Source organism: Sinocyclocheilus anshuiensis, unplaced genomic scaffold, assembly GCF_001515605.1.
Source record: "Sinocyclocheilus anshuiensis isolate Anshui unplaced genomic scaffold, SAMN03320099.WGS_v1.1 scaffold160, whole genome shotgun sequence".
Lineage (NCBI taxonomy): Eukaryota > Metazoa > Chordata > Actinopteri > Cypriniformes > Cyprinidae > Sinocyclocheilus > Sinocyclocheilus anshuiensis.
In genome coordinates, this window is record NW_015554119.1 from 398,665 (window position 1) to 466,087 (window position 67,423).

General features: G+C 36.3%; 10 protein-coding genes across 15 annotated transcripts in view; 6 read left to right on the plus strand and 4 right to left on the minus strand.

Annotated features, from left to right (window-relative positions):
• The first annotated feature begins 6 nt into the window (after window positions 1-6).
• lix1l (limb and CNS expressed 1 like) lies at window positions 7-7,171 on the plus strand. Its single transcript, XM_016462488.1, has 6 exons — window positions 7-824; window positions 3,967-4,130; window positions 4,337-4,477; window positions 5,334-5,429; window positions 5,510-5,587; window positions 6,557-7,171. The coding sequence occupies exons 1-6, from the start codon at window positions 491-493 to the stop codon at window positions 6,809-6,811; spliced, it is 1,068 nt and encodes a 355-aa protein (XP_016317974.1). The 5' UTR covers window positions 7-490; the 3' UTR covers window positions 6,812-7,171.
• Window positions 7,172-10,093: 2,922 nt separating this feature from the next.
• On the plus strand, window positions 10,094-13,535 carry mrpl9 (mitochondrial ribosomal protein L9). Its single transcript, XM_016462407.1, has 7 exons — window positions 10,094-10,380; window positions 10,694-10,853; window positions 11,183-11,307; window positions 12,651-12,704; window positions 12,849-12,950; window positions 13,132-13,215; window positions 13,333-13,535. Exons 1-7 carry the CDS (start codon window positions 10,273-10,275, stop codon window positions 13,444-13,446), a joined length of 747 nt encoding a protein of 248 aa, XP_016317893.1. The 5' UTR covers window positions 10,094-10,272; the 3' UTR covers window positions 13,447-13,535.
• Window positions 13,536-15,470: 1,935 nt separating this feature from the next.
• On the minus strand, window positions 15,471-22,469 carry prcc (proline rich mitotic checkpoint control factor). The gene is made up of 6 exons (XM_016462484.1): window positions 21,831-22,469; window positions 21,708-21,755; window positions 18,797-19,297; window positions 18,617-18,709; window positions 16,148-16,294; window positions 15,471-16,055 (listed from the first exon to the last, which is right to left on the minus strand). Exons 1-6 carry the CDS (start codon window positions 22,077-22,079, stop codon window positions 15,903-15,905), a joined length of 1,191 nt encoding a protein of 396 aa, XP_016317970.1. The 5' UTR covers window positions 22,080-22,469; the 3' UTR covers window positions 15,471-15,902.
• A 716-nt stretch (window positions 22,470-23,185) lies between these two features.
• LOC107669969 (probable 39S ribosomal protein L24, mitochondrial) lies at window positions 23,186-25,141 on the minus strand. 3 transcript variants are annotated; one of them, XM_016462403.1, is made up of 6 exons: window positions 25,013-25,141; window positions 24,553-24,736; window positions 23,985-24,080; window positions 23,786-23,889; window positions 23,564-23,694; window positions 23,186-23,450 (listed from the first exon to the last, which is right to left on the minus strand). In XM_016462403.1, the coding sequence occupies exons 2-6, from the start codon at window positions 24,733-24,735 to the stop codon at window positions 23,314-23,316; spliced, it is 651 nt and encodes a 216-aa protein (XP_016317889.1). In that variant the 5' UTR covers window position 24,736; window positions 25,013-25,141; the 3' UTR covers window positions 23,186-23,313. The 3 variants fall into 3 exon arrangements, with proteins under 3 accessions (XP_016317889.1, XP_016317888.1, XP_016317890.1); XM_016462402.1 differs by having other exon boundaries at window positions 24,553-24,739; XM_016462404.1 differs by lacking the exon at window positions 25,013-25,141 and adding an exon at window positions 24,919-24,977 and having other exon boundaries at window positions 24,553-24,739.
• Window positions 25,142-26,046: 905 nt separating this feature from the next.
• On the plus strand, window positions 26,047-36,126 carry LOC107669933 (DNA-binding protein RFX5-like). Of its 3 annotated transcripts, none has more exons than XM_016462369.1 (10): window positions 26,047-26,095; window positions 27,399-27,546; window positions 28,213-28,246; window positions 28,609-28,691; window positions 28,901-29,020; window positions 29,199-29,315; window positions 29,699-29,777; window positions 30,962-31,160; window positions 32,756-32,850; window positions 34,044-36,126. In XM_016462369.1, exons 2-10 carry the CDS (start codon window positions 27,455-27,457, stop codon window positions 35,034-35,036), a joined length of 1,812 nt encoding a protein of 603 aa, XP_016317855.1. In that variant the 5' UTR covers window positions 26,047-26,095; window positions 27,399-27,454; the 3' UTR covers window positions 35,037-36,126. The 3 variants fall into 3 exon arrangements, with proteins under 3 accessions (XP_016317855.1, XP_016317857.1, XP_016317856.1); XM_016462371.1 differs by lacking the exon at window positions 26,047-26,095 and adding an exon at window positions 26,131-26,163; XM_016462370.1 differs by lacking the exon at window positions 26,047-26,095 and having other exon boundaries at window positions 27,387-27,546.
• Window positions 36,127-40,978: 4,852 nt separating this feature from the next.
• On the minus strand, window positions 40,979-50,793 carry LOC107669987 (protein FAM63A-like). The gene is made up of 11 exons (XM_016462436.1): window positions 50,659-50,793; window positions 50,304-50,372; window positions 49,083-50,119; window positions 47,905-47,962; window positions 46,233-46,297; window positions 44,222-44,380; window positions 44,036-44,138; window positions 43,773-43,915; window positions 42,586-42,777; window positions 42,192-42,332; window positions 40,979-41,590 (listed from the first exon to the last, which is right to left on the minus strand). Exons 3-11 carry the CDS (start codon window positions 49,710-49,712, stop codon window positions 41,510-41,512), a joined length of 1,572 nt encoding a protein of 523 aa, XP_016317922.1. The 5' UTR covers window positions 49,713-50,119; window positions 50,304-50,372; window positions 50,659-50,793; the 3' UTR covers window positions 40,979-41,509.
• Window positions 50,794-52,178: 1,385 nt separating this feature from the next.
• Window positions 52,179-54,584, plus strand: LOC107669990 (protein AF1q-like). Of its 2 annotated transcripts, none has more exons than XM_016462439.1 (2): window positions 52,179-52,344; window positions 53,800-54,584. In XM_016462439.1, the coding sequence occupies exon 2, from the start codon at window positions 53,806-53,808 to the stop codon at window positions 54,061-54,063; it is 258 nt and encodes an 85-aa protein (XP_016317925.1). In that variant the 5' UTR covers window positions 52,179-52,344; window positions 53,800-53,805; the 3' UTR covers window positions 54,064-54,584. The 2 variants fall into 2 exon arrangements, with proteins under 2 accessions (XP_016317925.1, XP_016317926.1); XM_016462440.1 differs by having other exon boundaries at window positions 52,179-52,275.
• Window positions 54,585-54,903: 319 nt separating this feature from the next.
• LOC107669989 (GA-binding protein subunit beta-2-like) lies at window positions 54,904-61,478 on the plus strand. The gene is made up of 7 exons (XM_016462438.1): window positions 54,904-54,941; window positions 58,706-58,873; window positions 58,981-59,175; window positions 59,262-59,403; window positions 59,521-59,688; window positions 60,494-60,609; window positions 60,706-61,478. The coding sequence occupies exons 1-7, from the start codon at window positions 54,909-54,911 to the stop codon at window positions 61,033-61,035; spliced, it is 1,152 nt and encodes a 383-aa protein (XP_016317924.1). The 5' UTR covers window positions 54,904-54,908; the 3' UTR covers window positions 61,036-61,478.
• Window positions 61,479-63,152: 1,674 nt separating this feature from the next.
• LOC107669988 (splicing factor 3B subunit 4-like) lies at window positions 63,153-65,935 on the minus strand. The gene is made up of 5 exons (XM_016462437.1): window positions 65,847-65,935; window positions 65,411-65,539; window positions 64,783-65,325; window positions 63,562-63,897; window positions 63,153-63,467 (listed from the first exon to the last, which is right to left on the minus strand). The coding sequence occupies exons 1-5, from the start codon at window positions 65,878-65,880 to the stop codon at window positions 63,298-63,300; spliced, it is 1,212 nt and encodes a 403-aa protein (XP_016317923.1). The 5' UTR covers window positions 65,881-65,935; the 3' UTR covers window positions 63,153-63,297.
• A 748-nt stretch (window positions 65,936-66,683) lies between these two features.
• Window positions 66,684-67,423, plus strand: part of LOC107669986 (ras-related protein Rab-25-like) — a 7,493-nt gene continuing 6,753 nt past the window's right edge. The window contains exons 1-2 of the mRNA XM_016462434.1: window positions 66,684-66,899; window positions 67,111-67,306. Coding sequence (XP_016317920.1) covers window positions 66,863-66,899; window positions 67,111-67,306 — 233 coding nt within the window. The 5' untranslated portion in view covers window positions 66,684-66,862. The remainder of the gene's footprint in view (window positions 66,900-67,110; window positions 67,307-67,423) is intronic.

Sequence of the window (67,423 nt, forward strand, 5' to 3'; positions counted from 1 at the left end):
CGCATCATATGACCCCTTTAAGGAAAATACCAGCATAAGCAGTAGCCTATCTTAAACTAATTGTCAACCATGTTTAGTAGTAGTTGTTCTCAGTGGCTCTATATCTATTTTAGTATCTTTGCTCGCGTGAGCTTTGTAAAGAGGACTTTATTTACACAAATATACATGTTTAGCAAATATTTGAAAACGGCGACGTTTATATTAACTTGGTTACAGAGACTTGTGTATTTAAGAAGAGTTGTGCGGACGTGCCACGTCATACAGCGTGAATCCATCCATTGGTCAAACACAAACATATGCTGCTCCTTTTTGCTCCCTATGGCAGTTTTACGCCCCAAACAGTAAATAATATTTTGCCCAATCAGCTTAACAAAGCTAATACCTTCGAGAAACACTTTTATGTTTGTCATATGCATCTTTAAAGGCTTTGCAATCGCTTCTAGCAGTCGTTCCCTTTGTGTTGGTTTCTTTTGCATCACTTTTCGAGACAATGGAGTCTCTTCGCCATCAGCGCTTACAGCCCGGTATCGGATACGGAGCGAGCGCGACCGGGACTCTCCGGTCCCTGCGGCCCGGTGTAACCGGCACTCTTTCCTCGGCACAGGGTTCCCACGTCTCGGTGTCTGCCTCCCCGGGGCCGCCGCCACCACCGCCGCCCCTTCAGCTCCACAGCCTCGGGTCCGGTATCATGGGCAGCGGGTTCGGTTCGTTGGACATGTCGGCGGGTCTGGGTCTGTCCAATCCCACCAACCCCGCGGTTCTGAGAGAGGCAGTGGACGCGGTGGTCCGGAGCTTTGCCAAACACACGCAAGGATACGGCAGGGGTATGTGGGGTGAACGTGGATATGTTTTGCACATGAGAGCATAAGGGTCAATGATAAACAATGAGAAATATTTTGAAAACATAGTTAAAAATATAAATGTTAAATGCTTATAAATGTAAACATTTGTATTCAAATTGGTTCTTATACTAATGTTTATATATTATTATTTTATATATTAAAGTTTACACATTATTTATATATGACTCTCAGAATGTGTGTATTTAAAAAGTAGTCTACCCATCATATTAAATGTAATATAATATTTCACATGCACATTAAACACACGTGAGAGTACAAATCTTTATTTTCACAAATTATTTTTTGAATGATGAATATCATTAAGTTTTCTTGGGGTTACTCAATTTGACCTGAATTAAACTTAACCTTTCATAAAAAGTATAAATATAATATTTATTATTGTACTATTTTAGAATCTATCTATGTATCTATTTTTTTTTTACACCACCCAGACACTTTAAGCCCTCCAAAATATGACTTTTAACATAACTTTTTCTCTGTATGAATTATATTTTAATGTATTTTTTAATTATTTAATAGGCTAGCTCTGGACAAAAAATGTGCCACTTAACTGACCCACATGCAAGATATTTGAAGCAAATGCATTCAGAAATGTGTATTGAAATTCACAAGAATTTCTGCTTAAAATTAGAGAATTTCATTTATTATATCTCTCCCAAAACATAACTTAGCGGTGTGTCAGCAGTAGGGGTTTTGAATCTCATTTCACTCTAAGAGATATATATATATATATATATATATATATATATTGCATAGAATCAAGTCTATATTTAGAACCATTATGGTGTTTGCATTTATTATAAATAATATAATTTATTTAAATTAAATTGAGAGTCATGAAGAACAATATAGACACAGGAAAGGCAGTGTGCAGAATTATGAAAATAACAATCACAAAGCAAAAAAAGGCTTAATTTTCTTGCAAAATATTTTCTTGTCTATAGATTACCCAGATATATTAAAGAATTATATGAAATATTACCCAGACATGTTCTTCATGAGATGCACTCATTCAGCTCCCTAACTAGACAGTATTTTGCAGCACCCTGTGTTTAAACATTCGATTTGAGCGTTCAGATTGAGCCCCCTGACATGCTGACCTAATTACATTAAAGGGATTATCGTTGGATAGACTGTTGCCAATGTTCTTTAGAGGGAGGTTAAGTGTTTTAATCTACCTCCGAGACACCTCAGACAATCTGAGTACAACCTCCAAGAAGCTTAGCTTTCATTTGCAGAAGAACGACCTTTATATATTTGAGCTTGAGTGTCATGTGCGGCTGTGATGATTTTCACATTACTCCCATCCAAATACACCACCCTTATTTCCTGTTAGAAACTAGTATCTAAGCAATTCCACAACAACAAGCTTCCTTTATATCGGCCATTTAATGAGCATGTGCTTTTCATTGTGTATTAAGATGAATTTATGAACTTTTGTAAAAGTATTGCTTAATATATTTGGGTTTATTCAGTAATAATAAAGTTCTCTCTACTGTCACAAATTTGATCCTTTAAAACTCATTTTTGATATCAAAGAGAATGAGATATTTTCCATGAAAATAATAGCTTGAATATAACTCAACACTCTTAAAGGGGTCATATGATGCTGCTAAAAAGAACATTATTTTGTGTATTTGGTGTAATGAAATGTGTTTATGCGGTTTAAGATTCAAAAAACATTATTTTCCACATACTGTACATTATTGTTTCTCCTCTATGCCCATGAAACAGCATCACACACCGCAGCCTTGAGTGAGCAGAGGCCGGAGGCCTAGAGTATACGGAGGCCGGCTTGAGTGAGCAGCGGCGGGCGGGCTTGAGAACGGCGCAGCCGGCGGATTCGACGAAGGAGCGGCCACGAGACGCTTTATTGTCAGACTGAGTCTGGACGGCGTTATGCAAATCTTCCCACATAGTGATGTAGATATGTGGGGGCGTGCCGTTTTAGGTAGGCGTGGTTGACTCTAAACTTTTAGAAAGAATATCTCTTTGGATTTGAGACTTTAGTCTTTGCAACTTTACAGATCTTCTTTATGCACCAAGAGCTTGTAACACTCCAAAGAGAAAGGAAAAATTGAAATCGCATCATATGACCCCTTTAACTAATTTAGTATACGTGGATTCATGAATATGCAAATTAGCCCCACCTCTACTTAATCACACAAGCTCAGACTACCTGCTCTACTTTCACTCAGTTAACTGAAGTATTAAATGCTACACAATGACAAGTTGCAATTTTGGATTAATTCAGCCATGTATGATTGAACCAGAAACTGATTACGAATTATTCAGGGCCGTCTACAAGTCGATGTATCAGAATTGTAATGCATTTTATGTACCGCGCTCTACATGGTAATCGATATCATTAGCCTTGACTTGAAAATGCTATCAAACAGCTAATCATGTATTTCTAATCTCACACAACCATGGTCCCATTGACCATACCTTCTAAAAATCAACATCTATCTAGCTAATGATATGTAAAGCCCCACCCCCAACTTGACAGGATTGGTTACATGTTTTTGACGGTAGGAAACGGCTGTTATAAACAGTGTTTTTGAGACTGTTTGGTACACTGCAGTTTTTAGAAAAAAATGCTCAGCAGTGGTGTTGACTGATGAATTTGCAGATGGTTTGTCTTTAAAGAGATAGTTCACCGAAAAAAAAATTCTGCCATCATTTACTCCGATAGTTTCAAACCTGTATGAGCTGCTTTCATCTGTTGAACACAAAAGAAGATATTTTGAACCAAGCAGTTGCCGCTAGCCATTGCTTTCCATAGTATGGGGCTAAAAATACTATGGAAGTCAATGGCTAGCAGCAGCTGTTTGGTTACCAACATATCTTCTTTTGTGTTCAAAGAGAAGAAAGAAACTCATACAGGGGTGAGTAAATGATGGCAGATTTTCATTTTTGGGTGAACTGTACCTTTAGGCATATATATAAAAAAAAACATATTTAAACAAAGTTAAAAACTTGATTTTCACCACAGGGGGTCTTTAAGTTACTTCAACTTGAATATAACACATTTGAGCTCATGAGTCTTAAAATATACTAGAATAGTGTTGTAAACGCTGATATGATGGTCTTATTCCCACAGTGAATGTCGTGGAGGCCTTGCAGGAGTTCTGGCAGATGAAGCAGTCACGAGGTGCTGACCTGAGGAACGGGGCTCTTGTAGTCTATGAGATGGTCCCATCCAATAACCCCCCTTATGTCTGCTACGTCAGTCTCCCCGGTGGAAGTTGCTTCGGGAGTTTTCAGGCAAGCAATATTCTCTTTACATTTTCCAATGCATTTGTCTTGGAACTTCAGCTCTTCAGAAAATAAATAATTGCGTTTTGGTTGCCATCTGTGTCTGCATATTTTCTGCCTAATGTTTTCTCTTGAGGATCTCTTGGAAATGAATTCTGTGAGCATCTTCAGGATTCGATTACACTGTGGTTAAATAGCATCTTTGATCTTCTCAGTTCTGCCCAACCAAAGCTGAAGCAAGACGGAGCACGGCCAAAATTGCCCTAATGAATTCTGTTTTCAATGAGCATCCATCTCGACACATCACAGATGAGTTCATAGAGAAGAGTGTGTGTGAGGCTCTAGCCTCTTTTAATGTGAGTTCTCACAGTTATCTCAGTTTTTGAGGGGAATTTTTTCAGTTAAAGGGATAAGTTCACCCAAAAATGAAAGTTCTAGCTTCATTTACTCTTTTATTCTTCTGTGGAACACAAAATGCTGATTTCTCTTTTGCATGCAGTTACAATCAAAGGGCTCTGGAGTTTTCAAGCTTTAAGAAATATATTGACATTTCAATTCTTATTAATTGAAAATCTTAACATCTACCCTGCTCTGGCTATTTAGTGAAAAATTCAATCAAGACTGATAAACATACTTGTTTACAAACATGTGCATGAGTAAATGATAACAGAATTTTTATTTTTATGTGAACTGTTGAATTAACTTGGAACATTTTATTTTAATAATTTGACCTACACGTTCAAAAGTTTGGGGTCGGGAAGTTTAAAAAACAAAAGTTTTTGAAAGTCTTTTATGCTCAACAAGGTTGCATTTATTTGATCAAAATGCAAAAAACAGTAATATTGTGAAATGTTATTACAATAATAATATATTTTAAATATATTAATATATTTAAAAATGTAATTTTTATGATGGCAAAGCTGAATTTTCAGCTTCATTACTCCAGTCTTCAGTGTCACATGATCCTTCAGACATCATTTTAATATGCTGATTCGCTCAAGAAAAATGTCTTATTATTATCATACATTTTTTCAGGATTCTTTAAAAGAACAGCATTTTGAAACATTATAAATGTCTTTGTTGTCTTTTTTGAACAGTTTAATGCATCCCTGCTGAATGAAAGTACTAATTTCTTTCAAATAAAACCCAGAACCTTTGGACAAAAGTGTATTGTTGACATTGTTGACCTTTACTCGTTTTTATTTACTGCAGGGAAACAGAGAAGAAGCTGATAATCCTAGTACAGGCATCGGTGCTTTTCGGTTCATGTTAGAGTCTAACAAGGGGAAATCTATGCTAGAGTTCCAGGTAAGTGAGATCATTATTGGACTATATGAAAAGTTGTGGGTAACTTTACATGTGGATTTTAATTGTTACTTTTTTCTCAGGAACTGATGACGGTTTTCCAGCTTCTCCATTGGAATGGTAGTCTCAAAGCCATGAGAGAAAGGCAATGCTCTCGTCAGGTGAAGACAAATATTCAATTTTCAGTAGTACTTAAAAGAGTCATATCGTGAGTAGTCATATGTACCATCATCTTTTAAAATAAAATGGTTTACTGCACTGTGTAAAACATGCTGTAACTTGTTTACAGCAAATCTCAAAACTTCCTCCTCACTCCAAAAATACCATTTATTAACACTATTCTGACATGATCGCCCACATTTACATGTCACCAACTGTTTTGAGTACAGAAACTTGGCCGACTCAGTCACAGTGAAATAAAAAGAAAGAAGTAGCATAGAAACTAGGGCTGGACAATAATTCAATATCAATATGTATCGCGATATATTTTTTTTCAATAACGGTGATTAGAAACTATTATTTCTAATACTAGAAAAGTAAAACAACGTAAAATGAAGGAAAGTCCACCAAACTTTATACTGTTCCTGACAGATTTAGGATCAGAGAGATGCTGCAAAATGCAAAAAAAAAAAAAAAGTTTCTTGAAATAAAATAAATGTTTACTAAAATATACAAAATAAATAAATCAATAAAATATACAATAAAAAAGCTAGTTTCCAAGGTGACATTTGTAATTTTATTCAGTATAACTTGATATACTATAATAGCTAAAACTAAAATAAAAATTAATAAAAAACAATATAGACATATTTAAAACAAAAACGAATGACAAAAATACTAAAACTTTAAAATGAAAATGGAAAATATAAAACTAAAATTAATTCAAAATATTACTAAAATAACTATAATAGTATCTCAGTGATAGAAAAATATCACTGGCAAAAATGTTAATAAAAACTAAAATATGATTGCATTTTGACAAAAAAAATAAATAATTTAATATATATATTTATTTATTTTTCTTTTTTGTTATTCCCTCGTTGGTTTCTTGTAAATATTTATTTGGCCCATTAATATGTTTCGCTGACCTGTCTATGGTGTGTATAACAATCAGCCTTTTTTGTAAACAGGAAGTGCTTGCTCATTACTCCCACCGAGCGCTAGACGATGACATGCGTACACAAATGGCCGCCGACTGGGTCAGTCGAGAACACACTTTATCCGGTACAATCAATCGAGAGATGGCCGCCACCGAGCGCGAGCTGGAAGAGGCCCGTCTGGCAGGACGGGAGCTGCGCTTTTATAAGGAAAAGAAGGACATTCTGCTCATGGCAGTGGGGCAGCTAGGTGGGTCAAACACTACAACTCTGCCCTGCACATGCTGAAGAGTATGAAGACGTGTCACACGTGGCGTATGATTGTACCAGATAGCACTCCAAAACTCCAAACAGTCTTTTTTAACTTGTGTTTGTGTGGGAGGAGTATAATTTCACAGACAAAAACGGTGATGAATTATACATTTCTTTCTTTTTGATCTGAACATGTAAGGCATTTTAAACTTGAACAGAATTAAGCGCAATATTGCTATTATTACTATATCAGTATTATCCTCCAGTGTTATCGGTTGACTGTACTGGCACATGGACCTACTATGTCGGGAAAATCTGATTTTGAGGCCTTGTTTGCATTGTACTACTCATGAATCCTATTACACGTGGGCGTTACATTTTAGCGAATTCGCCAAATCACTGCCTGTTTGCTTTTCTTAGGAGATACAGTTGTGTGGTCAAGTCACCTTTATTTATATAGTGCTTTATACAGTACAGGTTGATCACAGCAATATTGTATCAATATTCTGCATTTGCATTCACATAATAGCCTTGCTCATTTATTTGCTACACATGTGCTTTTGGGGAATATACAAACCTTAAGTATGTTTATGTAAACACACATTTATACAATACTTTTAAGTTAACTCAACTTTTCCACAAGAGCCAATGGCCTTAGCATAGATGTTTGATAAGGAAGCAACCACAAAATGTTTTCATAAAACAAAGGTCAGATTTTCTCACACACTGTCATTGGTGAGAAATCCTGGCACAGGAAACATAGCAAGGCCATTTCCTCCAGCCTTCTGACATAGAAAAACTGAATCTGTGCCCTCATTATATTGCCTTCTGTTACTTTTGTGATTGTAGAGCAATCATGCACATTCAAGGCAACATTTTATTTCTACCTCCTCTCTGAAAGCTTTTGTGAACATTTATTAGCAGCATATATGCACACAAGTGCGGATGGGATGTGTGTTAAAGTAATAGTTCACTAAAAAATTAACATTTGCTGAAAATGTACTCACTCTCAGGCCACCCAAGATGTAGATGAGTTTGTTTCTTCATCAGAACAGATTTGGAGAAATTGAACATTACATCACTTGCTCACCAATGGATCCTCTGCAGTGAATGGGTGCCGTCAGAATGAGAGTCCAAACAGCTGATAGAAACATCACGGTAATCCACAAATAATCCACAATGTCCATAATATTGGTTTCTCCAGTGAAAAAGTTGTCTCGTCTGAATCAGGAGAGAAATATGCACAAATCAAGCACAGTTTACAAGCAATAACGGTCCAAAACAAATATGTCAGTGGATTTTGATATGAGAGGACAACAGGAGATGGAATTTTTTGTACTGGAGGAAGTGTGATTATGGATTATGGACCTGTATTTTGGTCAGAAGCAACATTTTTAAAGTTAAATCACCTTAATGATGGATTTGTTTCTTACAAACATGCAGTTTTTCACTTCACACGAGGTTAACTAATGGACTGGATTAATTGTGGATTATTGTGATGTTTTTATCAGCTATTTGGACTCTCATTCTGACGGCACCCATTCACTGCATTAGCGAGCAAGTGATATAAAGCTACATTTCTCTAAATCTGTTCTGATGAAGAAATAAGTTCATCTATATCTTGGATGACCTGAGGGTGAATAAATTCTCAGCAAATTAGCATTTTTGAGAGAGCTAGTACTTCAAGATAAGCAATGCTTTGCAATAGGATGCTTGATTCAGTGCAACAAGAAAAAAAACATATATTGCGTCTTATAGACACACTTGTTGGTTTCCCAACTCAAAATGGTCCTTATAGCCTGTACTATACTTATAAAATTAGTTGAAATCATAAATATACAATATTTTAAAATGTAATCGCATTCTTATTCCATCATCATAAATTACTGCATTATAACGGATCTATAAATCTATCCATTATAATGCGTTACTGTGTGAAGTGATGTTGTAAACTTGATTGTTAATGTTTTATCCCGGTCACTTGTTTCAGTATCATGTCATGTCAGTTACCTTTCAGATCATTTTAGATAAGGAGACATGCCGAGGTATCTCTGCTTTCTCTTTGAACTGAATTTTAAAGGACTAGCTGCTAAATCTTGATATTAGCTCATCACGATGCTTAAAGTAGGATGTGCATGGTGAGAAACATCAATGATTGTCATTGGCCAGATAGCTCTGAAAATGTACTTTTAAGGGTTAATTGTAATCTCTTGTTTTCCATTGTTGTGGTGCAATTGTGGTCTTAAACATCACAGTTTAACTGCAGAACTGTCTTAATAATTCAATTAAAGCCCTGGTAGTTTATAGGCTGGTATTATAAAAATAGTTATATAGACAGACGGTATTACAGTTCTTTACATGACAAAAGAAATAAGAAAGTTTATTTCAATAAACTATGCACCCACAGAGATGGTCAAAATAGAGATGTCACTGATAATCTAAAGCCTCCTTTCTTTAAACTTTCATAATATGCAAGATCACTACAAATGATTATTTATTCATTTGAGACCATGTATTTTGTGAAATGACAATGAACATTTTGTAAAAGGCGGCCATTACTAACAGTACAATTTGTAGTTTGATTTTCAGTGTATTTATCACGTTTCTGAAAAGAATTTCTGAGTGTTCTCTCAATGTAATTTTTACAAGACCTTTATTGTTTGTATTTGTTTGTATTTCGTCATATGATTCCATCATTTGCCACTGAAGTGTATTGAAATGTAAACTGCATTGCATATACATTGCATATAATTTTATACTAATTTGTTGGGCCTTTTCCCTGCTGTTTTTTTTACACTCTTGTTTACCAAAATTATTTTTCAAATAATACTTAAGGTAGTGAAATTGAAACAGTGCATGTGAATACAGTTTATACATTCTCTATTTGTTTTGTATGAGTAATCTGCCATTTTACATGTTTTATATAAGATTTTGATGCATAGCCAATTTTTTTGTTGATTTATATTCTTTACAAATCAATAAAGCAATTTTAAACTTACCCATTCCACAGGTCCACGAAGATTAAATATCAGAAAAACATAACTACGTCAAATATGTTTCACAGTAAATACATGTATCCGGCATAGAAGAGACTTTTAATTGAGCAAGGTCTTTTATTTTGAAACCGAGTTACTTCGGTATCTAGTTATATGATTACCGTTATAAATATTTGCTTATAATATCATACAACAATTTGGAAAACAAGCGTGTTGTACTATATTGGTGTATTAAAGTGTGTACAAATTCGACTCGTCGTTAAACAAATTGACGTTCTGATCTTTTTGTCAGGCAAAATAAACAGCTACCCTTCTAGGGGTCCTTTAAAATCCCATCCATTGCATTTAATGTGGTTATGGAGTGCAATGATAGTTTGTGACAGTGCGGAAATACATGTGAATTTTGATAGATTATTTACGCTATGCTACGGTTGGTGGCGATGATTAATATTTCCAAATAATTAAATTCATTCATTTTCAACCGTAAAGTCTATATCAATCATGTGGGCGGTCGCATCATCAAGGTTTGTCCTTCAAAGCTGCTGGAATCTTACAAATCTGAAATCATCCTTGAGTCGAATACAGAATCTGTCACAAACAGCATGCAAGGTAAGCGGCAGGAAAACAACTGATCTAGATCAACAACGCAATGGCAGATATCATAGTGCTGTTTACAGTTCAGAATACATGATTTCTGACTAGCGTTATTGTTATTGTGACGACGTCTTGCCCAGTTCCAAATAAGATTATTTTTATAAACTCTTTATGTTTGATGAGTTAACACAGATGATCTGTAGTTCATGCATGCACATATTTAATACAGAATGCGTATTTGGCTCCACTGAAATGGCTTTGGGGCTGGATTTGAGATGAAAATGCATCTACATCTTTAGATTGATTTCTTGATTTAATCTCATTCCAGAATACAGCTATTGTTGAACGCTGTTGGAAGGTTCCTTTATCAAAAGAGGGAAAGCCACCCAGACTACATCCTCGACGACACAGAGTGTACCGCTTGTTTGAGGACACAAAACACAAACCACAGGACAAAATGGAGCTCATCCTCACCCAGACGGTGCCCAGTGGGTGCTCTTGCCTTAAGAAAACGTGTTAAAGGAGCAGTAAGCGATTTCTGAGAAATGCTGTTGATATTTGAAATCATCAAAACAAACATGCCCCTACCAAAAAGAATCACACCCCTATCTTGCCTCCGCCCCCAAATTTCTGAACATGCTATTCAACACAGGCACCTCCCCCATCACTACTGGACACGCCCCTTACTGGTGATTGGCTACAAGTGTGTTTTGGTGCTCGGTCCGATCCACTTTCAACAGCGTTTCTCAGAAATCACTTACTGCACCTTTAAGTATGATTTAAAAACTGGGATTTTTATGTAATATTTATTTTACAGAGCTCGGTGGACGAGGCAACACAGTTTTTGTGAAAAAATCACTGGGCCGCAACAAACTGCTACCCCAAGGTCTGGCTGTCTATCCTTCACAGGAGAATAAAGGCATGTTTGCAGAGGAAATAAGGGTTAGTTAAATCTACAAATCAATTGCCATTAAATGAAAATGTGCTGAAAATGTACTCGTGCCAGGGGCCAGGAATGTTTAAGTGGGTGTGCCTACATAAAATTGGGTGGGCAAAATATAGAGTATGAAAACTGCATGTCAAATTGCCAACAGAAAATACAGCACAAAGGTTCAATACACAATACTTCTAAAACATTTATTAACATTAATGTTAATTTCAGCGTTTACTAATAAATTAACTGTTAATAATCATACCTGAGCTAATACAAACAACAATGAACAGTCGGATTTTTATTAAGTAACATCAACAAAGATGAATAAATATTATAACAAATGCATTGCTCGTTGTTAATGTTAGCTAATGCATTAACTTGCATCAACTAAAGCATTACGGGGTCAAGTACAATGTTTATGTGTTTCCACAAAGGACGCATCTATTTAGTGGATCAAACACTGTACCTATGCTAATATGAGCTTCAAATAAGCTTGGCTCAGAAGTTTCCAATCTATAAATTCAATCGGGATATCCAGTATATACTTTTTAAAGAACTGACTGATTGATATTTGTTTTTCTATTTCCACAAACGTGCGCATTTTACTATTATGTCCTTACGTCGTAAAAACATTACGAACACTGTGGGTGGGACTAACAGAAACTGACGAATAATCATTTTGACAAGTGTATGGTATGCGCTTGAAAGGAAGAGTAAAGTTATAGTGAAATGAGATATTTATTATTATTGTTGTTTAATTAATTACATCCATTTGAAAAATGACCAACTTTTAATTGGGTGGGCTCATGCCCACCTGGGCCTACCTGTAGCTTCGCCACTGCTTCAGGCCATCCAAGCTGTGGATGAGTTTGTTTCTTAACAGATTTGTAGAAATTTAGCATTACATCACTTGCTCACCAGTGGATCCTCTGCAGTGAATGGGTGCCGTCAGAATGAGAGTCCAAACAGCTGATAAAAACATCACGATAATCAACAAGTAATCCACACAACTCCAATCCATCAATTAATGACTTGTGAAGGGAAAAGCTGCATGTTTTAAGAAGCAAAACCACCATTAAGACTTTTTAACTTCAAACAGTTGCTAAAATACAAGTCCTTTGTCCATAGTACTGCTCGTCTGAATCAGGGGAGAAATCTGCACACATCAAGCACTGTTTACAATGCTAAATCTACATTTCTCCAAATCTGTTCTGACGAAGAAACGAAACTCATCTACATCTTGGATGGCCTGAGGCTGAGTACATTTTAAGCAAATGTAAATTTTTGGGTGAACTTCAGCATCATTAACATAATTTCAAGTGTTCACGGTTTGCTTTGTTTTTTCCTGTAGCTTCTTCGGGAGGGACGGCCAGAGGACAGAGTCCAGACCCGAACAGGACAGCTAGTGAGTTCTTGTGTGTTTTGGACTATAAAACAGTAATATATCCATCCAACCTATTGTGTGTTTGACTACAAAATTACACGTTATATATTTTGGTATTGGTTTCCACATGAGCTGCTTCATGTTGTCTTTGTGTTCTTGGTGCAGACTGTTGAATTCCTGAAGAAAACTCAGCTTGAAGTTGCCATGCACACTTCAATTCAGTACTCGCTCACTAAAGAGATTGTTTGCAGACAATTTCTTAGACGGGTAAGGGAAGTATAAATTCTGTCAACTCAGAATCTTAAAAGGGTGAAATTTATTATTAGTATTCTTGTTTACATTAGTATATTTGTGTGTATAAAAGTATTGCACACCTACATTGTTCACACAATCCAATGCAGTGTTTTTTTTTTGTTTTTTTTACAATTTGTTGTATTTCTGTCCACAGCTCGGTGTGGTTGTGCCAACACATGCCTTGACTCTTCCAGAAGAACCAATCACAGGGCCCGGACAGTACTGGTGTAATGTCACAGTAAGTGAAACACAGTAAAACATTGACTTTATAATAGTGTTATGATAATTTAGCTCTCATATAATTAATTAATTGCTTGCAGAACTTGCTGTTTGAATGTTTTTTTCCCTCTCTCAGGTGAACGGAGTGGACTCAGTCAGGGTGCTCATGTCTGTGGTGCTGTTTGTGGAGCCCAGTCAACGGTTGCTGATGAAGAAAGAGGCAAAGCAAGAACAGTCGGATTCAGAATAGTGTTTTCTTTGCTAAAAATGTCGTGCAGGAAACAACTTGGAGAATATACGCAAGTAATTTGTACAAATAAAATGATTTTTGTTTGTTTATTTTTGTGTGGTCAGTTGTTCAGGCTCATTTCTGTGTCCTGAAGAATTGTTTTTGTGTTTATTTGCGTTTATTTATTGTATTTTTATTAACATAAAATCTAAATGGCTGATGAAAGTGGTGATGCATCAAGTGACAAGTACATATATTTATTTTGTATATTTAAAAAATAAAAAGAATAAAATAAATATTCTGTATAAAACTTATACATTTTTATAAACTATTTTCCCTGTAACATCAAAATGCATCATTTTGGAGAGAAAAAGCTTAATGTTTATTGTGATTGATTGTTTGATTTATTATATATTTCATTTATTAAACACATATACGTTATTTATTTTAAATAACACCGTATTATTCCTATTTTAAGTAACCTAAATCACGTTTATTCTGACTGCTGCATTACTTTTGTGGGGGTTTTTTTTCTCTCCAGTCTTTGGGCATATTGTGATATATGATCTTATTATTTGTCTCTTCACATTAATTACATTTTTACACTACTGCACATGATGCATTAGTGATTATGTTACGATCTATTATATATGTCTATGTAAAAATCAGTATTAAGTTCATATTCGAGTAATTGATGTGAAAAGTTGAGTAAAACCCCCAAATTCAAATAACATTAAGTCATTGTTCAATTTAAAGGGGTGGTTGACTGGGTTTTTTCTAGGCTTGATTGTGTTTATGGGGTGCAGTCTAACATGTGTTCATGCTTCGTTTTTTAAAAAACGCATTATTTTTCACATAATTTACCTTTATTCCACACCGATCTGTCCCTTCTCTAACAAATGCCTCGATTATTTTTCCTCTTCTCTAAAGCAGCGCAGCATGGCCTCGCCCCCTTCGTTGCGTGTTCCCGGGGGTGGGGTTTATCTGGGTTTGTGACGTCACGAACCCAGGAAGTAACTTGTTGTAGTCCCTACCAGCCGTTTTTGTAGGCATTGAACTGCCAGAATTTTAAAAGATGATATCTCCGTTTGCATTGAACTTTCAGCGCTGCAACTTTGCAGATATTGTTTATGCTCCAACAGCAACATACACACTAACTAACGTTAAAAAAGTGAAATCGCAATCAACCACCCCTTTAATGTTCTTGAGCTCATTCCTACATTTTGAGACATTTTATGCATTTAGCATTAAAGTACTTTTAATCTTCTGCAACTCTATGTAAAAATCTTGTAATTGTCAAATTATATTGTGAAGAAACTTTATTTTGCACAGGTTTGTGTATTTTTATTTCTGGCAGTGATATAGGAACTTCACACATAAACGTGTTTTTACACACAAAATGAAAATTAGTATATATTCTACAGGTGCAATAAGGGTGTTAAACTTTATTTATGGTTCTACGACTAAGAATCAACATTCATATGAAAACAAGCAGTTAAAAGGATGGAAAGATTTACTCAAAACACTTTTTACAAGGTTTTTTTGGTAACACTTTACCATAAGATAGCATACATTACCATTTCAACATTTTTAATATTAATTTGAAGCTATACATTAACATTAGTTAATACTGTACATAATTAACAAAATATTTAACACTGAAATTAATAAACGCTGTAAAAAAAATCAATACGTGACGCATTAACTAATGTTAAAGCAGCACTATGTAACTTTTGGCGCTCTAGCGGTTAATAAACAGAACTGCACACATCCCGCGGAAGAATGTTCCAACCGGAGCTACTTCTCTAAGTTTATGTCTATGGCGATTCACGCAGGTATGTGTTACTCCGCAGCGGTGACGACCCGACCAGGCTACAATAGTCCAAATATAAGTACTTATTATAAGTGTACCGTAGTGATTCGGAATAAGACAAAAACGCGGGTTGGAAGATGAATTCATGATGTACTCGCTCATTATATACATTTCGCAAATTTTGAACACAGAAAAAGTTACATAGTGCTGCTTTAACATAGAGATCCTTATTGTAAAGTGTTACCAGTTTCTTTCACATTTTCAATCATTAATTTTATATATGCCACTGCTCACGATGGCAGTGTGGAAGACAAAACCCTTCCAGACAAACAAGTCATGACATCCCAATCATTTAATAAACAAATAAATCATGTGAACCTACGCAGCTACTATTATGTTACAGGTGACCCAAAACCTCGTGACAAAACCCAATGTAGTTCAAATGGAAAGATAATATCAGGTAGACAATTGGGAGCCATCTTAAACATTTTATTAGCAGCCAATAGTGCTTTAAAAGTCCTTAGCTCCTTTCTGAAACAATACGAACTGGTATACATCTCTAAAAGCTGGCAAAAATATCACATTTCTGTTATCGGCTGCAGTCTCTGACAAAATCTGCTCAGCGTTAGGTAGTGGTGTGCGCAACATCTTGATATCCAGTCCATTAGAATCCGTACTTGGCTTGCGTTTGTCGTCGAGTCAACTTGTTTTCGGCCCAGTTGTTCTTGAGTTCCAGCTCGCGTTCCTTGGCCTGATGAATCAGATATGTGATTTGGTGCTTGCGTCTCTGTTGTCCTGTTGGCTGATCTCCTTTTTTCTGAAAATGAGATGGAAAAGTCAAGACTTTTTCTTTCATTTAGCTCCTTCAAACAAATAGCCATCAAAAAAATGGACACTTGAGGTGCTCACCTTGCTGAAGGACTTGCGGGGCTCTGCCTCTGTTGTCATGTTCTTTGTCAGCCATTGCTTATTGCCGCTCAGCTGATCGTCTCCTTTGATCTCCAGGAACTTGATTTCCTCTCTTCCACGATTCTGTTTGCCCTGTAGTCGCCGAAACTGGAAAAATACAACAAAATATCATTTTGAACTAAATCTTGATCAACCAGGACAAGTCATGCTAAAACTTGCTGTCATGATGCTGGGATGCACTAGGTAGTTGTTAGAACATTCTTAATGGTTGCTAAGTCATGACTTACCGGCCCAAGTCAAAAGACCCCACCGCTATACAAAATTTTACACCTGTTTTGCAATCACCAGGCAAAATTATACATAAAATCTCAACAGTATGTATGATATGAAGCATTATTTCAAAGAAGTGAAATAAATACACACCAAAGAATAATACTTAAGAGTTATGGAGTTAAAAAATGTGATCAGCTAAGAATAACATTTCCCCATTCAATATGACTATACAATAATAATAATAATTATTATTATTTATGAAAATAATATTAGTATTATTGTTACGTGCTCTGACTGTTGTTCCCTCCCCTTTTGTTACTGGTGGCTGTATTTCTCCCCTTGTTATTGGTTTCTTCCTGTTTTCCCGCTCTCCGCTGTTTCTCCGTTTCTAGGTGCTGTGATTGGTCGGATAATGTGTCCATCATGATTATCTCGTGAAACATCCAATCATCAACTGGTTCAGGATAAAAGACGCTGTGGTGAACTGAGGAGAGGGAAGCTTGGAATGTTTGTTGGCTGTGCCAGTTTGTTTGATGCTGTTTCTTTTAGTGGTTCGCTTGCTTGCTTGTTGTGTTTGACACAGAGAACGTCTTGTCTGACATAAACTTCACCAGCCCGGAGATAAAGGAAAGGGAAGTATGTCACGTGACTTACATTGTGCAAACATGTAGGATAACTTCTGTTACACACAATAGGGAAAGGAGCGGGTGCAACCTCATGTAAGTTTTGTTTTGTTAGTTAGTGAAGCTTTAGGTATGGCGTGTTGAACGCCGACGATTTCTTTATTTTCTGGTTTTGTTTCCAGTTAGTTTAGAGGGTGGAGAATTAGTTAGTGAATGTTTTGCTTTTGTTGTTTTCTTTTGTTTTGCACTGCTCATTTTCTTATTCTCCGAGTCTTTCCAAATTAGCCGTATTTTTCCTTTCTTTGTATATAGTTGTAAATAAGGGTTTTGGTTGGTGTTTTCATTTGTGTAAATTATATTCCCTTTTGTAAATAAAGCGGCTTTCCAAATTAGCCGTATTTTTCCTTTCTTTGTATATAGTTGTAAATAAGGGTTTTGGTTGGTGCTTTCATTTGTGTAAATTATATTCCCTTTTGTAAATAAAGCGAACCACTTATTGTTATGTTGGTTGTCCTTGTGTCATTCTCCCCCAGTACTCCCCAGAGACCAAAATTATAGGGTTGTGTTTACATTTTATTATGTACGTCTTCCTCATACCTCTATGCCACCAGGGGACGTAACAATTATTTAAATTACAAGAATTAAATCAATAAAGAGATACTCTATTGCAAGATACAAAAATTAGAATTTAATAATAATCATAATATTTTATTACTTAAATTACAAAAAAAATTATTAATATTACTAAGAAATGTATAATATATACAAATAAATTACTATTGCAATAATACTATTATAATGTACAATAAAAAGCAAGAATTTAATAAATCATCATACTTTAATCTTTTAATGATTAAAATTACAAAAAAATAAACAAATTAATATATTACAAAGAAATATAAGAAATATATTACCACAGCAATAATATTATACTGTACAATAAAAATGAGAATTTAATAATAATACATATAAATGTTGGTATTGTTCTAAATAATACTTTTATTTTATCACTACAAAAAATATATTTATTGTGAATAAATAAAGAAATTACTATTAGTACTGTACAATAAAAAATAATCTAATAATAATAATTAATATTATATTTTATTTCATTATTATTTAAATTACAATATGTTACTATAACGTTAATACTATATATTTTTTTAAATATAAAAAAATGTTTAAAAAATACCAACAACAATGATCATTATTTTATTTTAAAGAATAATAATAAAATTACAATACTAATATTTAAGTCTATGAGTGGTACTTGGGTAGTTGACAAATATACCGTAAATGTGTCCTATGGTGTGACAGCAAAAATGTAGAAAAAAAAAACTAACAATGAAGAAAAATCTCTCTTATGCTATTTGTATATTATTAACAAGAAATTAATTATTAATAATGATTATTATTTTCGAAATTTTGCTGTTACACCATAGGACACATGTACGGTATAGATGTCAACAACCCACTTATACTTCAGTCATACTTCAGCTTGGAAAATATGGAAATCCATATAAATAGAGAACAAACACATCCCTGAGTACCAGAGATGCTACAAACAACTCACTGCTTCATCATTGAACAATGAAGAGGACCCTGAATCTTCTTGCTCATCAGCCGCAGGGTTTGGGTCTTGGTAATATCCCTCACCATAGTAATCCTGCCAAACATATGCATAAAACATCAGTTGCTGAAATGACAAGGAACACACTGGTGTATGAAGCTTATCAATAATGACATGTTTTACCTGTGGAGAAGTCTCTGGCAGTGGATTTGCGGGATACTCCTGGTACTGCTGTTGATATTCTTCCGTCTGATAGTCTTGCATGGCTCCGACTGACCTACTGTAACTGTCTGCTTTAGAAACAAAGTCCAGCGGAGCGTCCTCCACACCGGGTGGAGGGTGTAGAGAGGGAACATACTGTTGAGAATGCGGGTTTTGAGACATCACAGGCTGTGCTGAGCTTTCCGGAAGGGAAAAGTAGTTCTCTGGAGTGAGTTCATCGTCACTTCCCTCTTCATCCGCGGCCATTTGTTTGGCTAGCTGCATCGCCGCTGACTTTGCAGCTGCTTTGATGGCGGACGGGGACGGGCTGGTTCCAGAAAGACCCTGGGACTTTGCCTGGGTTGCCTTTGGCTTATCTGATCCAGGGCGTTTGGTTAGAGTGTGCGGCAGCAGGGGCCGCTTGGTCTCCTTCACCACCAGATTCTTAGGCTGGGGCAGCAGAGAGGACAGACCACCACCTCCCTGGAAGAATATGGAGGAAAATATTCTTATTTACAATTGACTTGTTCGGTGTTGCGTCATAGCTGTGTGGGCGGAGTCGGCGTGGGGGAAAACAGTCCTTTCCCCCTCATTGGAAAAGCATGGTGTTAACTCAGAATGGCCTACATAAACTTATTTCTGCCGCTCGACAGAGCAACATACGCATAAAAACTGAGCCGTATTGGGTCGGACTGTCCATACGGTATCTGTGACAGGACAAACGACCCAACGGAATGGCCAGAGGTGTCGTTTCCCAACATTTTTTGTTACCTAATTGAGCAAGAGACAGCTTAGGCTACTACAAGCCTATACGAGACGGCTTGTGAAAGAAAACATTTGTCGTTTTGTTTTGCTTAATTTTAATAAAGTGATAAAGACTTGAGTAAAAGCCTGTCATACTTTCTTATTGATATATTAAAACGTTTTTTAACATTGACAAAACAGGTAACATGAAGGTCCACTGAAGTGCCTTGAGATGTGCAGCGTTATTGTGTGTGGTGTGTGCTGCGGCTCACAAATACATGCCTTAAAATAAAGATAAGATGAAAATATGTATATAAAATACCAAAAAACATGGTTATTGGTTACTATAGTTAAACCATGGTAAAAACAACATGTTTTACCGCAGCGTTATTCTGTGTGGTGTGTGCTGCGGCTCACAAATACATTCCTTAAAATAAAGATAACATGAAAATATGTATATAAAATACCAAAAAACATGGTTATTGGTTACTATTGTTAAACCATGGTAAAAACAACATGTTTTACTACACTAACCATAGTTTAACCATGGTATTTGTAGTAAAAAGTTGATCTAGACAAGTACATGATGGAAACTGTTCTAAAGCAGACAAAACTGCATCTCTATATTCATCCTATATGTGTCCTCTTAAGGTGAAATAAAAAACATGTTTACTATAGTTAAACCATGGTAACCACAAATTAACCATGGTTTTGCTACACTAACCATGGTATTTGTAGTAAAACTGTGGTTATAGGCTACAATTGGTAATAAAAACGCCCAAAAAAACATGGTTAGCCTACTATACTTTTACTATAGTAGGCCTAATACCATTGTTAATTTTCGTAAGGGATTGTGTATAATAATATGAAATAAATGTTTTAATAGATTATGACATCACAAAATATCAGGGAGTGAGATTTATTTGATTGTGATGCGAAGGAGGGTTACTGTAAGCCCCATCAGAACTGGGTTGCGGTGCAGGGGGACGGGACTAACGACAGATCATTGCAGTGTATCAGTCATATACATCGTCAGATCAGGTTTTTTAACTTATTAGAGGTGCAGAACGCCACACAGCAACTTTTCGGCATTGCATCAAGCAAAAATCAATCGAAATAAATCACAAAGAGTAAAGATCAAGCACTAACAAGGTCTCTGCGCGTTAATTCGAATGGTTTGTTTTCCCCCACGGCATAAACGGTTATGACGTTTTTGTGGGCGTTCCCAGCAATGCCGAACAAGTCAATGATGGTAAATCCACCCAGACCATTTACATTCAATTTTTTGAAAATTATATTGTAAAATGGGCCATCGTTAGAATGCTGTGGTAATGATGCCACAACCAACAGCTCATTAACATATGCCTGCCCACCTTAATCCTTATTCATGAGAGAAAGAACTACAATCCTATGAAGCATTGTGAATGGCATAATTAAAATAAAAATGATTCATATAAACTATTGATTTATTGATAAAACATTGATTATGTGTATAGAAACAATATATTTTATGTTTACTGCAAAATATGCAGAGTGGAAGTATTTGTTGTGATTCCCTGATTGGTGGAGATTTCTGCAGAATCATGGGTAATGTAGTTTTTCAACTGCAATTCTGCTGTAGTACATGATTATTTAAAAAAAAAAAGTTGAAATAATGTGGGCTGATGATTCTAGCAAAAGCATATACTATCAATTACCAACACCGTAGCTCACAGTAGGTTTGTTTTTATTGGTTTATAAGTTAGTGTTAAGAAAAAAAATGAATGAGATTTTTACTTCCGAAACCTGACTGTTGCCCTCTATAAAGGAACAGTAGTAAAAATACTTAATAGATAATTATAAATAATTTATATCTAATTACAGATATTTAATAATAGTTAGTTTAGATATTTAAATGTCAAATATCTTGTTTAAACCTAAGGATCAGATAGCTAATTATAAATAATTTACGTCTAATAAATATCTTTATATCTAATTATAGATATGTAATATTTAAGATCTTTTTTATATTTTAGTTAAATATAAAAAATAGCTTGTTTAATCCTAAGGGTCAGAAGAGCGGGTAAAAAAAATATTCATTTCAAATTAAATTACTGCTGTTTTGATGAAGGGAAAAAAAGCCTTCTCCAATATTTTTTTTTATCCATACCTGAGGAGCTGATTTCTTTCGGACGGGCTCGCCCTCATCAGAGTCAGACTAGAACAGAAAAACACCATCAATCAGAAAGAGCTTCAGTGAAACGATTGGCATTAACGGATCAGTAAAACTCACATCTGCTGGTTTTATTTCAGGAACGGTGATTTTAACGGGTTCTGTGCGTTTTTTGGGTTTGGGCAGATCCAAAGTCATCCTCTTAGGTTGAGGAGCTGATGTCTGATCTGCGCTCGATCGGATCTCCGCGTTTCTCGGCGAGGGCAGAGCTGCGAAAAGTCCGCCGATCTTGGCCGCAGGTCGAGCAGGCGAACCCGGCGATTCATCGCGATCACTGTCGTCGCTGCTGTCGTACGCTACCAGAGACATCTCCACCGATCAGATCAGTTCAGAAGAGTGTTATCAGACACAAGAATCGCTGACTTGCTGCTTTTGCATTACTTTCACCAAAGCAGCTCCACTGATCTCATATCCTCCCGTACTCCCAGGTTTGTATGGACAAATGCTGTCTGTAAATATCTTACAAATCGAAGATCACAACATCGATGCCAAATTCAACGCTTGCAGTAGGAGCCGTGCTTGCTTTTTAAATGAATATTTTCCCTGCAAAACACGAACAACACATGGCTATATTAGTCTAAACAAACAAGTGATAATTGTTTATAATCATAAATCGTTCCCCTCAAACCATTTAGACCCATAAACATTTTTTTCTTCCACCATCGTGAAGTACATCCGCTGCACCGCTTCAGAGGACTCAGCAACACTGACACCAACTGGACTGGAGTGGAATGTCATCAATAAACAAGACCAAACCCTGACAATAAATCAATCAATCAATGAATAAACTGGAAAAGCAACAACAACAAATAAACTCAATGTTATTATATGTGATAGTCTTGCAAAACCATAATTGACCCATAGCTCTACTCGAGAAGCTCTATATCTAACCCCTATCCTACATAATGTATTTTTATGATATTTCACCATAAAGACATTGGGAATTGTTAAGACAGATGGACAGATAAACAGACGTATGCTCTTATGCTCACCAAGGCTACATTCATTTGATCAGAAATACAGTGATATTGTAAAATATTTTTTTAAATAGATGTTTTCAGCATCATTACTCACATGATCTGATATGCTGATTTGCTGCTCAAGAAATATTTCATATGATTGTTGAAAACAGTTGTGCTGCTTCATATTGGTGTGGAAACCGTCATTCATTTCTTCAGGATTCTTTGATGAATAGAGAGTTCAAATAAACAGCATTTATTTGAAATGGAAATAATTTGTGACATTACAAATGTCTTTTTTTTAAATAAATTTAACACATCCTTGCTGAATGAAAGTATTAATTTCCTTAAAGAAAAATCTTACTGAGCCTAACCTTTTGAATGGTGATGTACATTTGTACAGAAAATAAGCCATGCGTTTCAGCTGGTAGCATGTGTTTTGTGGCATAAAAGCAAGGAAACTGAGTATAACATTTGGTTGGGTTTATTAATAAAGTCTGCAGAACACATACAATTTTTCTCAATGATAAATAATCTTGCTAATGTTGTCATGCTGAAACATAATACACCGTCTCTGTGGTAACTCAGTACCAGTAGCTTTTACGAGGCCTTCTATCTTCCTGAATGTTCATTTTCTCCATAACTTCTTCCTCTAGGGTTTTCAAAGATGGCGTGAATGTTTTCTGAAGCGTGTCTTCTGGTGATGTGTCTTTGGGTCCATCTGCAAGGTACATAAACACTCTCAGGTTTCTGATAACTGAGCCATATTTAAATATCTGAATGTCTAATACTCTAGGTAAAAATGCATTGTTTTTAAACTTTTGGAAACCTCACCTTTCCACTGCTGGGGTATGATGCCATCTCTTCTCTGATAGACTGGTTTGGGAATAATCCGTCCTGTCCTGACAGAAACACGTACGCGCTCGCCCTCTTCAGTGTATCTCCACTCGATATCTGTGGGCTTCCTGAGAAACATTAGACACAGATACATACATTAAGAGCTGGGTACATTGCGTTCTACTATATTTATTACTCTATTTCATGTTTGATGCTCACCTGTCAGTAGGGTCAATTAATGTAACATCCTTCAGCATCAGAGGAGCTTCACTGGCGATGTAAGTACCCCGGTAATCTCCAGATCTGCCAATATACCTGTAATGCTGGAAGAAAGTGTTTGAAACAATTAAAAGTGCTGTTTTGCAATGAAATTATAACTGTAAGAATCGTACTAGTTTTAGGTAAGTTTTACTCCTACCGTGTTGAGGCCCTCGAGTATGACCCAGGATCGACGCCGAAACACCTGAGCAACTTTGCCCTGCTTTCCTTTGTCCTTTCCAGACAAAATCTCCACCTGGTTTGAATTATGGTATGTTATATAGATATGCATTGTGAAATAATACAAATATAAAAAAGACAAACATATATTTTTTCCTATTAAGGCAAGTTATAATGTGAAAAATGACTACTGAACTGTTAAATGTATTATTTATTTGCATTTTTTACCCCTTTTAATCAATTTTGTATGTATTTATTTTTAAAAAGTTTTTATTTTCTTTAATCCCATCTTAATTATTTATTTTATACATTTTTTTCAACACTGATTTTCTGTAAACTTTTCCACGGTCCCACTAGCACTCCCTCACAACCACTTATGGGTCCCCGGACCCCAGATTGAAAACCCCTGGTTTAAACAATATCAGTACTATTTACATTTCAGTGGACTAAAAGGTGCCTCTGATCTGCAAGCAGTCAGGTGGGGGAAAAAATACCTTCACTAAGCATTAAAAGCTTTCAAGATATAAAAGACATAAAGGATCACTTACTGTGTCACCTCTCAGCACATGCCAGTCCTCATTTGCAATAGGTTCAACAAACACCTTTCTTCTTTTCTTGCCGGGTGGATTGAGCCGCTGGGCTGCGATCGTCCACGGTCTGTTTGTCCCATAACGATAATCATGTGGAAATGCAGCTTTTGCTGCCATAGAAAGCAACGCTGTCAGTCTCATGCTGCTGTGGATGATCAAAACAAAGAACCAGTTAAAAAACGCAGACAATTCACAGTTATGTCTGAAATCTACATTTGAATGACCTATATTTTGTGAATTTCTACGTAGAAAAAAATACAACATATTTTAGGTGGCATATTCTCCAATGACAGTTTGTAACGCTACAGCGGAATCTTCACTTACAGCAGTCTCTTTCTTGTGCTTTGTGACCAGTGTTTCGGGATTATGTGTAGGGTTTTTGTAGCGGCCCCACATAATACAGTGATATACTACTTACCTGAATTATTGCTGCGGCTTTAAGATGCACATTTAACTAAAATAACCGAATTTATTTTGCGGTAATCATAAATTCTACATCCACAAGGGTAACATGCGCTACTTCCTTTTCCTTTAGAGCCAAGCGACGTAGATGTCAAAATAAAAGTCTCGATTGGCAGGGCACACGTTCTAAATAAATAACAAAGACAAATGAAAAGAAAATAATAAATTAAAATAAATGACAGTCAGGGTATGCTACTAAATTGCATTTTTTAATTGAATAGAGTTATTTTAATATGTTTTAGAGATTTATATTAAGGATTTATAATAATTCAATAAGTCTTTCTGAAATACAGATAATAATGGTTTTATTGGCACTTTTATAGATATAAAGGTTTTCCTATCCAGAAGTTATTAGGAGGGATATATTAAGGATTTTTAGAATTGCTTTTGGGGGAATATGAAAGCATAAATACATCGCTCTCAATTTCTCAGTGATATTTACCAAAAAATATATGCCACCATATTACTGAAATGTATCATTTGTTTTGGTAAACGACAAACAATAATTGGAGTGAAATAAATCAAAGGAGTGTAAAAAGCTCTTTGAGTTGAGCTTGACATTAAAGTGTGGCCTGTATTAATGAATCACAGCTATGTTCATAAAGTAGGTGTTCTTGCTAACTGTTTCAGTACATAAAAGTAAATGCCAGGTAAACACTTGGGCAATGAATATTAAATATTACTACAGTAGTATTTATTATTGCCAATTGATGTATTAATTCCACCATACAAAACCATAGTATGACATTTCTACATTTTAAGAAAATACTCATCATTGTTAGGCCAATAACAGTTGTTTATGTTTCATGAAAATGTACACAAAAATTATAGTTGCCTGACAGAATATTAAAATTATTCTCTTTTTTTTCCTTGCGTAAAACCATTAACCAATCAAATCGTCTTTTCATTCTGTATCCAAGTAGGATGACTCAGACCAGCCAATTAGCGTCGAGCTTTGCTTTGTAGTCAGGCAGACATAACACAGTCGTCCAATCACAAAATAAGCCGAAAGGGGATTTTTGCTCTATATTTGTCTCAGGTAGTTTCTTTTTCGTTTATAAAATAAACGGTACCATTATTTTGTATTTGAATGAGATATTGCACTAGGTAAACTTTGTACAATGATAATAGGTATATTTTATTAGAAAGGCCAGGTATTTTAACGTAATAATCGAAGGTTTTCGAAGCGTACAAGTGTGGCTAGCTAGTTCTATAGCAAGAGTCATTGGTGGTATGATATTAACGATAGCTAGCTTGTGCATACATATACTAAAACCCAAAGTTTTTTTTTAAACAAATAATATCATTTAATTATGAATTACTGTAAGGAAGTGATCATTTATGTCGGTTTCGTTTAGTCGACGTCTCTTCGGCTAGTTCGAACTCATGTTAGCCTATTAGCTGCTATGTCATGCTCATTTAAACCAGGCTGCTGTGAGGTTTATTTCTAGTGATCAGTAAGCATTTGCGTTTGAGAATATGGTTAACTTGCGCTAAAATGAGCTTTTGGTCATAAATAACCAATGGCTTCGTCTAGTTGCTGGTTGGATGGCCTTTCAATACGCCCACAAAGAGATACACGTGTGTAATCAACCAAACCTGTGCATGTATCAAATATGCTATTCGTATATTAAATTAAATAATGCATTAAAGTGATTATAAGTGATCTGATTTGATCCTGGTATCATGCATACACCGGCTGAAAGCATCAGTTTCTTATGTTGAGATCTTCATTGGGCGCGTGTGTGCTGAAAATGAGGAAATGTCTGGACTGGGGCAGGAAAAACAGCCCTGCAGTATTTGGGCATGGTCGCTATCCGATTGACCTGACAACAGTTTCATGAGTGGCTGTATTTTCGAAATGGGGAAAATATCTTGAGCGTTTAGGCGTGGGAGAATTAGGTGCTTGCGTGGTTTCATTTCGTGTTTACAGTCTGGCTGTATGTATGTGTAAACATGACCTAAATATGTCTGATGATTATTTGCAGACATGTGATGCATTGAATGTTTACCAGTAAGCAGTTTGTTCTTAGAACATTTTAATATATTGCCTGCAGACTTTAAGTTGTTGTGCATATTAGAGGAATACTATAAAACAATTGTGCATTTTAAACACTTGATACTACAAATATGGTCTAAAACTGCAACACCCTACAACTTTTACTATTGACGTTTAGTTGCATTGATCTAGTGTGTAAAGTTCTGGTTGCGTGCAGAATAATCTCTCGATCAACCTATAATTAATTTACTTTTTAAAACACACGGTTGCATATTAGACACTCAGAATTAAAGTTGGCCAAAACCTTATGCAGACACATACTAACATCTGCCTCATGTTCTAGAGCTTCAGGTCCAAGAGGGTTCTGAATGCAGTTTGTCGGTCCAGTGTGGTTGAGACATGGCAGAAGATCAGTTAAAGGCAGATGCCTCGGCTGGGGAGGGGGAGACGGAGCCCAGTATGCTGCTGCAGAAGCTTAAAAGCAACATTTCGTAAGAGCTGTTCATTTTTACTCTTTCTTCATTGTGGTTCAGATAGAATCTTAAAGCTTTATTTCCTGAAGAAATGGTATATCATGGTTTAAATATTAAGCAGAACGTTTGTTTGTAGAGCTGTAGCATTAAGGGAATAGTTCACTCAAAAATGAAAGTTTGTGGAAAATGTACACCCCCTCAGACCATTCAAGATGTAGATGAGTTTGTTTCTTCATCAGAACAGATTTGGAGTAATTTAGCGTTGCATCACTCGCTCACCAATGGATCCTTTGCAGTGAATGGGTGCCGTCAGAATGAGAGTCCAAACAGCTGATAAAAACATCACAATAATCCACAAGTAATCCACACTGGACTCCAGTCCATCAATTACTGTCTTATGAAGCGAAAAGCTGCATGTTTGTTGTTTGTAAGAAACAAATCCATCATTAAGGCATTGGTGAGCAAATGATGTAATGATACATTTCTTCAAATCTGTTTTGATGAAGAAACAGACACATCAACATCTTGGATGACCTGAGGGTTAGTTAATTATCAGCATGTTTTTTGGGTGAACTATTCTTTTAAGTTGAAGCCCGAACCCTTAGTGTAATTTTTGTATGCATCATACATGTGTGTATGCGAATGTATATGCAAATATATGCATTTTTTTCTATCTTTTCACAGTAAAAATGTGCAGGGCAAAGTGGACAGAATTTTGGTAAGTTTCTTAGAGGATAAAATAAAATGAAATTTTAGTCCTCTGAAATGTAATTTATATCAAGTGTATTTTCAATCTTATTTGAAACAAGAATATAACAGGACACTTGTTTTATTAGCTATAGCATGAACACAATAGTAAAAGTTTATATAATCTCATTTACATACATTTGAACCCACAACTATTACATTAGCAGTTCAGTTCTATTATCACTATACAACCACTCATGTTTATATTGTGTTACAACTGTTGTATTGTATAATATTTCACACTCATTCAGCTTATTTGTACATTTACAGTGTTTTTGAGCACATTGACTTGCCCTTATTCTGTCTTTCTTCCTGTGACATGTCTCCTCTCAGGAAGATGTACAGCGTTTCTCTGACAACGACAAACTCTACCTTTACCTACAGCTACCCTCAGGTCCAGGTGCAGGAGAGAAGAGGTACATAAAAGCACACAAATATACTTCAGTCAGCCTTGATCCATTTTTTTTTAAATCTGTATGTTTTTAATTTATCAATTCTGAATACTTAATTCTATAAGTCTATTTTTTTTAAATCCCAGCAATCAGGGTAGCTAAAGATAACACAGATGTGACAAGACATGTTATATGTGACACATGTTTGCAAACTGCTTCTCTGTGTGCACCAGTGGTGATTCAAACTCGGTTAACACGGCAGACCAGCTTCACACCTGCAACTGGATCCGTAGCCACTTGGAAGAACATCCTGACACATGCCTGCCTAAACAAGATGTTTACGAGACATACCGGTAAGGACTGGGGTGTAGAATATGCACACAAGCCTCTTAGGCTGAGTTATATTTCGAAGTAAACACTTTCTGGCTGTTTCCCTAGACTTTTAAGGGTCCATTATCTGTTTTGTTCTGTCCATGTTTGCAGTTTGTCACAAAATACAGTGATTACTTACTGGTTTTTATATCTAAACAGGAAGCACTGTGACAACTTACAGCATCGACCTCTAAGTGCAGCAAATTTTGGCAAAATCATCCGAGACATCTTCCCAAACATTAAAGCACGAAGACTGGGTGGTAGAGGACAGTCCAAATATCCTTTTGTCCCTAATTTCATTTAATTTGTATAAAACGTAGACAAACATTTATGACTTCTAAAACCCTATCTAGAGCAGACACCATGACATCAGAGTGAATTTGGATTCACCATACTCATGAAAACACACACATTCAACTGTTGAAGATTTCTAAATGTTTGAGATATTTAGATGGCTTTCTGCACATCATCAACACCCTTGATACAGGTTTTATCTGTAATGGTTTGGTTTTTAAGATGTCTTTTGACAAATAAATGTTATCTCATGCTTTAAATTCATTCAAATTATTGAACTAAATTCAAACTAAAAGTCTGTTTTATTGTTTTATTTAATGAAACCTAATGTATATTTCAGTGTCCCTTAACATAATTGCCAGCACATACTGCTATAGTGGGATTCGTCGAAAGACCGTGTTAAACATGCCATTACTCCCTAACCTGGACCTCAAAAATGACCCGGTATGATTGTCTTCTTACTAGGGCTGCCCTCGACTAAAGATTGGTTGACTAGTAGTCGTTCATTTTAAGCATTAGTCGACTAATCACACGTTTATTATTAAACCATTTAAATCATGCTAATGAGCCTTTAATTGCCTACATAGCCTAATAAGCGCTCAAGTGCACACATAAAGCTTGCCATAGCACACTGGCAGAAGTAATGATTATGAATGTGTCAGGGAAAAACAGTTAGATTAAACTGCATTAACATTTTAATCTATTGATAAACTAGTGTTTTTGGTTTAAGAGATGAATTTGGCTACACTGACTCATCATCTCCACAGTAGTAGATGCACCTGCATGCAAGTTTCATACGGATTAAATAATCTGAGAATTATAATTTTTTTTTTTCAGATTTGAATTGTTTCATTTGAAAATAGACATTTCACTCTCTATAGATATATTTTTCATGTCTGTAAGGCAAGTATACACAGAGTTTTGCGCTCAAGTTCACAGAGGCCGAGACGGCAGAAAGCGCATCCTGTTTGCTTTCATTATTTTACAAAAGCGCAATGTTTTGTTGTTATAGTGAGTGCACACAAATAAACGTAGAGGCTTTACAGATTCGAAAGGTGTATGACCAAAATGGAGTATTTTAAAAGCAAGTGACCGCACCGGCGCCTCCATCTGCCATGCTGTGAGCGCACTACTGTTCAGACACTTGAATAGCGCACATTTTTCTAGGTTAACATTAGATTTAGCGGCCATGTAAAGTTGCTACTACTTACATATTTCAGATGATAAGCCATATTTGAAGTCGATGAATGAGTGTTTGGATGTACTGTATTAACACAAAATCCAGCTGTTAACGATCTGTCCGACGCGGACTGCGTGACCTCACCACTTCCTGTAGATTTTTTTTTTCTGTGACTAAGCGACTAATAAACTTTTGGTCGACCAAGCCTCTTCTCGTCGACTAAAGGTTAGTCGACTATTAGGGGGCAGCCCTACTTCTTACTACTGACTTTTCTCCTAATTTGCTTTCACAGCATTAAAATCATGTGAGTGACACATTTTGCATGGTGGTCCAGCAACAGGGTTGAAAGCCACTGATATAGGTTGTCAGTTATATTTTGTCTAGAAGAAAAACATACATTTATGCTTAAATGTTGTGTTAATGTACCTATGTGATGTGCCACTTCCAGTCTGAACTGACAGAACTGGTGCAAACCTACAAGCAAGAGGTCACCGAAGCAGCCTGTGAACTCATCTGTGACTGGGCCCAGAAGATCCTGAAGCGCTCTTTTGACACGGTGGTAGAAATCGCACGCTTCCTTGTACAGGAGCACATCGTTAACCCACGCTGCAGTCAAGCTGAGCTCGTCACTTCAGCTGCTCTGGCAGGTATGTGCAAGTAAATAGCAAGATGACATGTTAAGTTTTGCTGAGCATTATTGTGGTGTCATTGATGTACTGTTATTGTTAATATTTTGAAAATATTTTATTTTTTGTTTTCATTTTAATTTTAATTAAAGTTTCAGTAATTTTTGTGTGTTTTTTAATATTAGTCTATATAGTTTTTATTAAGTTTTAGTTTAATTTTAGAGGTTGACCGATTGATCGGTTTTGCCGATTAATCGGCACCGATAGTTAATTGCTGGAACTATTTGCAAAATTCCATGCCGATAGTTTTTCCGGGTTGTGTCCGCTGCTGGAGCGGCTGAGAAGGGTCCGCTGTTATTATACAGTACAAGAGTGGGAAATCACTGACACCATGTGCTGATTGTTTTGACACGTGAGGCTGCATGCTGCACAGAGCGAAACATTTCAGATGCGGATTTAAAACAGACAGCGAAACGGTGTGTATACAGTATAAAATAGTGCATATTTTCATATCATTATAAAGTAAATAATTTTTTGTCTAAATGCTGCATTAGTTAGAAAGAACAGCAGTATTTTTGCTATCAAGGCTACGAGGACACGAACATTAGTATTACCTTAAGCTGTTAAAACAATGTGACCAAAACACACGCAAGTCCGACCCAAATGTTTAATGTCACGATTGTTACCATCTATTTGCATTAGTTTATATCCAGCTGGTCACTTTAATGCATTTGTTAGCCAGAAAAGTTGCAGATTTAAAGCTAGTGACATGAGAAAGTACAGTGATATGTTCATGCACCTGACAGAAATCCTGCTGTGCCACAGAGCACCATTCACACAGTTTTACATTAAATTTGTCCCAAATCGTTGTTAATGTACATAATGAATTCACTTCAGTGCTGCTCTTTTGCCTGGTGTGAGACTAACATATTTTATTATTTTATACACAATTAATCTAATCAAGTGTTCTAAAATATAAGCAAATAAAGTGAGAGAGTGTACATACAATATCCATATGTATGTAATTTCAATGCTATGGCCTTTGTGTAGATATTTAAAGATGGCCATCTTTAAGCATGACTGTTAAAATTAAATGGTGACGCTTTACAACAAGAGTTCATTTGTAACATTAAGATTAAAGGAAGCTGTAGAAGTAGCGTATTGTTCCTTGATAGAGTGTGTTCATTTTAACATTTACTAATACATTTTTAAGTTGCTTCGTTAGTTAATGAACTATGAACTAACTTTAATGATCAATATATAACTAATATTTTTATTTTTATTTATTTACAAAGTATGGTTCAGTACTTTTTTTTTTTAAATAGTAAAGCTTTCATTCAGTATCCATTTTAAAAATCGACCAGTGTGGTCCAACCTAGCTATCGGTAAAATCCACTCAAACCAGTCGACCTCTAAATTTTAATTAAAACACTCAGACTAAGGAAAATGAGAAATGTTGCCTTGGCAACTAGATGAATTAACACAAGTTTTTTTTTTTTTTTTACATTTTAATTAATGATTTTCTATGGTTTTATTTAACAATAATAATAACCCTGATTTTGCTACATTGCTTTAGGAGTGAAGCTACATTTATGATTTGTTTTTGATTTTCATAGGCGGACCTTCCAAACCTCATAAAGTAATCAAAAAGATTGCAGCAGCTTCCCGAGCAGGTGGAGCAGAAGAAGATAATGTCAGTGCAGAAAATAAGGTATTACTGGTCTGAAATTTGAACATTTCACATTTTATATCTGTTTCTTTCCCCAAATTTCTCCCCCAAATAATTTTGGGTGAGTTCACACGTAGTTCGGTTCTCTTGGTTCGTTTGGTCCGGACCAAAAAAGAAAACAATACATTTGGTCCTGGTCCGCTGAGCGTTCACACTGCCATTTTTTACAGTGAACCTAAAGATACCGAACCTAAAGGCACAGTGATACGTTCACAACCTGATTGGTCGGGTTGAATGATGTATATTTAGTGACTGAACTCACCGAATACCCCAAACAAAAGGTGTGTGCGACTTAAAGTGGCGCTGTGCAGACCGATGACATCAAAGTACCCATTCACTGATTTGTCTGATCAGTGCCGCTTTAAGTCGAACACATCTAATGCCGTCTGCTGGACTAAGCGCGCTCATTGCTGCGTGTACTTATGATTTTATTTTCACCACCTGCGAACTCACAAAGAGCTCATAAAAGGCACTTTACCTCCTCATTGCTCCACGTTTGCCCTCTGCTCATTTTGTTTTGGATACACCGCTCGTTCTGCGTCGTCAAATCATGTCGCATCTTGTCATTACTTCCTGTTTTTGGTTCGTTTAGAAGTGTTTGGTCCGTGTTGCGTTCATATTTCATTCGAAACGCACCAGAGTTCGTTTGGAAGCGGACCGAGACCCATCTTTTTAGTGGTCTCGGTCCGCTTGTTTGGTGCTCACCAGGGTTCGGATGGCAGCGTTCACACTTACTCAAAGGAACCGCACTAACAGAGCAATCGCACCAGGGTTCGTTTTAATCAAACCAAACATGACAAGTGTGAACACACCCTTTGATTCATAAGTCAATCATTTTTGCACTAATCTCTGGAATAGTGTCATCAAATATTTTTGTATAATGACTGTATAAATGCAAAACTGTATAATTGATAATTGTCTCAGTCAACTGATTTCCTACATATCTGTGCTACTTTTATATTTCTCAACTGAAATGAATATTTAATGGCCATTTTTTTGGTAAGTAGCCATATCATAAGTGGGATAATTTACAGTCAGCCAATCAATTTCACAAAATAAACCCAATAAGGGCGTCCTGATCACCTTGTCAGGGTTTGTTTTTTAGTAATGTCACACATTAGCAGTAGTACATACTATAAATGGTAAATATAGTACCATTGTGATGTTTTTGGCAGCAAAAAGAGAGAGATGGTGTGGAACAGCCGCCATCCAATAAGCAGCAGATCAGTGATAAACCAACAAATAAGCTTGAGTCTGCTCGAGTGGAGGCCTATATGAAGAAGCTGCCTCAGCTCCTTCCCAGAGGCACTGTTCCAGAGAAAACCTCCCCACCGTGTCTCGCACCAGCCGATTCGGGCAGCGTTCAAGTCACTTTGCCTATTACAGTCACAACGATACCCTCTCAACCAGGCGGCACCGTCCCCGTTATGATTTTACCATCGGGTGTGAGTCTCTCTTACCCAGAGCATGAGAAAACATCAGTCACGGTCGCCACTTCTGCTGCTCCGACTCCAGTCGTACAGAGAGCACGACCGGCAGCTCCTAAGAGGGGCCCTGACCCCTCCACCTCAGTGTCAGCTGCTGGTGTTACTCAGAAACGCAAAAGAGGACGACCCAGAAAGCAAAGACCAGAAGACATGGCACCACAGGTACTGTCAGTCCCAACCTCAAATCCAAATCCAGCTTTGCTCACGAGAGGAGTAATCCAAAAAGCCTTGCCTTCCTGTGCGCCAGTCACTCCTTCACAGTTGGTGGAAATCGTGATCCAGGACCAGCAAGGATTGATGCTTAGCCAACTTCCGACCATCCAGGAAGTGACAGATGCTGAGCATAGAGGTGTAGTGGTGCAATGCCAACCAACACCAGAACCTGAGAAGCAGCAGTCCATCCTGCTAATGCAAGGGCCCAACCAACCGGGTTACGAGCTGAGCCGCAGGATGGTCATCCAGCGTGCGCCGTTATCCAGAGAAGGAAGGCCGGCTCCTCAAGAAGTGCCACTGTCCACCGTTTTGTACCTCCCACCGGCAATGTTATTAGAGGACAGAGGAGAAGTGGAAATTACTCTGACTCCTGTGGAGCCACAGGTCGATTCCATGCCAAACTCAGCAGGTATTCCCAGCGCCTTCGGCTCCTCATTTGGAGAAACTCCAAAACCAGATGCCCCGTAACAGCAGCACAATAACTGTCTCCTTTCTCTGAGACTCCCTGGTCTCAATGTGCAATGCTTTTCCAGTGCAAATGTGAATTGCATACTGGCTTGTAGTCAAACTGAGGTGTACCATCTTGGCTGAGCTTGATTGGGTATGTCTGCTTTCTGTGTAAAATGATGTATAGAAGTACAACATGTCATTGTTGCCTTCAAACAGCAACTACACTCATATTTTCATATTATTAATACGAAAAATTCCTGAAGATTTCAGGAGTGCTTTTGAAGAGATTATGAATTTAAGTGGCCTAAAACAAAAGTTTTGACTGTTTTGACAAGAAAGAGTGAACTTTAGAGCACTGAAAATTGAAACAAACAGATATACTCACAAATAACAGTCCAATCTGGTCCAGCTCAGTTATAAAACAAAAGGACATCTAAAAAAAAAAGATAAATCATCATCGTTACCAAGGAACTGCTTACCATCTGTCGGTGTTTATTACCATACTCAGTGCCATAAGAGGGCAGTTGGTCTTTTTTGCTCTAACCATCTTTGCATGTTTGTGTTTGTAAATATGAATTGAGGCATTTGAGTGCGTTTTCTAGCTGTTCAGATGACAAAGAGTGGTATTACGGGTTTGCAACTTCAGGGTTCTAAAAAAAAGTCCCTCCCTCACCCATTGATTGGGTTAATAGTTCAGTTTTTTTTAGACGTCACAATTAACAGATATACAAAACTTCAAAATGACTACATCGAGTTGCTGTTGTGAAGGTCGAGAAGACACTACTGGTTCAGATGGTGCATAGTGTAGGTGGATGGAAAAACAAAGACCAATTAAGTCCCTTTAAATATGCAAATTAGGCTGTGATTTCGGGATTCTTATCAAAGCCCCGCCCCCTGCGTTCAGGTCTGTCCAGTCGTTCTCTTACAGCAACGTAATTTAGCACTTAACAGATGTAAATAGTTTATCTGTGAGCCCGGAAGGATATCTTCATAGGTCAAGTGTACCAGAACTAATTTAAAACATTTTATTTTCCAAATGTATAGCCATCGTCACTATATTGCTACTATGGAATATTATTATTATTAGTTACTAGTAAAGTGTGCACTGTCACCCTAAAGGCATGTACAAAAAAATTAGAAGTTAAGATGTTACATTTCTGAAATTTGATTATATTATTTAAATTTCAACTGAAATATGTACTAATTATTTATGTATACAAATTTTACAAAGCTTGAGCCACAACAGCATCTTTTTGTCTAGATTATCATATCTTAAAGGAGAATTTTACTCTCTTTTTATAGCCTTGAAATACTGTATTTTTTACTAGTTAGTTGTTTTCAGATATTACACTTGATCTTAGCCAAAAGTCGAAAAAATGTAGTAGTACAGTTTATTTAATTTGTAATTTAATAATACTTTTTTTAATTTGAAATTAAATGATCAATGGAATGGGAAAATAGATTTGTTTGTAGCAGTTTTATGAATATTATTTGATGCGCTCTATTACATTTGAAGGTATTGAAAGGCTATGAATTGGGGGGAAAAAATATCTCCTTTAAGGTTCAAGCTCAACAAAGGCTGTTGGTGGTTAATAGAGGTTTAACAGGCACTTAATTTAAAACAAAGCCACTCCAATTATGAATAAAAAGATTTGGAGTCAGATGTTGCTATTTATTCAAATATTGTAGTAATATATGTGAGATGGGAAATGACTAGAGGTGATAATTTTACTATGGATAATGGTGCTTTAAAAAAGCTAAACGGGTTTAACTAACAACACAAATGATTGTGATTCACATCGTACACTCTAAAAAATGCTGGGTTAAATACAACCCAGTGCTGGGTCAAATAGGGACAAACCCAGCAATTGGGCTGTTTTGACCCAGCGGTTGGGTTAAATGTTTAACCCAACTTTCTTGGTAGTAACCCAACCGCTGGGTCAAAACAACCCAATTGCTGGGTTTGTCCCTATTTTACCCAGCACTGGGTTGTATTTAACCCAGCATTTTTTAGAGTGTAGTGATTTCACCAATCAGCAGTCTGACTGCACTTAGCATCCGCTGCTCACTGGTGCCGATTCTGGTACAATGGTTGCAAGATGGCAACCGGCTGTCAGACAACCTGCTAGCATTGCGTCAGCATAAATTGCATTTAGGCTCGTGAAATAAATGTGCTATATATATGTCATGTTTAATTCTGAATTAACACGGCTGCTTAATTTACTCAAGGTTTAAAGTTTGATTATTTATAACCAAAATTAATGGACATTTTTCTTATAATTACAGTAGCTTTTAATTTGTACAGTGTGATATTGGTAGGGCCTGTTGCTTTTTGATCATTTTTGTTTATTATAATGCTTTCCCTCTTAAAGGAAGAGTTCATCCAAATATGAAAATGTATTCATCATCAGGCCACCCAAGAGTTTGATGAGTTTGTTTTTCATCTGAACATTTTTGGAGAAATTTAGTATTGGAGTCATGTGGATTATTGTGATGTTTTTATCAGCTGTTTGGACTCTCATTCTGAGGGCACCCATTCACTGCAGAGCAAGTGATGTTAGGGTTCATTTCTCTAAATCTGTTCCCATGAAGAAACACACTTGGAAACATCTCGAATGGCCTGAGAGCGAGTACATTTTCAGCAATTTTCATTTCTGAGTGAGCTTTTCCTTTAAAGGCAGTGCACAGTTCTAATATTCTGCCTCATTTGCAGACTAGAGATTTGAATACTAATGTTATATCTTAATATCCTGACAACAGCAATTCAGTATCCTGCGAAATAAAATATCAGACTTGCAATTTAAAAAAACACATTACCAAGAAAACTTGTAATTTACATTAATAAGCAGTTAATGAAGTCTAGTTCTAGATTGCAACATTCAAAAGAATGACTGAACAGTGGGACGTTAGATTAATATGAATCTAACAAATTGCATAATGATTAAGGAGTGAATGGAGTGAATAATCAGATTTGACTGATCTGGGGCAGCAAAGTACTTGTAAAGTGATCGAAAGCATCTTATTTCATGGGAAATAAACATGAAAACATTTGGACATATGATCATTTATATCAGTTTATGGATATATTATTCATATCCTCAGTCCATTGATAAACAAAGTCGTTTTTTTTGTTGTTGCAAGTACAATGCCACACCACAGAAATGTAACATGTTCAGTACAACATAGTGCCTCATACAAACCACTGTGCTCTGTAAATATCCATATACTTTGCATTATTTATGAGGTTGTTATTTCGTTCTGAAGCATCGAGTGGATTATTTGGCTCTCAAAACCTCGAAAAGAAGGAAACCAAAATGACACGCTGATCTCATGAGTGCGTCGGGGTGACGAGCGTGTGTTGTAATTACCCATCAGTATTGGTAATTCTCATGTTTCATTGTGACAAACTCAAAAGAAGCCAATCGCAAAGGTGTCTAGCACATTAACTTCTCACTGAGTCATGTAGAATTGTTCATTAGTCGCCAGAAATCGGTTTTCTATCAACCCCGTGGAATTTGTTGTGTGTGTCAGTACCATAGACATCTAACATGTCTAATGTTATAATCTGATTATCACCTTTTTTTAGTCGGTCCATGCATGGTTTGTGTATTGAATATGTTTTTAAAGAGTTGTTACAAAGGATCTGATATTCGTTTGGAGTTGCGCCGTTTCTTTCGAAAACATTTGAGCCCTGGTGTTTGTCTTGCACTTTAATTTTCTTAACGGAAAGCACACGGGGAGAAAAAGATGAAATGCAGCACCTTGTATGTTATTTGTTTTTGTACTTATAAAGTCTTCTTTTTGAAAAGTTTAGCTTTTTTGTATTTCACGTTAAAACTGTACAATTGGACAGCTTCCATATAAAAAAATTTAATTAAATTATCTCTGACTGTGAGCACATTTTCATAAATCAGCACTAATAAACAATATGTATGACATGTTTCTTTACATCAAGTGTTTGTGAACCATAAATGATATACACATTTATTAAATTATATATATATATACTTGTATTTAAAGGGATAGTTCACCCAAAAATGAAAATTCTGTCATTAATTACTCACCCTCATGTCATTCCAAACCCGTAAGACCTCCGCTCATCTGCGGAACACAAATTAAGATATTTTTGATGCATTCTGAGAGCTCTCTGACCCTCCCATAGACTGCAATGTAAGTAACACGATCAACGTCCAGAAACGTAACAAGGACATGGGTAAAATAATCCATGTGACATCAGGGGTTCAACCGTAATTTTACGAATCTACGAGAATACTTTTTGTACGCAAAAACAAAAATAACTTTATTCTACAATTCGTCTCCTCCGCATCACCGTAGCGCCATTTTGGTGAGTAACCACTGAACGCAAACAGCGTATGTTGTTCTGTGTCAGCTGCGTCACGCGGATACATTGTTTCCGTTCAGATCAAAGCATAAATGACGTAAACAGCATATCCGTGTGGCGCAGCTAACACAGAACAGCATACGCTGTTTGCGTTCAGTGGATACTCTCCAAAATGGCGCTACGGTGACGCGGAGGAGACGAATTGTTGAATAAAGTCGTTATTTTTGTTTCCGTTGCGTACAAAAAGTATTCTCGTAGCTTCGTAAAATTACGGTTGAACCACTGATGTCACATGGATTATTTTACAGATCTCCTTGCTACGTTTCTGGACTTGGGAACGTTTCAGTTGCGCTGCTGTCTATGCAGGGTCAGACAGCTCTCAGATTCCATCAAAAATATCTTATCTATCTTTGTGTTCCGAAGATGAACTAAGGTCTTACGGGTTTAGAATGACATGAGGGTGAGTAATTAATGACAGAACTTTCATTTTTGGGTGAACTAACCCTTTAAGTGATTGAAAGGGACTTAAATCTAACTTGCATTTTTTCAATAGTTCTATCTGTATCTCTTAGCATGTCTCTTTAAGTCAGGTTTTACTTTGAACAAGTTATAGTCAGAATGCTGATCGGGTTTGAAAAGTAAAATCAGTTTTTGCCTCCTGCTTTATCACAGAAAAGAAAATCTGTTTTAGGCTAAATATATTAAAATTATTTATTTAATATAATTATTATGAAATATAATACAAAAAAACATTGTTCAAATTTTTCGGGTCGGGGAGATTTTTTAAATGTTTTCTAAAGAAGTATCCTATGCTCACCAAGGCTGCATATATTTAATCAAAAATACAGTAAAATTTACAATTTAAAATAACTATTTTTTAACTAGTATAACTAGTTTTCTATTTTATAAATTGTAATTTATTCCTGTGATGCAAAGCTGAATTTACAGCATCATTACTCCAGTCTTCAGTGTCACGTGATCCTTCAGAAATCAATCTAATACCTGGTGCTAAAGAAATGTTTCTTCTTGCTTAATATTTTTTTTGTGGAAAACATTTTTGTAGGATTATTTGAATTTAATTATATAGAAATCCTTTGTAACAAATGTCTCTATTGTCACTTATTAATTGAATGCATCCTTGTTGAATGGAAGCATTCATTTATTTTTTTTTAAATGGCCCCAAACTTTTGCACTGTAGTGAATGTTCCTTCAGAAAAGACACCATATAAAAAATATAAGATTTTCCCCATTTAAATCTGTAAATTTTCAAAGTTTGAATTTTCAAAGTTAAATTAGTTATGATAAAAATGCAAATAAATAAAAAGTATATGATAAAAGGCAAAGTCTCTATTCAGATGGCCAGACGTTCTGTCTTCCATTAAAGCACAGATGCTCTTTGAATTATTCTCAAATGGTGCTGGAGAACATCATCATCAGGTTTGTATTAGACAAAAATGCAAAATAGAAGCATTTTCACAAGTGCTTTCAGACTTTTGGAGCCCACTGTAGGCTATGTGTACTTATGGTAATACTAAACTCTATGTGTGTGCAAAATGATTTCGATGACTGCTCCAAAAATGCTGCACTTAAGTTTCTTTGTATAATACCAATATTCCAGACGTTTCATAAATCAACACATTTCCTGTTAACACAGAGGTGGCTTTTATTAGCTCAGCTTACAGGATCCAGGGAGCTCCACGGTGCACTGAGGCAATCAAATGTACGTAGTGTACTGTATATCACTTTGGATGAAAAGCCAATGACCAGTAACTATGTACAGATCAACTTGAGACAGTAGTATTTCAGTGTAATATTAAATTCTTATTACAATACCTGATTATTTACCATTACAGTCTTCAATCTTTAATGGCATAGTTAGGAGCTCCACAGTAGCACTCAAACAAATGCTCATTAAGGCTTAGAAACAATTGCTACCTTTATTTGGTCCAGTAGACAACGATGAGCAACAGTTCCAACCACAAGGATAAAGGAAAGGCAAAAACAAGGGGATCAACTGTACTGTAAAGGCAGGCTTGGCATTGGGACGACAGGTCTGCTAAGAGTGAAGTCCTTTGTTTCAGTAGAGGTATAGAAGAAACTGAAGCTGAAGTGGCTTTGAGAGTCTGGATATGGTGGTGAGTGGTTTGATTTAAAGAATACAACAATCCGAGTCGTCTTTCTTTTCCCGGCGCCTCTGTCCTCCGTGCTGAGATTCGGCCTGACCTCTCATCTGCAGGGATATGAAGAAAGTACACATTTAGAGATCAATTTCAGTAACTTGAGCGAGGAAAAGTTTACAAAGGGCATTTTCCCATCATAAGGAACTACTAGAGGTTTGGAACAACATGAGGGTGAGTAAATGATGACAGAATTTTCATTTTTGGGTGAACAAGTTTTAGGGTTCATAAGTTTGGGTCTGTAAGATTTTTTTATATTAGATATTAGAATAAGTTCTAACGAATCATGTGACAAGCCATTACAGGAATAAATTATTTCATATAAAATATGTTAAATCAGAAAACATTTCACATTTATTTTTACTTGTCTTTTGATCAAATAAATGCAGCCTTGGTAAGCATAAGACTTATTTAAAAAAATCTTTGAACAGGAGTGTACTTTGAGACAAGTATGTCTAAATCATTCATGAATCTACTCTTATGTAAACCGCTGCACTATACTGAATGCAACAGTTTACACAATGGTTTGTAAATGACTTACTCAAGACATTCATTCTGCCAGGGTTTCATGAATAAAGCCAGTTTAATCTCAAAGGATGATTCTCTAAAGTTTCATGCACAAGAGTTCCCTTCTGAAGGGAAGACAGGAAGTACCTGTCCTGCTGAGGGCTGGTGCTGTTGTGTTTGTGGCTGCTGATACTCCTCCTGCTGTAGCTGTCTGGCCAGCTCAAGATCACTCATGGGTCCGGGAGCTTCACCCTGCTGCTGCTGCAGGGACATCGCCACCAGGTAGTCCTGGATAACACATTCAAACGTTCACTGAATGAATCTTAAGCCAATGTTGGTGTATATGTCAACATGAAACAGCTTTCTCACAGCAATTACATGCTTCTGAGTGAAACAGAATAATCAGTGGGAAATAATTTAGCTTTCTTTTTTGCATTGGGATTTGATCGGATTTCAGGGAGGTGCTACATGTTAGGCTTTGATATTATTGGTTACCCTTATACCTACATGATAGCAAAAAGAAAGGCAAAATCTTAATCACCTGGTCGATCTGCATTTGCTGCTGTTGTTGTGCAGAGGGCTGGCTGGCTCCTGTGGGTTTCTGGGAAGGGTGGCACAATCTGAAGTCTGAGTCACAGAAATTCCCATCCCCCTCCACATTATGGAGACTCTCCCACACTACGCTCTCCTCCTGCAGGAAACCCTGATCTGTGACCAGCAGGTAAAGGTGACCCTGCAGTTTCACACATTGATGACTGGTCAGTGGATAAGACGTTGAAAGAATGTTGGTAACAGTCGACAGTAGCCATTGACTTCCAAAGTATTTTTCTTTTTCATACTATGAAAGTCAATGGCTGTAGTCATTGTTCAAAATATCTTCTTTTGTGTTCAGCAGCTGAAAGAAATTCATATAGGAACGGTTTTCTTAAATGTTATGTTTAAATACGCAAATAAGGCATTATCTAATTAAATACGCACTTTAACATTTTTCCAGTACAAAAATCAAACATTTTTGTTTCATTTTGTTAACATATTAGACTCAACCGTTATAATAGAGGAGATTTTGGATATATTTTATGACTCTATAAATCAGAAACAGACAGAAAAAACGAATTTTCAATATGTTTGAGGAATAAAATGTTAAAATCAGGTCAGTGATATATCGACAAACATCTCTGTAAAAACCTTAAGAATATAGAAAGGACTCAAACTGTAATTTAAGCGCTACAGAAGTGGACATTTCTGGCTCACTGCAGGAAAAAAAATCATTTTAAGAAAATAGCTTTTACAGATATGTATTGTACAGGTGCAAATAGATTAAATGCAATAAAGTAAACACCTAAAAGTGTATTTTGAATGTTTTCTTTCCACTAGTCTGAGACATCACTTCAGACAAAAATCTCAAAATTGACCAGTGCATAAAAAACATGTTTTTGCCTGTAGTGTCTTGCCTTAAGTCATAATGTTATACATTAATCAAAGCAAAATTTCAGCATTATGGTGCATCTTTCTGCTCAAAATGTGAGCAAAATGCAGTTATTCAAGCTGAATGTTTAACTCGGGGTTATAAACATGAACAAATAAATACTTCTGTGCTATTTTTGCTACAAAAATCTGCCCAAAAATCTTTTTTTTTTTGGTGGGTTTAAAGCCGTTTGACGTCGCTGGGGTTGTTATAATCAGCTTAGCTGCTATGGAGAGTGTTGGTGTGGGAAGGCTGATAAACACCTTGTGCTTTATCATAGTGCTGAAGTGGTTGTTCCTGAAAAACACAGACAGTTCGCCCTCCTTGGCTGTCGTGTTGAGCTCACACAGGCCGTGATATGACAGCTGGGTTGCTGTGGACTCCAAAAATTGCTCTGCTATCAAACCTGTAAACAAATAGGCATTAAGACTTACCCATCAGCCATTAATCCAATGAGGAGAAGCCCACACACTTCTGATACACAATATCTGAGCCATTTGTGTTTAAGAAATAACATCAAATGTACCTTCGCTGACTTGACTGCTATCTTTCGAGTGCTTAAACTCGATGATCTTCTCCACCAGTTGGTTGTAGCTGAGTTTGCCCACTGCAGACACCACCTCAGGACTCTAAAGAAGAATGGAGCACGTATATTGTTGTTTGGATATACAGAATTAATACATTAAAGCATTTTTCTGGGTGACGTGGGTACCTGTGGGTCGACAAGCCAGCCGTGGTAGAGCGGAATGTCAAGCAGATCAAAGACGATGCATTCAGGCGTGTACTCAAAATCCGACACACCTGTAAAACGCACATTAACGTCGAGGCCCGTGGACAACTTTGGCAGCACAGCCATCACATCGCTCATGTTCTGTGAAGGGAATGAGAAATATTGCATACAAATACATGGTGCTATTTCATGGTAATTTATCATGGTTATGTTACTGACCTCAGCGCGTGAGATCTTGAGATTTCTGGGTCAGGTGGAAGATATTATGAGCAATATTTACCACAAATCATGCTAACTGCTCTGAGCTAACCTATTAAGTTGAAATCATGTAGATTGTATTTTAAAAATGACAAATTAATAAATGCATTACAGTTCGTAATTTTTGGTGTCAGTATTCTTCAGAAATCATTCTAATATGCTGATTTGGTGCTCAAGAAACATTTCTTATTATTAATGTAAAAAACAGTTGTGCTGCTTACAACTTTTGTGGAAACTATCATACTTTTTCCAGGATTCTTTGATGAATAGAAATTTCAAAAGAACAGCCTTTATTTGTAGCAATATAAATGCATTTACTGTCACCGTTGACAAATTAATGGCATCCTTGCTGAATAAAAGTTACTAATTTCTATAAAAAATAAACCTTGATTATATCCATTTCCAATTTTCAACAAGCCAACAGCAGACTATATTCAGAAAAAAAATAACAATCTCAAATATTCCAAAATAAATAATGTATACATATTTCATTTGTATTATCTGTGTACACTCAAGCTATTTAAATAATAAAAATATGATGAAAATAAAAAGATTTAAAATATTAGCAATATCTTGCATGAGCTTGAATTCTTCTATTGAATCCATCTAATTTTCAATCATGAGCAAAAAAAACAGCAACAGCATACTGTATATATATAAATAATTTGAGATTTTCTACAGTTGTCACTTGATTTTAATTTTGTTATGTAATGCAATGCAATGACATTCATGTATGTGACTTCCATGTGCAACCGTTTCCAAATACTTTCTAGGGACACTGTAAAAGAAAACCTACACCCATAACTGATCAACAGAGTGGTGGTTAAAGAAATAGTTCACCCAAAAATGAAAATATGCAGAAAATTTGCTCAGGCCATTCAAGATGAAGATGAGTATGTTTCTTCATCAGAACAGATCTGGAGAAATGTAGCATTACATCACTTGTTCACCAATGGATCCTCTGCAGTGAATGGGTGCCGTCAGAATGATTCTTCAGAAATCATTCTAATATGCTGATTTGGTGCTCAAGAAACATTTCTTATTATTAATGTAAAAAACAGTTGTGCTGCTTACAACTTTTGTGGAAACTATCATACTTTTTCCAGGATTCTTTGATGAATAGAAATTTCAAAAGAACAGCCTTTATTTGTAGCAATATAAATGCATTTACTGTCACCGTTGACAAATTAATGGCATCCTTGCTGAATAAAAGTTACTAATTTCTATAAAAAATAAACCTTGATTATATCCATTTCCAATTTTCAACAAGCCAACAGCAGACTATATTCAGAAAAAAAATAACAATCTCAAATATTCCAAAATAAATAATGTATACATATTTCATTTGTATTATCTGTGTACACTCAAGCTATTTAAATAATAAAAATATGATGAAAATAAAAAGATTTAAAATATTAGCAATATCTTGCATGAGCTTGAATTCTTCTATTGAATCCATCTAATTTTCAATCATGAGCAAAAAAAACAGCAACAGCACATGAACAAAAGGAGGCTTTCATTTGTGCAACCATAAACACAAACACACGTTGTAATTGTTGTAATTGTTAATGAAGGGATCACAAGCTTCAAGTCTCATTCACAATATCTGATTGTATATATCTTTTGGTTCAGCACAGCCCATCTGCTTAACATGTTAATTATATTGACTAGACATGTGCTGAAGATCTGTGCAGAGCTGAGCCTGTTACACTTGTTCTCCCACACTACGATCTACCTGCTGGAAATTGAGCTCCATGCCCTCTGCTTCCTCCCGCGGTTTGATGGACAGCACACATTCACCTGGAACAAGAATAGAATCAGACTTAAGCATTTGAAAAACACTTTAGCTTTCTGTCGAAGGTTGTTTTCACTGTGAGATTTGACAAGTGTCACCTTTTCATGTCAAACATATTTGTATTGTTTGTGAAAGCGCTTCTGGTTTATTTCCCCATCACTCAGCAACAACATCCTCATCACATGTTGATCTTTCTAGCTATGACCTAATAAGAGGTGATATACAGTGGCTCCAAAAAATATTTGGACACTTAAGCCACACTTAAAATATCATTGTATTAGAGAAATGTAAGTACGTAAATATAAATACTATGATAGTGACACCAGTTGGTTAATAGGAATTTAAAAAAATGGATAAGAAAAGTTAAGAGTTTTTTTTTTTTACAGTTTGAATTTTGTTATTTAATGCAATGCAATGACATTCATGTTTGTGACTTCAATGTGCAAACGTTACCAAATACATTTTAGGGACACTGTAAAAGAAAACCTACACCCATAGCTGATCAAGAGTGGTAGTTAAAGGAATAGTTCACCCAAACATGAACATTTGCTGAAAATTTACTTAGGCCATTCAAGATATAGGTGAGTTTGTTTCTTCATGAGATGTAACAGATACATTACATCACTTGCTCACCAATGGATCCTTTCCAGTGGATGGGTGCCGTCAGAATGAGAGTCCAAACAGGTGATAAAAACATCACAATAATCCACACAACTCCAGTGACGCAAAAAGCTGCATGTTTGTAATAAACAAATCCATCAAGACTTTTTTTCCCCCTCTATCCACACAGATCAACACAGATTAAGCGATAAACCATTTACAAGTGTAAACGGTCCAAAACTATTCTAAACAAATATGTTGGTGGAGTTTAATGTGGAAGGATAACAGGAAATTGACTTTTTCACTGGAGGAAGCATTATTATGGATTTGTATTTTGGCCAGAAGCAACAGTTTAAAGTTAAATCGCTTTAATGATGGATTTATTTCTTAAAAATGCAGAGTTTTTCGCTTCACAAGACATTAATTGATCAACTGTAGTCATGACGATTACTTGTGAATTACTGTGATACTTTTATCAGCTGTTTGGACTCTCATTCTGACGGCACCCATTCACTGCAGAGGATTCACTGATGAGCAAGAGATGCAATGCTAAACTTCTCCAACAAACTGACAACGTTTTGGATAGCCTGAGGGAAGGTACATTTTCAGCAAATTTTCATTTTTGGCTGAACTAGTAACGATTCAAACCCATCGAGGGGTCAGAAAGTATTGCCATTGTGTCCTTGAGCAAGGCATTTAACCTAAAAGCATCTTCTAAATTACTACTTACACAAAGAGCAGAGACTTAATGGTATAATCCGTGATTGGGGTGCCATTAGTGGTACTGAAACACAAATGCTTTCACACAGTAACCACACCCCCTTCTTCTCAAGTCACACTAGCCATCTGTTTCCAACCATAAAGTTTACTGTGGTGCATCACTAGAGCTCCTTAACTTATCACAGTCCATTACCAGGAAAGATGTGCTGTGACTCAAGCACTTTGTGTTTTAATATAATTTGATGTAACATATTATGTAACATAGCATGTCCAGTGCTCTAAAACATCTTACCAAGGTGAGCCATCAGCTCTTCAGTGGTGACCACTTCCATCTGAGCCGGTAACTTCACCTGAAGAATAGACACAGAGTTCATACAGTTCGTATTTTACATACATGTAATGATCTAAAGTACACATACATGAAATTCACAAACAAATACTTCTGCTTTCAGTCATGGCACACCCTCGTCTACATTTTTTGTCTTCTATTTCACAACACTTTTTTTTTCCTGAATGTGTTATCAGACTAAAAGCTGAAATCGTGTTTATACAGTAACACACAGGAACAGATAAGAAGAGTAATGAGTCTATTACTAGGTCAGTGAAAAGTCAATACTGGTATGACTGATTACAATGGATTTTATATATTTATATATACACTACAGTTCAAAAGTCTGGGGTCGGTAAGATTTTTTTATGTTTTTAAAGAAGCCTCACTAAGGCTGCATTTGTTTTATGAGAAATACAGCAAAACAGTAATATTGTGAAATATTATTACAATTTAAAATAACTACTTTATATTATGATATATTTTCAAATGTAATTTTTCCCTGTGACGCAAAGCTGAATTTTCAGCATCATTACTCCAGTGTCACATGATCCTTCAGAAATCATTCTAATATGCTGATTTACTGCTCAAGAAACATTCCTTCTTATTATCAGTATTGAAAACACATCCGTGCTTTATACTCTTGTGGAAACTGATTTTTTTAGCATTCTTTGATGAATAGAAAGTTCAAAAGAATAGCATTTATTTGTAATAGAAATTTTGTCACTTTTGATTCATTTAATGCGTCACTGATGAATAAAAATGTATTAATTTCTTTCAAAAAAAATGGTCAGTAAGATTTATATTTCTACATATATCACTGATTTTTAACACAGATTAATTACAATTTTATACTTATTTTTTGTGCAGTTATTTTAATTTTAATATTTATTTGGGTTTGTTCAAACAGTTTAAGTGATGCTTGCCTTAGCAAACACCACACATAATGTACTTGTTTTGAACCATGTGTTTGTAATATGACTAGGGTTGCAAATATGACTCGCTTTCCAAAAATCCCTGGAATATTCCAAAAAAATCCTGGAAAGTTTCCAAAATTTCTGAAATGTGTCCGAAATTTACTGGAAATTTTCCACCTCTTTGCAACCCTACCTATGACGAACAGGTAATGCTGAATGGCTTACCTTCCACCGCAACAACAGGATGTTCATGATGGCAATCAGGGGGCAGGGTCCGTTCTCGCTCTGTGTGATAATAGCCGTCTTCTTCTCTTTCCAGGTAATCCACTTGACAAAATAATATGCCGGCATGCTAGGCTCTGATGCCCTCGCAGCCCCCACACAGGCCCCTCCGCTCCCCTGAGAGGGGACTTGGTTGCCATCCTCAGCAGATTTGGATGAAATCAAAGGTCTATCAGGAGGAATCCCATTAGTCTCCTCGGAGAACTCCAGACTGGCCATGGAGAAAGTGGGCGTCACCTCTGATTGGCTGGGCGTGTAGGATTGGCTATTGATGATCTCAGATTCATCGGTTTTGTCTTGGCTTTTACTGGTCGCAGACAGAGTTGCATTAACTTCGTCTTCAAGGGAAGCTGTGGTTGTTGGAGGATTTTTGCATGTTATAAGGTCATCTTTCATAAGGTGAGAAATACTCCCAGAGGATTGCTCAGCGTTGGTGACACCCTCTTTTGGGCTGACTTCCTTGTCCTGTGGTTTAACAGCATCAAAGTCCTCATTTTTGGTTGTGTTTAACTGCTGTCCCTCAGAAATGCCTATAATCTCACCATCAACGGTGTCTGGGCAAGAATCTGCCATGACCTGACAGGTGAGATTAGGTGCTTATAATTAACAGAGCCAATTAAACTTGGGTGGAAAGCTAAACACGTTTTTTTTTGTTGGTTTTTTTGTTGCTGATAAAAAAAAAATCTGGCAGTGACTGTTTTCTTTTCCCAAAAATTTAATTTTTGCTTACTTCATATTTCTGAGATTTAGGACCCACGTTTCTACCCGTGTCAGTCTTTTAAAAGCAATCGCTTACAGATATATTACATAAATTCCTTCTTAAGTTAAAAACTTGATACTTTCTTGCTTTCATGCCACATCCATCACTAGTATGCGGAGGAGGAAACCGTTAAAGTGGCAGTTTTTCAGCACACCTCTGCCTAGTCGTGTCGTTTTTGAGTTGCCTAATTCTGGGAACAGCTGAGTCACAGGGAGGCTTTCTGTGGACGCACATAAAGCATGTCAGCATTTACAAACTCTACATGTATAAACCAGAATGCGTTACTGTGCAATTCTTAAGTAGACCTAAAAATATGAGCTTCAGAGTTACAATAGTTTGTTTGGCAAAACTATTTCATGCATAATAATTACATATGCTGGAAGACCCTTAGGGTTAGTTTTCACCTGATCACTGAAGGGTGACGCTCTGGAGGTTAAGAAGGATTTCTGATCTCATATTATGAATTTCACAAACTCTAAAACAAACAGAAAGACATTTAGACAAGATTCACTCACTAGACTGAACAGTGAAAATGAGGAATTGTTGTAATTTTAAACAAAAAACACTGCAGATGAGGTTGCTAATAAGTGAACTGTCAACACAAGGATTGTGTCTCTTCAGAACAATAAGGTTTGCAATCTGTTTGCAAAAAAACAACTTCTACTTAGTACAGTATGTGAATTCATAAACATATTAATGTATACTAAGAGTACAGCAGTTCACAATACATCACTTACAACAGCAGCAGCACAAACTTACCATAGCGACCTTTCTGCAAGTCTTTAAAAACGTTCTTCTTTGCCCCTAAAACATAGACTGTAAAATACAGTAATCCAGTGAAGGTGTCTGGATGAAATCTACAGATATTTGTTGTCTACCCGTCCGGCTGATACAGCGCACGTCTCTCTCTTTCTCACCACTCTTTCCGTAATCTTGTTTTTGCCTGTGTCTCACTTCCGGTGCCTGTGTTTGTAAACAGTGACGTCAAGTCGGAAGCTAATTTACTCTTTATAACTATATTATATTTTCTCTACTTGGCAAAGTGTTATGTTAGGTCATACTGACAACGATGTTTCTGTAAAATATGTTTTGATATATTAAGGTCATTAAGACGTATGGGATTTGAATTATTATCAGGTATCTAGTGGCATCTCGTGGTTGGAGGATGGAAGTGCAGGCAACTAGACTAGACTACACTGCAATAGAATAGAATAGAATAGAATAGAATAGAAAATCTGTCATCACCCTCATTTTTTCAAACCAATACGACTTTCTTTCTTTAGTAGAACACAAAAGGAGATGCTAAGAAGAATGACAGCTTTATTCACATTCATTGTATGGGCAAAATAATGCAATGAAAGGGGAATGGTGAATGAGGCTGTCAGTCCCAAACATCCTGCCAAAAAAAAGAAATGTATACAAGTTTTGAGGGTGAGTAAATAATGACAGAACTTTCTTTTTCTTTCTTTACCGATATATAACGGTCCCTGCAATGCATTAGAGTAATCTTGTAAAACACATCAATAAATACACTTTATTCTAAAACCTTTTAGATTTCAGAAATACTATATTACCCTAATTTTATTATTTTATTTTATTTCACTGACTGCTTTGCGGCTAGCACAATGTAGGGTACAAAAATGTACATTTAGTGAATGTTTAACTTTACCTGTTAAACAGGATTGACTACGTTTTGTATTACTGGAAATTAGCTGAACTCTAGTGTAAATCATTTATTTTCGTCTCATGTGTTTGTATCTGAAGCTTCTTATTATTATCAAATTATAGTATTGAATATTCTATATTTAATTAAAGGATGATATTGGATCACTATATATAGTGTTAGCCTATCTGTTTGCACACTACTCCTCTAAAAGCTTCTTTATATTCCTGTAAATTTCTAATGTGATGTTAATATTAATCTACTGAAACATCTACAGTCTGCGCATCTGGTATTCACTAAATTAAAGTAAATATTCACACATCAAAGCTGTGCGTTTTATTCTACTGAAAAAAATCAATATATTTCCATTTTGCGTGCAGTGGAAAGATGGGTCAATCGACCTGATGGACGGTGAACTCAGCCAATCACATCACACAATAGACCACTCCACTTGCAGAAAGAAGGGGTCGTTAACAAAACCACAAAACTACTAACATACACACATAAATGCAGTTACTAGGTTTTTGCTATTTTATTAGAACAATAGATCAGCCACGCCCACCCGACGCTAATTATGCACCTGTCACTGATCCCCTTCAGTCACGCACATAAGGTGGGCGGGGCTAATGCAAATCGCCCACGACTGTCACTGGTGATGTTGGGTGCGGTTGGTTCATGCTGAGCAGCCGGCGAGAAGATCGAGACCAAATAGGGTGCACCTTCTATTCTTACTACAAACCAGCTTGTTATTCAAAAAGAGCGAACCTGACTACATACTAGGGGTATGCTTTTTTTCCCATTTGTTTGAGCAATATTTTTTTTAAATCCCTTGCATTACAAATTATTTCGGTGTTCCATCACATAGGCATGATGTCCAGTCTAACAAAATTAATATGATCTCATTTGCTATTTAAAAATAAGATCGCGTCTTTTACTAGTAAATGTTTTTGCTTCAGGCCTATTTAAGGTTAGTTGCTTGTAATCCATTCTTACCACTGTACTGAAGCATCTCTGAAATGCTTTGTCATGAGATGCGCCATCACTATTTTTGGGGCTCTTTGTTAATAGATGTGCATGTGAGATGCTGCAATAGATAAATAAAACATGCAGGATATTCCTGATGGTCATTTAAGGACCTCATCCACCGATTGTCTCTGAAATTTGGGCGTATACCTCCGCTGCATTGTGTGGCCAGAGCTAAATCACCCAACGACGCGACGGGAGCGTGTAGTTCAATTAATTAGAGTGGCTTCATCTTAATCATTGGCTTTCATGTGTTCTTAAAATTGCAGCTTCCAAATGATATCTCTTCTTTGTAACGAAAAGATAATGCTGCTTTGTTCTTATTCCTAAGGTCTTAAATCTCGCATCTTATTATAATATATTAATATAATTAAATGGCAGAAGTGTGGACACCATCATGCCGCTCATTCTTCAGCATATTGACTGTTTTTGTTGCCACAACAGTTTTATTATTCCTTATTTTATAATAAGCAGAATGATAATAAGCTGTTTTTATAATACATTTTTCCTTTGACAAGGATATGAAAGTTATTTGCACATGTGAGGTGCTTACATTTTATTGTCATAAATCTTGCACCTGTAAGATCTTAAATCTTGCATCTCATTATAGTATATTAATATAATTAGATGCTTAATATGCAGACACTATCATATAGACATTCTTGAGCATGATATTTAAGTTTTTTGTTATCACTGTTTTATTATTTCTTCTTTTATAATCGTCGTATTGATAAGTTGTTTTTTTAGTAGTAGATTTATAATATATTTCTCCTTTGACATGTAGGTGAAAGTTATTTTGCATGTAAATTGTTTGCATTTAATTGTCATAACTTAAAATTACTTTTTACATAATCAATTTTAAAATAAAAAATTATAGTACATTATATAATTGATATATTAGTTTATTATAATTAATATAGTAATTCTATTTATTATTTTATATTATATTTTAGCCTTTGGCCTGCATATGAAAGTTGTTTTACAGATGTAAATTGCTCAAGTTTCCCTGAAAATAGCAGGTGACTGAAAATAGCTCATGGGAAGTCAGGAGCTCACTGAGGGAAAATGTAAACGGGTTTCTAAATAGCAAAGCAATGTATTCTGTGAAACAAGTTAGTTGAGATATTGTCTTCATTACTTAATTTATGATTCAAATAAATATCTGCTTGTCAACAGTGCTGTCCTGATCTTTTAAATCTCTTCTTAATGCACAGATCAAAATGTTAGACACAACCAGCAGCCAGTTCGACTCCTTCCTGTTTTGGAGGCAGCCCATCCCATCACTGGACCTGTCAGAGCTGGAAGACATTGGCATTTCTATGCCTAAGTCCAAAGAAGGGAAGTCGGCCAAGAGCTCCCAAAAACCCCTGGGACAGGAGGAGGGAGATGATTTGGAGCTGTTGAAGTACTCCACCTTCAACTACTGGAAAGAGCCCATCGCTAATATCGAAACCTTGGATTTCAGCCTGCTGTTATAAGACACTGCAATGCAATTCTCAGTTCCCACCCAAATCTGTGTTTAAAGCCACTGTGGTTGCACCGATTCTCTACTGCGATCTGATATTGATGAATACAAGAGTCATGAATAATGCCTTTCTTGTTAAACCATGTCAGTAAACTGTGATAACTGGGTTCTTGTTTGATTAAACTAGTAGGGCATTACTGAATATGGATGTATTAGTATCTTATTGCCCTGTAAACTGTGTGACTGCTCAGTTGGCCATGAAATAAGATTATCAGATATCCAGATTCTAATCTGCCAAATTCACTTCAAGGCAAGGGGATCCAAAACAAATAAGAAATCTGAAACTGTATAATATTATTGCCTGCCAAATTATTTGTAATATTAATGCATACAATAATTTATGAGTTTAAACTGGAGTCTCACTTAAAAGGCTTTTTGTATTGAACGGATGTCCATGTTTAAATGCACTGTTTTCATGTTTGATGACAAATGTCAGATGCCAATTAAAATGAGCTTGCTGCTAAATGAATAAAAATGCATCTGTATTAGTGTTTAATTTATCATTTTATAGATAAAAAAGATAACATTTTTGAACGTTGACCAATGAGCGAAATTGAGAGACTTGCATTGAGACACATTCATATTCAAAAACATTTTTTTGTTTTTGTTTTGTTTTTTGGCCCGAAACAGGTGCAAACGTTTTTTTTTAGTCCTAACTTTGCAACTCAAACTTGAAGTAGATTTTGGCAAGATATTTTTTTTCTCTCTTTTTTTAGTTTTTCCGGTGGTTTCATGTGTTGATAAGCACAGGTGTTTTGGAACACAACTGGGTAGCAGTGTAAGAAAGCAGAAACGCTGATGGCCAACGGAGCTCCGTTCACTACAGACTGGGTTGGTCATGTTATCAATAATGTTATGAGTTAATAGAATTATGCTCTTAGACTTCACAAGAGACAGTCAATTAACAAAGCATTGATATCATTGCCTTTAAAAACAAAAAAGGTCAATGTCATTGACGTTACAATGGCAGTGCTATATACAAGGCATTACTACAAAAACTCCTACATATTTTTTTTGTGTAAAATTAATTAGAAAGTAACAGAGATCCATTAGAAGTTGTATTTTCAAACTTTGAAGTGTTGCTACAAGACACTTACATTTAGAGAACATACTGACATATTTAGTTCCCTTCAATTTATTCCTTGAAGGGGTCATATGATGCGATTTCAATTTTTCCTTTCTCTTTGGAGTGTTACAAGCTCTTGGTGCATAAAGAGTAGATTTTGGCAAGATATTTTTTTTCTCTCTTTTTTTAGTTTTTCCGGTGGTTTCATGTGTTGATAAGCACAGGTGTTTTGGAACACAACTGGGTAGCAGTGTAAGAAAGCAGAAAACTGCAAATAGAGTTTGCAAATTATACAATTATACATCAATTATACACTCATACATCTCAACTTCATACTTTATAGTAATATGTATATATAAGCAATAGGGGAAAAAAGTAGGCCTAAACATAAAACCTGCTTATTATATACACTTACAATATATTTATAAATAAATATATATATTTTTTAATTGTATCTACACAGTTGAATAGTAGGCTGTGCATCAAAACCAAGTGAGCTGACTACCTAGTCAGCATTTTGAGCATCATAGACTCGTGCAGGATTTATGGGGTTAAAACGCATCTAGTAGGCCCAAGCATGCTGTTTGAGTAGACAGCAAACTAGGTTTTGAGACACGTCCACGGGCTCTGAACGGCTCGCTTTTATTTCCGGGGTTAAATCAGCCGCCATATCTGAATGCGCTTTAAACGCATAGACATGTTTATGTTCAGCCAGTTGAGAAATACAGCAGGGAGAACTATATAGTGCTTTAATATCACCCAATATACGTCCGACAGACAGGGTATAGAGGTAAGTTTAATATACACAGATCTCATCAGTTGGTGGCGCAGATGGAGGATGTGCGTGATCAGCGCGGCTCTATGTTTAACTCCACATGGCACATGAGTTTAGCATGTAAAATACGAGCTTTAAAACCACCATTAGATATCCACCCACTGATGCATTTCATATGTTTTTATGTATGTGTTCTTAGGAATTTATTCTGATAAGATTCATACGCGCTCTGTTATTTCTGTCGGTTTTCATTACTTATTTTCTAATAATATGGACAGGAAAGCTGTTGTTCATGTATTCACTTTTTTGAATATCAGCTTGCTTGCTAACAAATACATTGCTCAGCTGGTTACTGCACTAGTTTATGTGTTTTTAAACATCCTATGAAATATAAACGCAAACGGCACGTCGAAATCTGTGCACGCTAGATTCTGGACCGATTGCAAATAACGTTAGGCTAGTCGGATAAGTTGTAGTGCAAAGTAACGTTACGGATATCGTTAAGGAGTTGGAAGTTTTTTTTTTTGCTTTAGTTTTTTTTTTTTTAAGACGACATTTTTAGATTTGTAAATGCAAATTAAATATGTCTGTAAAAATATAGGTCACTTTGATAACTGTACTAACTGTATTAATTTGCTACACATCTCACATTACAAGTCAAATTTACATTTAGTCAATCTACATAATTTGAAAAGAAGTTAAGGATGTGGCTTGACGCTTATTATTGGTCAGTAGCAGAGCAAAATTTCCCCAGTCCAGTATATCTCTCTTAAATGAATGCACAGACATCATCTTCATATAATAATACAGTTTATTCCCATTATGGCATATGTAATTGCCTCAAGCCTGCCGGCCGCTCCTTCGTCGAATCTGCCGGCCACACCGTTCTCAAGCCTGCCCGCCTCCGCTCACTCTAGTCCGCCGTGTGAAACTACTTTGTTTGGCCTTCCAAAAGAGGACACGACTAGAAATCAGTGGTTAAGTTGTATTTACAACTTCCTGGTTCTGGGAGAGTAGACTAGAATGTCTGCTGTTCTGATTCACAGACTGTAAGTACGTTTTTCATATTTAAAGAATTTGCCACTGATGATTTAAACACGAGTTTTGAGCAGTGTAGAGTAGCGCTTGTTGTTTGTCATTTCTCCGATCACAAATGCAGACATGGTTTTATGTTTACACGGCGCGATGCAACGCTTAAAAAGACAGTATAAGTCATTTGGGGAAGTCGTAACCCTAACCTAATGGTTAGAGAGTCGGACTCGTAACCCAAAGGTTGCGGGTTCGAGTCTCAGGTCCGGCAGGAATTGGCGGTGGAAAATAATGTGTTTTTGGAACCTTAAACCGCATAAACACATTTCATTACACCAAATACACAAAATAATGTTCTTTTTAGCAACATCATATAACCCCTTTAAAGGACTTTAAAAAGTCTTATTTACCTTCATAAAACCTGTATGTAGAATATGAAGGGAATTTTACCATATTAATTGTTGCATTAACATTATACAAATAATATTAATACAATGTCCTTTAATGAAAATTGATTTTTTTTCCCATCCAAATTCTGTGCTTTTACAGGGTAGACCGATCCTATTAAACTTGCTACATTTTTATGGCCTCCATTAATACGTATGATATTTAGAAAGCTTTGAAGTATCTGTATCGGAGTTTTTGTTTTTTTTCTTCAAACCTGGAAAAGTCACATTCCCAGCTAAAATTTTGTTGCAAACGTACTCGGGGCCTGAATTTCGTTTTGGAAAATGGGAGGAATTCCCCCTTTAAGTGGCTCTTATGGGGGGATTTTTTAATTTGAGGGGGGAGTTAGGGTATTTTTTTAGACATATGTTTTTAACTACAATCATATAACCTAAATATTTCGTCACCCAGTGTATTTGTGTTTTACAATTTATAATGTTGTTGATTCATATTTATATTGTGAGGAAGATACTTAAAAATAACTTTTTCAAATTCTGAATTGAATAAACAATATTAAAAAATAAACAAGTAAACAGTCAGTATTAAAATAAGAATAGATAAATGACGAGCAATGGCACAAACAAATACATTAACAAGATACAACTAAAATGAACAGTGCTTTAGGTTTTTCAGGTAGGTATAACAGTAATATTCAGGTACAGAAATACCACAGAAATGGAATTATCTTTATTTTATTTTTCTATTATAATCTTTACATTAATGACAGACAGCAGCAGGTTTATTTAGGTTGCTGTCTCTTTAAGACTCCTGCACAGCTCTAACTGTTACACACAAGTTTTGTTTCTCAACTGTTTACATTCACTTAATAGCCTATATACTGACAATGTTTAGTATAAATCGACTGTTTACGTGAATACTCAACAAGACGGGCATTTTGACATACTTTTTGTATGTATTTGGCCATTTATGCGCAATAAGGCGCAACACAACTTCATTCTGTAGTCGCGCGCTCTCAGATGCATCTCTATGTGCACACACTTTGGGTGTGAGCTCACAGAAAGGGGTTTCACAGAGAGCTTTTTTTCCCAAGTGATGAATTGAGCACTTGAATGTTTAAAATTGTAAGACTCAAAAGCACGTGCAAATGATACATTCCGTCATCTGTCCCGAGCATCTTTCACGCTGAAATATTTGCGGGAATCAGTAGAATTATGCGCAATCCCGCGCCAAATTCCAATACCTGTGTACACATACACACGCCTACAAATTGCTTTGGGGTGTTTTCATTTGGTTGACTCTTAAGTTTTTTTTTTGCAGCTTGGAACATCTCCATTACATTTAGCAGCCCAGCATGGTCATTACTCTACTGCTGAAGTGCTGCTGAGGGCGGGTGTCAGCAGAGATGCCCGAACCAAAGTGGACAGGACCCCTCTGCACATGGCGGCCACTGAGGGCCATGAGGTCATTGTGGATTTATTAATCAGGGTAAGACAATGCTTGTCTTTTGTTATACTTTTTTTAATGTACTGAAAATATTTCAAATCTCAGTTTGTCAGCTGAGGAGACTGATGCAAGTTTCTTAAATGTTTTAGAGTGGTGCCGATATCAATGCCAAAGACATGTTGAAGATGACTGCTCTTCACTGGGCAGCCCAGCACGGCCATTACAACATCGCAGAGCTGTTGATCAAACATGGTGCTGATGTACATGCCCTCAGCAAGTTTGACAAATCAGCTTTTGATATCGCTGTCGACATACAGCACGTTGAACTTGTGCAACTATTACAGGTTTGTCATGTTCAGGGAAAACGAAAAAACATTAGAGAATAGTTTAGGAAATGTTAAAGATGACGAATCCTCTTTGTGTGTTTCAGGAGGGAATGCAGAATCAGGTGAACAGGAATGCCGAAGCGTCAATCATAAACGGCAGCTCCACCCCACAGTTCATCATTCAGGGCGTCCCAAACATCCAAGGGGGAGTCGTCAACCTCACTGACTTGATCAAAACCAACTCGGGTATGATAAGTTGACTAGAAAATAAATATGGAATGGAATAATGCAATATGAAGCTTTTTTCTGATCTTAAATAGTAATTAAACCAACAGTTGCTTTTTGTTTTCTGTTTGTTTTCAGGTGACACAGAGGAGGCCATCGCTGTCAGTGCCTTGGACTCGAGTATCCAGCAAGTGGTGAATGAATCGGGTCAGAGGGTCATAACCATATTAACAGATCAACATGGAAATCTGCAGACAAATGGACTCGGCCAGCCGTTCTTTGTCACAATGCAGGATGGACGACAAGGTATGACTAACTATTCTTATTTTAGATTTTGAAGAGAACTTCTCAATGTTACAGTTTTAGATGAATATATTTTGGGGTCTGTAAATGTTTCATATTTCAAAGAATTCTCTTATGTATGATGACAGCAATGTATGTGCCACATAAATAAAAAAAATAATAAGATTACAAGATTAAAGTCGAAATAATTTGAGAATAAAATAAACATTATGAGAATAACGTCATAGCATTGTGAGATTGAAGTCATAATATTTTGAAAAAAAAAATCGAAATTACCAGAATAAAGTCGTAACAATACAAGAATAAAGTTGTAGAAATACGAGATTAAAGTCTGAATATTTTAAGAATAAAGGTAATATTTCCAGAGGGAAAAAATTACAGTATTGGCAGAAACAACATTTTTCTGTTAGCTTCTATGCAAAAAAAGCTTTTTTTTTTTTTTTTTTAAATATGGCATTAAAATGCCATTGTATACTCATCAAAGCTGCGTTTATTTAATCAAAAATAGATTAAAACAGTAAAATTGTGAAATATTACAATTTCAAATAACTATTTTCTATTTGAATATATTTAAAAATTCCTTCATTATTAGAAAGTAAAAAAAAACTGCATTTGAAATAGAATTTTTTTGTAACAGTGTAAAAGTAATTTGCAGTCACTTTTGATCAATTTAATGCATCCTTGCTAAATAAAGGTATTAATTTCTTTATTTTTAATGGGTTTTTTTCTTACCTTTTTTTTCAGATACAGTATATTTTCACTGCAGTTTTGTACTTTCTGTAATTAATGGTGTTTTTTTTTTCTTTAGTAGTATTGGCAGTTCCAGCCAATCAAATCACAGAGGAAGTGGTAGATGACTCCGAACCTCCTGCCCGTAAAAGGAAAATCGAAGTTTCATCCAATAATGCAGAGACCAGTGAAACAGTGAGTGTAACTAGATGTAAAAAAACACCCTAAGAGCAAAACATCCAGATGTTAAAAATCACCCCGCTCCATCTTGATTCTATCTTTAATCTCCAGGAGCATCTCCAGTGGCAGTTACAGGAAGCCAACAGGAAAGCTCAATCCTATCGTCAGCAGTTGCTCTGCAAAGAGCAGGAAGCAGAGGAGTACCGCATGAAACTGGAAGCCATGGAAAATGGACAGCCCAACGGTACAACAGCCCTGGACCAGGAGCAAGTCGTGTTTGTGCAGGAAGAGGTTGGTTTCGAAGAAACAACCGAGGCAGAAGAGGAAGTAGTCATGTTTTCAGATGGTGGCGTAGTCATCAAAACAGAAGAGATCGACTCTGCGGACGAGCAGATAACTTTAGTGGAAGCCACGGCGGGTCACACGGAAGTCATTTCATAAAAGATGGCCCAAGAGCGTGGACTCAGTGCTTAAGCAACCAAAGAGTGCATCAGCACGGTTTTGCTTTGGTTCATTTTTATTTTTTGGCAGTTAAGTCCTTTTTGTAATTTATTTCCTTGTTCTGTTCAGGTTAATGTTTCTTGCTTCAAATGAAAGTTCACAAAGAAACAACCACAATGTGCATCATATGCACACACACACACACACACACACGCGTGACCAGGGAAAATGATTCTTTCTGGGAGTCTGTATCTGTAGTGTCTTTAAAAGTGGTCACCCCTGATTTGTCCGAGATTGGGTTCTTCAAAACAGCTGGAAAAGGTTCACTCAGGATGGAACTCTTTGCAAACTGTATGTTTTTTGAGATCCCCTAGAAATGTAGCTGCCTTATTCAGACAATTAGTTTAATTACTTTTGAAATTAAACAATGAAACTTCATCTCAGAATGCAGCAGTCATGTGTTCTATGCATTGGAAGTAAAAAAGTAGTCAATCTTTTTTTTCTGTTTGGCGATTTTAAAATCTATAGGTTAATTAAAAGTGCCTTTGGTCATGTTTAGTTTTCACTCAAAGGATTCTACATTAATTATTGCATATATGGTATTTGTTTCAGTGGGTATAAAGCATAATTCCCATTTAACATTTAACTCACATTCCTTGTGTAACATTTTTTTTTTTTCTCTGCTGTATGATATGTTTAATTACTTTGAATATTAAGTTGAGATCTCTTGTGCAAAGTGACAAAGAAAAAAGCTTTCACAAATGTAAAAAGTCTAAATTCAGCATCAGGGTTTTGTATGTTAAAATGCATAATTGTGACCTCCCTGAGTTATGAAAAAATAAGTGGTTTCTGAGGTGCATAATTATGACATGCCGATATCTGCAATAGATGGCAAGATCAGAAGTGATTAAAATGTATAAATGCTATAAAACAGAAAATAGTGGTAGTAAGTGATGTTTGTCAAGGACATAAATGTAGTAACCTCAGCAGAAATGGTCGATTTTAAGCAGTTGAGATGCATAAACTTCTCGCAAAGGAATTATGTAATTATTTGTCCTTTTAACCATTCATAAAATTATGAATGTTTCTCATCCTCACATTGTAAACATGAGCCACAGTAATATACTGGCACTACAATTTATGAAGCTACAGTGGTGTAAATGCAAAATCTTGAGTTTAGTGTTTTCCTCCACTTGTGTTATGTGCTTATGTGATGTATAAAGCTTTTGACTTATTTTTTATTAAAAATATTGTAATGATCAATTTGTGGCTTCTGTGTACATTTTCTGTTGCTCATGTTATATACAACCCAGTAAAAGAACATTGTGCACACCACAACACTAAATGTGTGATTTTTCAAGACTAATCATAAATTTTGGGGTAAGATTTTTATTTTATTTTACATTTGTCTCTTCTGCTCACCAAGGATTCATTTATTTGATAAAATATAGTAAAACAGTAACTTTGTGTAATATTTCAATTTAATATTTCCATGTTAATATATTTTGAAATGTAATTTACTTCTGTGATGCAAAGCTGAGTTTTCAGCATCATCACTCCAGTCTTCAGTTTCACGTGATCCTTCAGAGTCACATGATCCATTTTTCAAGACTAATAAATTTTGGGGTAAGATTTTTATTTTATTTTACATTTGTCTCTTCTGCTCACCAAGGATTAATTTATTTGATAAAATATAGTAAAACAGTAACTTTGTGTAATATTTCAATTTAATATTTCCATGTTAATATATTTTGAAATGTAATTTACTTCTGTGATGCAAAGCTGAGTTTTCAGCATCATCACTCCAGTCTTCAGTTTCACATGATCCTTCAGAGTCACATGATCCTTCAGAAATCATTCTAATATGCTGGTTTGCTGCTCATTTCTTATTAATGTTGAAAACAGTTGTGCTGCTTAACATTTTTGTGGAAACCCTGACACATTTTCAGGATTCCTTGTTTAATAAGTTCAAAACAGCAGCATTTATTTGATATAGAAATCTTTTGTAACATTATAAATGTCTAAAGTCATTTTCGAGCAATTTAATGCATCATTGCTTCTGTACTTAAAACAGTACTTCAAATAAAAAAGAAATAATAATAAAATGACAGTTATATAAAATCGTTTATTCTGGCTAATTCTGAATAGGTACATTAATCAAAATTAAGAAATCAGTACACAAAGAAGCAAGAGATCCATCTATCAAAGTACAGAATGTAAATAAAACTGACAAAGCTTTTAAAAAGGTCTTCACATTAGGGTTTAGGGAGGCATTGGTGCTCTCACTGGACCCCTCGGTGGAGCAGGAGGACGTGGCGGCATGGGAGGCCCTCTCTGAAAGCCGAAAGGCGGGGGTCTGGGTGGGCCGGCACCATAACCTGGAGGTGGCATTGGCGGAGGAGGTCCCCTCATACCTGGATGCATTGGTGGACCTGTAAAAGAGGGGAGGAATTATTGCTTAACAACAGATTACGTCTATTTTGCTTCCGTTTAAAAGCACAACAAGGCACTTCTTCACACACGTACCCATTGGGGGACCAAACGGTCCTCTGGGAGGGACACCCATGGGTGGAGGAGGCATGCCGGGTGGAGGTGGTGCTCTTGGTTGAGAAGATCCAGGCGGGCCAGGTGGGTGAGGCACCATTCCTGGAGGTCCTGACGGAGGCATCGGCATGGGCGGCATTCCTGGTGGATTCATTCCCGCAGGAGGGAAGGGCGGTGGTCCCGGCGGGGGCCCTGCGCCGCCAGCCTGTGATCCAGGAGTACCTGGTGCAGGAGGCATGGGCATATTGGGTGGCATCCCATGATGAGGCATTGTGCCAGGAGGAGGAACAGGTGGGAAAGCACCAGGAGGTGGCATTCCTACAAAAAAAATTACACAAAAAACATTTATTGTACCAGTAATAAGAGCAAACATACTTGGGTCCAAGATCCTTACATTAAAGGGCTAGTTCACACAAAAATTAAAATTCTGTTATCGTTTACTCACCCTCATGTCGTTCCAAACCCGTAAGATTTAAAATATTAAGATGTTTTTAATAAAACCTGTGAGGTTTCTGTCCCTCCATTGAAAGTCCGGTTAATCAAAACTTAAAAAGACTCAAAAAGTTTATAAATGCGTCATAAAAGGAATCCATAAGAATGGAGCAGTTTAGTCCAAGTCTTCAAAAGAGATATGATCACTTTATATGATGAACAGATCTAAATTATGCTTTTAAGCTAAACAATGATCGACACAGATACTTGATGTGCTAGATGAGTCAATCAGAGCTGCTTTAAAGATGAATCAAAATTGTTTCATAACTGACAAATTTTTCAACAGTTACGGAACTAAAATGAATCGACAATAAATTGGCTCAAGCTGAAAAATGACAATATTGCCTTGTGTAGAGCTTCTTTTTGACTAACATTAGACTGTTATTGAACTGAATAAACACTGAACTGACCAGAACTGAATAATGACACTAATATTGTCTTTTTAAAGCTGCTTTATAGAAGAATTTGTCTCATTTGAAGTAGTTTGCATCATTGATTCTGCTTAATACTGTGAAGCTGCTTTGAAACAATCTGTATTGTATAAAGCACTATATAAATAAAGGTGACTTGACTTTCAATGAAGCGAAAGAAACCGCTCAGGTTTCATAAAAAAGAAAAGAAAAGTTAATTGTCTTATGGGTTTGGAACAACATGAGGATGAGTAAATAATCAGTAAATTTTCATTTTTGGTCGACTATCCCTTCAACTAACCTGGAATTGGAATCCCTGTTCCAAGGGCGGTCATGACCGGTGTAGGAAGTGTGGGAGGTGGTGGAGCGTCTGCGAAAAGCTGATGGGGACGATCGGCCTGTGAAAGTGGATTCTGGGCGGCCAGGAGGCGCTCTGCAGCCGAGCCGTGCCTCTCGCCTTTTGAGTCTTTCTTAAAGGCGTATGAAACCGTGATGGGCCGATTGCAGAGATACTGGCCATTCATGGCCTCAATAGCTGCATCGGAGGCATCAAAACTTGCAAAGTTGATGAAAGCATAACCCTTTGAGTTGCCCGTGTCCGGATCTCGCATGATCTTCGGTGTCTGAAGGATCACGCCGAAAGCGCTGAAAGTGTCATAAAGGAGTTTCTCATCGATCTCAGGGTCTAAGTTGCCAATGAAGATGTTGGCACCGACGTCGAGGTTCTTGTTGTGTGCCGAAGCCTTGTTGACTCGGATGGGTTTGCCGTAAAGTTTGATCATGTTCATGATCTTTATGGCGTAGTCTGCATCCTCTTCACTGAGGAACTCCACAAAGCCATAACCTGAAGATTAGAGAGAAATATCAACTTAAAAGCATCGAAAATGTTAGAATGTTTTCTCTGAAGGCTCAAAGATAAGGTAACTCACCCTGATGTTGTCCTGTTACCCTGTCTTTGGGCATGTGTGTGTTTACAACAGGACCAGCTTGCAGGAAAAGCTCCCATAACAAAGGTTCAGAGACCTTCTCATCAAGACCTCCCACATATACAGTGGCATCTGAAAAAAAATAAAAATGAACACTATTGCATTGGACACAAAGATAAGGCACGTATAAAATAAAATACACATTATTTTGATGATTATTTCTACTACTAATAGTATTTATACACATATATTATATTAGTTTGATACACTAAATCTAAATTAAAACCAAAACTTTTCTCTGTTATCTGCTTTTCGCAAGCATATTTGAATGAATGGCAGATATGAAAAGCTTAAATCTTTCCATAGTTCTGCAATACTTTTCTTGTCTTAAATAAAGTGCATTAAAGTACCCCTACGAGTTTAGAATTATTAAATTTACCTTGATTTCGTTCTGAAATCGGCCCCGCCGCCATGATGAACCCGGCGTTCGTTCTGACGGAAGTGATTCGCTTTCCTCTGTAGCGTTTCGCGATTCAATACAACGTCAGCGCAGTGCTGCCGCCCACAGGGCAGGAGGATGCACCGTTACGCTTTTGTGGCTGTTTAATTCTGATTTACTGCGTCCTTTGCTCTTTTTTTTGTTGTGAAATTACTTAATCTTTGCTCTTAATATTGCTCACAGCAGTGTCAGAGCAGTGCTATATCATTGTTTCAGGACCTAGATTGTACACTGACAGGACATCTGTGGCAAAATACACAGTACCATCATACAAAAGTAACAAAACAGTCCTTAAAATCAAACATGCAGTTTATTAATATAACAATGAGCTGTAGATACCCAACAATATGCAAAAATACTGACATGCAAATGCTGCACGAACAGCAGAGGTGTGATTTACCAGCCTAACATGAAACAACACTCGTCCAAACAGGTACATTTGCATAAAAATAAAGTAAATCTGCATTTTCATTCAAAGCTTTTGTATTGAAATAGGACATCCTTGCTTATATGTCATGGCATATTAAATTAAACCCCTTTATTTTATGTTTACAGGAACTGAACCTGTCAGTAGGAGTTGTGAACGTGACAGGTTTGAGAAGTACATGTTGATGCAGGACAGCTAGGTTTATGACTCAGCTGTATGTCTACAGACATACAAATTGGATACATGTACTGTTGTATTGAGAAAGAACTGTGATTTAACAGTTTTGTGCGAGAGTGTGAAGTCACTCCCATTGTGTGTCAGTGGTTCTACCTGTTTCACCTGCTCCCCCACCCCAACTGTCTCAAAGAAGAGTCTAGCCGTGTGGAATCTGCCTTTAGAACAGCACAAGAATGGATCGATAAACCTTTTTAGAAACTTGAGCATCTGCTTTTCTCCTCCCAGTGGATTTTGAGCTAGAGTAACACGTAAGCACTAAATACAGACTGAGGCATAACTGCTAGGGTTGAACATGGGAACAGATTTAGCCTACAACTTTGTCTTCAAAGGTAAGTTTTAGTCAGTTGACTGGAGATCAGATTTATCTCAGATAGTTTTTACGGTCTGAATGATAATGATAATAATCTTGAGCATGTAAAAAATTAAATAAAATTGTTATCTTTTGTCTTGTCACCATCTTTAATGTTTATTCAAATTTTGTGAATTAGAATAGAAAGTCAATCAATTAAAGTGAGCTAAAAGGTTTTTGTTGTCTTTCAGTGGTTTTAATTGGGGAATCAGGGGTTGGAAAGAGCAACCTACTGTCAAGATTTACCAAAAACGAGTTCAATCATGACAGCCGTACAACCATTGGGGTGGAATTCAGCACTCGCTCCATTCAAGTGGATAGTATTACCATCAAGGCCCAGATCTGGGACACTGCAGGTCTAGAGCGCTACAGGGCTATTACCTCCGCGTAAGTCACTCATTTCCTTATCTCAAAATATTTGTCATTAAATCCTACACTCTAAAAAATGCTGGGTTAAATACAACCCAGTGCTGGGTAAAATAGGGACAAACCCAGCAATTGGGT

What these genes read in the sequence shown, in the direction of transcription:
- lix1l (XM_016462488.1), top strand. Translation starts at nt 491, where the DNA reads ATGGAGTCTCTTCGCCATCAGCGCTTACAGCCCGGTATCGGATACGGA. An exon ending in AGGCTCTAGCCTCTTTTAAT is followed by an intron (nt 4,478 to 5,333) that starts GTGAGTTCTCAC and finishes TATTTACTGCAG; the next exon opens with GGAAACAGAGAAGAAGCTGA. An exon ending in AATCTATGCTAGAGTTCCAG is followed by an intron (nt 5,430 to 5,509) that starts GTAAGTGAGATC and finishes CTTTTTTCTCAG; the next exon opens with GAACTGATGACGGTTTTCCA.
- mrpl9 (XM_016462407.1), top strand. Translation starts at nt 10,273, where the DNA reads ATGTGGGCGGTCGCATCATCAAGGTTTGTCCTTCAAAGCTGCTGGAAT. An exon ending in TGTTTGCAGAGGAAATAAGG is followed by an intron (nt 11,308 to 12,650) that starts GTTAGTTAAATC and finishes TTTTTCCTGTAG; the next exon opens with CTTCTTCGGGAGGGACGGCC. An exon ending in AGTACTGGTGTAATGTCACA is followed by an intron (nt 13,216 to 13,332) that starts GTAAGTGAAACA and finishes TCCCTCTCTCAG; the next exon opens with GTGAACGGAGTGGACTCAGT.
- prcc (XM_016462484.1), bottom strand. Translation starts at nt 22,079, where the DNA reads ATGTCTCTGGTAGCGTACGACAGCAGCGACGACAGTGATCGCGATGAA. An exon ending in GAAAGAAATCAGCTCCTCAG is followed by an intron (nt 19,298 to 21,707) that starts GTATGGATAAAA and finishes ATATTCTTCCAG; the next exon opens with GGAGGTGGTGGTCTGTCCTC. An exon ending in CATTGTTCAATGATGAAGCA is followed by an intron (nt 16,295 to 18,616) that starts GTGAGTTGTTTG and finishes GTATTTTTCCAG; the next exon opens with TTTCGGCGACTACAGGGCAA.
- LOC107669969 (XM_016462403.1), bottom strand. Translation starts at nt 24,735, where the DNA reads ATGAGACTGACAGCGTTGCTTTCTATGGCAGCAAAAGCTGCATTTCCA. An exon ending in TACTCGAGGGCCTCAACACG is followed by an intron (nt 23,890 to 23,984) that starts GTAGGAGTAAAA and finishes ACTTTCTTCCAG; the next exon opens with CATTACAGGTATATTGGCAG. An exon ending in CATACCCCAGCAGTGGAAAG is followed by an intron (nt 23,451 to 23,563) that starts GTGAGGTTTCCA and finishes TGTACCTTGCAG; the next exon opens with ATGGACCCAAAGACACATCA.
- LOC107669933 (XM_016462369.1), top strand. Translation starts at nt 27,455, where the DNA reads ATGGCAGAAGATCAGTTAAAGGCAGATGCCTCGGCTGGGGAGGGGGAG. An exon ending in GCAAAGTGGACAGAATTTTG is followed by an intron (nt 28,247 to 28,608) that starts GTAAGTTTCTTA and finishes GTCTCCTCTCAG; the next exon opens with GAAGATGTACAGCGTTTCTC. An exon ending in ATGTCAGTGCAGAAAATAAG is followed by an intron (nt 32,851 to 34,043) that starts GTATTACTGGTC and finishes TGTTTTTGGCAG; the next exon opens with CAAAAAGAGAGAGATGGTGT.
- LOC107669987 (XM_016462436.1), bottom strand. Translation starts at nt 49,712, where the DNA reads ATGGCAGATTCTTGCCCAGACACCGTTGATGGTGAGATTATAGGCATT. An exon ending in GCTGGCTTGTCGACCCACAG is followed by an intron (nt 44,139 to 44,221) that starts GTACCCACGTCA and finishes ATTCTTCTTTAG; the next exon opens with AGTCCTGAGGTGGTGTCTGC. An exon ending in GCACTATGATAAAGCACAAG is followed by an intron (nt 42,778 to 43,772) that starts GTGTTTATCAGC and finishes GTGAAACTGCAG; the next exon opens with GGTCACCTTTACCTGCTGGT.
- LOC107669990 (XM_016462439.1), top strand. Translation starts at nt 53,806, where the DNA reads ATGTTAGACACAACCAGCAGCCAGTTCGACTCCTTCCTGTTTTGGAGG.
- LOC107669989 (XM_016462438.1), top strand. Translation starts at nt 54,909, where the DNA reads ATGGCCAACGGAGCTCCGTTCACTACAGACTGG. An exon ending in TTGTGGATTTATTAATCAGG is followed by an intron (nt 58,874 to 58,980) that starts GTAAGACAATGC and finishes TAAATGTTTTAG; the next exon opens with AGTGGTGCCGATATCAATGC. An exon ending in ATGCAGAGACCAGTGAAACA is followed by an intron (nt 60,610 to 60,705) that starts GTGAGTGTAACT and finishes TTTAATCTCCAG; the next exon opens with GAGCATCTCCAGTGGCAGTT.
- LOC107669988 (XM_016462437.1), bottom strand. Translation starts at nt 65,880, where the DNA reads ATGGCGGCGGGGCCGATTTCAGAACGAAATCAAG. An exon ending in AACAGGGATTCCAATTCCAG is followed by an intron (nt 63,898 to 64,782) that starts GTTAGTTGAAGG and finishes TTTTTTTTGTAG; the next exon opens with GAATGCCACCTCCTGGTGCT. An exon ending in ACCGTTTGGTCCCCCAATGG is followed by an intron (nt 63,468 to 63,561) that starts GTACGTGTGTGA and finishes CCTCTTTTACAG; the next exon opens with GTCCACCAATGCATCCAGGT.